Source organism: Triticum aestivum, chromosome 4A (genome assembly GCF_018294505.1).
Source record: "Triticum aestivum cultivar Chinese Spring chromosome 4A, IWGSC CS RefSeq v2.1, whole genome shotgun sequence".
Lineage (NCBI taxonomy): Eukaryota > Viridiplantae > Streptophyta > Magnoliopsida > Poales > Poaceae > Triticum > Triticum aestivum.
In genome coordinates, this window is record NC_057803.1 from 743,942,620 (window position 1) to 744,002,619 (window position 60,000).

At 44.6% G+C, this 60,000-nt stretch overlaps 1 protein-coding gene, 1 long non-coding RNA gene and 1 pseudogene across 3 annotated transcripts; all 3 read right to left on the minus strand.

Moving 5' to 3' along the window:
* Positions 1-17,701: 17,701 nt before the first annotated feature.
* Positions 17,702-19,460, minus strand: LOC123083562 (noroxomaritidine synthase 2-like). Of its 2 annotated transcripts, XM_044505579.1 has the most exons (2): positions 18,993-19,460; positions 17,702-18,929 (listed from the first exon to the last, which is right to left on the minus strand). In XM_044505579.1, exons 1-2 carry the CDS (start codon positions 19,452-19,454, stop codon positions 17,913-17,915), a joined length of 1,479 nt encoding a protein of 492 aa, XP_044361514.1. In that variant the 5' UTR covers positions 19,455-19,460; the 3' UTR covers positions 17,702-17,912. The 2 variants fall into 2 exon arrangements, with proteins under 2 accessions (XP_044361514.1, XP_044361513.1); XM_044505578.1 differs by having other exon boundaries at positions 17,702-19,460.
* A 6,281-nt stretch (positions 19,461-25,741) lies between these two features.
* LOC123084527 (very-long-chain 3-oxoacyl-CoA reductase 1-like) lies at positions 25,742-48,895 on the minus strand (annotated as a pseudogene).
* LOC123083563 (uncharacterized) lies at positions 40,509-42,367 on the minus strand. Its single transcript, XR_006439317.1, has 3 exons — positions 42,103-42,367; positions 40,702-41,967; positions 40,509-40,598 (listed from the first exon to the last, which is right to left on the minus strand). It is a non-coding gene; the product is annotated as an uncharacterized lncRNA (long non-coding RNA).
* Positions 48,896-60,000: the final 11,105 nt, after the last annotated feature.

Sequence of the window (60,000 nt, forward strand, 5' to 3'; positions counted from 1 at the left end):
TCAACTATATTTTTGTCTTTGATATTGCTTATTCAAAAATAACTGACAACTAATTTCTATTGACAGCTTATCTCCATTCAACCAAACATGTCCGGCGCTTGGTAGACAGGATCTACTACTGTCCCGGAGCCGAACTAAACTGCGAGGAGATAAGTCATTATGTTTCATGGCTTGAGGATCTTCATACTGTCAAGACAAATTTTCTTCCTGCACTTAGAAATGTTAGTACTCAAAACGTGCGACCAATAGTGATGATATTGAACGACGGTCACATCTATTTAGGAATGATGGTAAGATATTTACTATTTGTCCTTAGTGCATATTTTGCATACATAATTTTTTTGCTAAACTTTCATTGCTAAGTATATTAATTAAGTACTATACAATGTTCTTCAACAGGGACTCCCGATGACAGTTGTGTCTCAGGGGATCGAGACTAAAGGTCAGATGTCAATTGTTAGCTTACGGCCAAGATATCCTACATTGCACATGAATGCATTCAGGATTTCTAGAAGCGATGAATGCTTTATAGTGAAAGATTGGAGGAAAATTGTTAATGATCACAGAGAAGTACTAGGGGGCAGCAATGAGAAGCGCAGCCCACGATTAGGAGACAGGTTCATCGACATGCTCCAATATGATCAATCAGGAGAGCTATACATGTTCTATGCTATTTTAGCAGAGAGAGAGTAGCTAGCAGGAGTGATTTAGCTAGTTCTTCATGCTGCTCTTAATTAGTACTTGTCCTTTCATGTCCGTGTTCTTCGTTCTGAACTTAAGTGATTTGCTTTTATGGTGTTATATATGAACGCTTATAATATCATGACAATCATGTTAAACTCGATCGATAATATTTTTGCTTCTGGTACAAGTGAATGTTTCTTCTTTAAGCTAGTAGTGCTGGTGGTGATTAGATAGCTAGTTAAGTATTATATCATTTAATGAAAGAAACCGCAGATTAGTTTCAGCTGGATGAATCCTACCTAGCTAAGTGATCAAGTATATGCCATATCCGTATATATTATATAGTTGATCAAGTATAATATGGATATGGCATATACTCTAACTAGCTAGCTATATATAGACATATTCAATAATGCATCCAGTCGAAACTAATCCGTGGTACTTTCACCTAATGATTTAACAACTCATTATAATGTAAAACAATCACTAAATTAAATTGAAAACACAAAATTAAAGAAAAATTAAAAAAACCCAAACATTTAGTACCGGTTGGTGTTACCAACCGGTACTAATGCCCTCCACGCAAACGGGCCTGGCTCGTGCCACATGGTGGCACTTTAGCGCCGGTTCGTGACGAACCGGTACTAAAGGCCGGGGACCTTTAGTCCCCACTCTTTAGTGCCGGTTGGCGAACTGACACTAAAGCCCGTTACGAACCGGCACTAAAGGCCGGTTCTGCACTAGTGCTCCTGCCAAACAGGTCCACAGTATTCTAAATACTTCAAAAATACTTTGCTATGTCAAAACCGTGGTATTGGGTACGGACTATATTACTGTAGTTTTTCAATACTTTAGTTTTTACTAGCAAAAAGGTCCGTGCATTGCAACGCGAGAAAAAATACCATACGGTCTTAATTTACAAAAAATGTTCTATAATCTAAGAATTTGTAGCTATTTCTTAAATACATGAAGAGTTAAAAAGGTTGTTGAAAAGATACATGAATTTTTAATCATAAAAAGAGATTTTCTCTCTCTAGAAAAGAACAGTTTTATGGTCTCTTGTTGACGCACGTACTTGTGTCCCTATTTCATCATTATTTCTTGCCATACATGTCATAGTTATTGGTTCCTGTTTCATCATTATTTATTTCTTATCAAATTTGTCTTTTATTTTACTTTTTGTCATGCATGCCTCCTTTTTACTTTTTTCATGCATGTCCTCTCTTTTTTCTTCTTATATATAGGAAAATAGAGCAACTTTTCATCTTCATCGGATCTCCTCTACGCTGTCGCGACTGGGGTGCCTCGCGCGCCTAATATGGGCTCATGAGACTAGTGCCGGCAAAAGGAGAACCCGACTCCTACTTGACGCCTTAGAGCATCTCTAGCCATTCGGTGCCCCCAGGGATTGAAATAGCGCCTCCTGGGGGCTAGCCGGCGCTATTTTCACCGTGGGGGCACTCGGGTTCCCAACCGCCGCCCTAAGTTGGCCAAAAATGCAGTTTTAAAAATACAAATTTGGCTAAATTTTGAAGGAAAATGACACGAATTTGGACCAAATTCATGCATTTTTCATTCATATTTGTACAAATTTAAAGACATAATTAAAAACTTAAAAACTAAGCCGCCACCGCCTCCCAGAGCCTACTACATGCCGAGGAGTTTTGTAGAAGGCGGTGTAGTCGCCGCTGTCGCCGCCACCGTCATCGTCCTGCATGTTGCCATCTGTGCTACGGCCCTGTCCTGGGTCACCGTTGCGGACGGGGTTAGTCGGCGGGCCTCGTCGTCACTGTCGTTGAGGACGATGACGCGGACCTCATTGCGGCCGCGGAGCCGATCGGCGATTTCCTCCATGGCGCGGCGCTGGCACTCCATCTCCTCCTGCGCCCATTTCCGGCCGGTTTCGAGGTCGGCGGCAATGTCGACGTGCTCCTGCTTGACAACGACGGTGGCGTCACCTCCTTCTTCGGCCCGACCAGGCGAAGATTGCCGGGGACATGAGGGAAAGGTTGGCGGCGACCCTCATTTATGACGAGGCTGCCGCCACAGTTGCATTGGCGCTCCGGCGTCTCCCAGGGCTCGGCGTTGACGGCCGAGCGGTGTCATTGTGCCGAAGGATTGGGAGCCAGAGCAAGAGGAGGACGTCCCCACCATGTGCCTCGGCAGGCACGAGTGGTCGCTCGGGAGCGAGAAAGATGGCGCCGGGTACTCCAAAGGCGGCAAGTTGCCGCCCTCGATGTGCTTGAGGATGCATGGAGCGTGCGCCCGGGGATGCCCCACCATTGACGGCGGTCGTCGGAGTTGTGGTACCACCTTTGCGCCAGAGCACCGTTCGTGGACGTGAGCTGGTCAGCGTGGCGGCGCTGGAAGTATGTCGTCCACAAAGTGTGGTTGTTGGGGGTGGCGTACTTCGGCTGCTTTCGCGCTTCGTCTGGCAGCGCTGCCCGGATCTGCGCGATCTGGCTGCGGCATTCAGTGTCGGAGGGCGGCGAGGTCAAGGGGACGCCCCCGGCACCGAGCCTCCATGAGCCCAACACGCGCATGTCGGGCGTTGCCGGGTAGTTGGCCTCGTAGAAGGCGGCGGCTGAAGCCGTTGGCTGTCGCTCCGTCTCCGAGGAACCTCTCGGCCATCTGTGAAGTAGGAGAGAGTGCGAACAAGTGCATCGAGGGAAAGAAGGGGGTCGGGGGCAAGAGAGATGGTTGTGGAAGCGAGTGTGCGGCAAGCGGCGACGAAGGACGGTTTTTATAGCGGCAAGGGGGCAACATCATTGTGGACGTGTGGCGGGGAGGGGCGGGACGCGCGACAGCTTATCTTCGCTGCACCACCCGTGTTCAATGGAAGGCTGACCGACGGCAGGCTTGGCATTGATTCGTGTGGGAGCCGAGGCAATGAGATGAGGATGATGATGCAGTCGCTGACTCGGCGGACCCACGGGGTGGCAATCCGGCGCGGGAATTTTTGGCGTGCTCCCCCCTCCCCCCCCCCCCCGCCACCGGGCGGCCTCCAGCGCGCTGGGTTTGGTCTGGGTCCGCCGGCGCCAATTTAGGCTCTAACCGGCGAAATTTGGGCTCCTGGGACCCGACTGGACTGTCTTTTTTAGCCGGCGATAAAAAAGTGGCCGGGGAGGGGGGGGGGGGGTTAGATGCTCTTATGCGCACACCATTCTTTTCCTTTGAGCGGTATGCGCACACCATTCAATCAGGTTGGACCGGCCGATCAAATAGTTTTTGCTGGAACTTCTCCTGGGTTTGTGAAGTTCTAGAAGCTTATTAGGCCTTGTTTTTTTGACCTTTTCTGGACTGGTTGTTTTCGGTTTTATTTCAGTTTTTTCTTTTCTTTTCTTTTCTATATACTTTTTTATTTTTCATATATTTGTTCCTTTTTCGCTCCTTTTCTTTTCTTTTTCTTTTTTATGTGCGCGAGCTTTTTTGAAATTGAACCTTTCTTCAAATTTGTGAACCCTTTACAAATTCATTAACTTTTTTCAAATGCATGAATATATTTAAATTGTGAATTTCTTTATAAAATATTTTATTACAACCCATGTAATATTTTCAAATTAGTTTTTTAAAAAATTAATGAATTTTTTCAAATCCACGAAGTAAATCGATGAACTAGTTTCAAATCTGTGATTTTTTTCTAAATTTATTATTTTTTAAATAGATGATCTTCTTGAAAAAATAATATATTTTTAAACATTCCACAAAGTTGTTTTTTTTAATCCGTGATTATTTTTTAAGAATAATCAACTTTTTGCAAGTTCATGTTTTTTTGTATTTGCGTGAACAATTGCTTGAATGGCTGCTCGAAAATGACATAACTGCAAGGCAGCCGCATCAACAATTTCTTGCCCACATTTTACACAGGAAAAAAAATATGAGCAGCAACATATTAAAACCAAATGTTCAAAATGTCATAAGATTCACTAATTTATCATCTAGTTTATCGCTTATCAATGGGTGACCGCTAAGTTTATACCTTACCTTTTCTGTTTATCATTTGAGCCAATTTATCACTCCGACAAGCGATTAATCACGAATCTAGGGATTAATTGGGCTGGTCCCTTGTGTTTAGAAACCCAAAGAGGGTCTCCCCTTCAGTAGACTGTTGCACATTACACTTCATCCCCCATTCCATAGGCCATGCATTGCAGTGTTGTCCCATTTTCTTTGTCATTACTCATTGTTTGACATGTAATATGTAGTTATATATTGATATAGTGTTGTCATATTGAAATGCTTACAACACACTGATGGTTATTTCCAATTTTACCTTATTAGTGCTCGGAACCTAGGAATTACAAGCAAAACCGGACCGATTAATACACTAGTGCAGAACCGGGCAATAGCACCGGTTCGTAAGGCCCTTTAATGTCGGTTCCATAACCGGCACTAAAGTGTGGGCACTAAAGCCCCCCCCCCCTTTAGTACCGGTTCAGCACGAACCGGTGCTAAAGGGAAACCACGTGGCACGAGCCAGCTCCAGGGGCCTGGAGTCCTTTAGTACCGGTTGGTAAGACCAACCGGTACTATAAGGTTTGGGGGGTTTTAGTTTTATGATTTCTTTTTCATTTAATTTTGTGTTTCCATTTTAATTCTTTTTCGTTTGCTGGTATTTTACGATACTACACATTGTACACGTTATGCATATATATATATATATATATATATATATATAATTTCTAGTAGAACCAATCATGCATATATATATCATCAATGTCTCACAAACCATCATATTAATTAATTCACACATACACACATGTATAGCTATATACAATTTCTCCTACATATGCATGTTGCCTTCGGAGCCAGTGGCATTATAGCCTAATTGGTGCCTTCGGAGCACGATGACAATTGGAAGTGGTTTTCATTGGGGCGGTAGCGGGTAATAGTATTCTCCCTTCGGATTTATGACCTGGTCGAGCAAAAATCCCGCTATTTCCTCTTGAAGTGCTTCTACGCGCTCCGTTTCTAGGAGCTTCGCCCGCACCTCTCTGAACTGTTAAGAAGGAGATCAATATGCATGTGTATTAGTTGTGTGACTAGATATCGATAATGGTGTAAAAATTGTGAATAGTGTTTTGACAAGCGTACCCATTCCTGTCTTTGAGATCTGCTCCTTTCGGACGCCATCATGCGAATGTTCTCGCAAACGCAGAATGCACACAGATCAGTCCCCTGCGCCTGCTTCAGGGCCTTTACGAGAATGGAATTTGATCAGATAATAATTAATCAAGCATGATAATTAAAGAGATGGCAGCTAGCTAGCTAGCTAGTACTACTTAATTACTTACCTTGGGTCTTCCCCATTTAAGCTTTTCTTTCCATTCGCCGTCCGTGACCCTGATGAACCTTGCCCAAGCCCTGCCCGCCGAAAAAGAAAATGAATAAAGGGGTTATTAAATAGTTCATATCATGAAATGACGAACTAAATAGGCCGAGATATATAGTTAATAATGATTGAAATTACCTGTTGACTATCCCAAACAAGATGTTATAGTCAGTTTTTTCTTTGAGTAGTGAGTCCAGTATTTCAACTGTTCCGGCGTCAACTTTAATGATACACAAGACCCAGTGATATCTGCATGCACACACGTTTGCATGTCTTAATTAAGCGGGCATATGTAAGCAAAAACATGTAGCTAGCTAGTAGGCAAAAACAGAGAATTTGTAGTACAAGACAGTGTGACTCACTGGAAGTTGTAAGGAAGTAGTATATCTTCATTGTATTTGAGGCGCTTCAAGAACTCTAGCATGCTGTCCTCTACGGCCTTTTGATGACGTTCATCTATTTTTCATGTGTATTCATTAACGGTGTTTGGGTCAATGAACCCAATGCCATAGCGTCCACCTTTTCTCATTTCATACATCTTCATCCTGCATATAATACACAGAAAAGAATATAGTGAGGATAATTACAAGTAATGATAAGGATCACTACAGCTAGCTTGAGACTTAAATTACAGAAAGAAATCACTTACAGACAATAGCAACTGACGATAGATTTGTCGAGTGCGTCTTGATTGTATAACTGAAACAGTTCAGAATACTCAATGGACACAGCTTTCTCATGGTAGTAATGATCCTCCTTAACATTCACCATGAGGGACAATCGATCGGAAATCTTGGTAATGTTCATGTACCATTGATGCAATTCATACATTCTCGTTGGGAGGTTCTTGACCTTGTCTGGCTCGACCAAAGGTTGGCCCCGGACATATTTTCGTTTTATTTCATCCTCTAGGCACAAGCATGGGCTCGATCTCAAGGAGTTGTCCAACAGTGATTTTGAGAACTTCAGCCTGCATTATATGCTCCTCCGTTATTACCACATTGCCCACCTCAGGAACGTAAACTGTTTGCCCACAATAATATTGGGCGCGCGTACTGTCACGTGTTGTTGGCACAACAAGCGAGGGGATCGATTGCGCCGCCTGTTCTCCCAGCTGGGGAATGGTTTTCCCGCATTTTTTGACAGCTGCTTCTTGTTTGCTCGATCCCGAGCTCACCTCCTTACGTACACGTGCTCGATTTAACTTCCTGATGTGGCGCTCACAGTCTGTGTCAACAGGCTCGGGAGCTGGTGGTTGAGCCATACGAATGAAGTGGTCAATCGTTTCCTCAGGCACATTCTCCCTTGGCGGTGTTGGCGGTTTCGGTGCAAAATGGGCTTCCACCTCGGACTTGGATATGGCTGCGATTTCCTCCTCGGACCTGTCATAAGCCCTCTGCGGAAGAGGCGTGAGGCTTGGACCATATTTATATCGCTTGCCTCCGCCTGTACTTCCTGTACTACCTCGACTCGTACCGCTACGCACCATAGCTGCGGGGTGTCTCTTCTGTGATTGCTGAGGCGGCGGAGACGGCTGACGGGGCTGAGTTGGACGAGGAGGAGTGGCCGCCTGAAGCTGTGCCGGACTTGGAGGAGGAGTGGCCTGAGTTGTGCCGGACTTGGAGGAGGAGTGGATGTCTGACGCTGTGGCGGACTTGGAGGAGGAGGAGTGGCCTGACACTTTGCCGGACTTGGAGGAGGAGTGGCCTGACACTTTGCCGGACTTGGTGGACTTGCAGGAGCGGGAGACTGCTGACTCGGTGGCGGACTTCGACGAGGAGTCGGCTGACGCGGTGTCGGTGGCCTTCGAATGATGATGCAATCCTTTTTCCATAGGATGATACGATGTTTGGCGTCTCCGAGAAAGCGCTCGTCGTCACCTCCAGGATAGTCAAGCTCTAGCTCCGAATATGGGTCCACCACCTCATCAACCAAGACACGAGCATAGCCCGCTGGAATCGGGTTGCAATGGAAGGTTGCCTCGGGGGGATTTGTAAAAGCAACGGCGTCCGCCACCTTCATGGATATGTTCTTCATTTTGACGTGTAGCTCGCAGCTAGTGTTCTCCGTGATGTCATCCACGGGGTATCTACCCAGCATTGCGTCGTCCGGGGCGGAACCCACGCTGCTTCTCGGCATGGATGGGGCGGTGCTATCCAATGCTGGATCATTCGCTAGCTGCTGCAGCTGCTGAGACCCCCTTTGCTGGGTAAGTGAGTCGATCTGCTCCTGCTGCCGCTGGAATTTGACTACCAATTCCGCTTGACTTGCTTCTAGGCCTTGAAGGCGTTCATAGTCCCGCTTCCTCTGCTCCTCCTCCATCTTCCTCTTCTTCTCCTCCGCAATCTTCTTTCTCGCACGGGTTCTGTAGTCGGTGTTCCAGTCTGAGAACCCCTCATACCACGGAATAGCGCCCTTGCCTCGTGTTCTTCCCGGGTGTTCAGGATTTCCCAGGGCACGCGTAAGCTCGTCGTTCTCTCTGTTGGGCTGGAACACCCCCGATCGTGCCTCTTCTATTGCAACAAGTATCGCATCGTCGGCTCCCTTCAGACTTGCCCTCGTCGAAACATTGCCTGTCTTCGGGTCCAACTCCCCCCCATGCGCATAGAACCAAGTCCTGACCCTGGGGGGCCAGCTCTTAGTAACCGGAGTGGCACCTGCATCCTCCATCTCTTTCTCAGACTTATCCCACTTAGGCATTGCCACCGCATAGCCACCTGGCCCCAGCTTATGGAACTTATCCTTTTTTTCGGCATTCTTCTTGTTTATTCTCGACCGTTCCTTAGCTAATTCCGAATCCTTGAATTTCACGAAATCGTCCCAATGAGCACGTTGGTTCTCTAGTGTTCCCTCGAATACTGGAGTCTTCCTTCCTCCCTTGACGTACTTGTCCCATTCACGATTCTTGTGGTTCTTGAATGCAACCGCCATCTTCCTAAGAGCAGCGTCCTTGACTTTCTGCACATCTGCTTCTGTGAAATGATCTGGTAGGGTGAAATGTTCCATGAGAGTATCCCAAAGCAGATCTTTTTGATTCTTGTCGACAAAAGTAACATCTGAACGTGGAGCAGCGTCCTCTTTGCCTTTTTGTCTTTTGTCTTTTGCTGGCTCTCTCCATTCTTGAAGGGAGATCGGGAGTTGGTCCTTCACAAGAACTCCGCACTGACGAATGAACTTGTCCGCAATCTTCTTAGGCGCTAATGGTTCGCCATTAGGTCTGACTGCCTCGATATTGTACTTTACGCCCTCCTTCAACTTTTTGTTCGGGCCTCGTTTCGTCCTTTTGCCTGAAGATTTGCTCGATCCGGATGGCTGAAAGAACAAAGATCGATTCGTTAATATATCTTCAAGTCATTTAAAACATGTGATGATCACCAGATACCTGCTTATATAAATATATATACCTCGCCGGTCTTTGTTGTTTCAGGATCAACATGTTCTTCGTCATCGTCATAATCGTAGTTCATGACTTCATCAATTCGGTCGTCGCGATCGAATATCATATCACCCTCTCCGGTGTTGTTTAGAAATTCGGAGCCGTCATAATCTTCTTCATTCTGATCATCATTTGGCCCGCGTATCATATCGAACATGGTCTGTTCTCCCTCTCTGTCGGTATTGTCTGCCATAGCTTTTATTTAACTAATTCAAAAGAAATATAAAACAATTTAGTATTCAAATTACATCGTCTCGAATAATAGATATAATCTCGAATACTTCGTCTAGAATAATAGATATAATCTCGAATACATCGTCTCGAATAATATATAATATTGAATAGTACATCACTGGCTAGCTAATTAAAGATCGAATACTACAGAAGAATCTAGGACACTCGCGGTTCCTGCGGCGCGGGCGGTGGACACCCAAAGAGAAGGAACCCTCACAGGATCATAGCTGAAGTGAGATCCCCGAAGATACTGCCAGGTATTGGAGAACCTGCCGCCCTCTAACGCAACCATGTAGCGATGGACGTGCTCGTCCTCCTCCCTGACACGGCGACGTACCACCTCCGGCGGGGCCGGGTCCCTCCGCACCGAAACTGGCCCACGCGAACGCCACCAAACGAGATCAGGGTCGACGACGGGACCCGGGGCCGGGTTCCTCATCAAGCGGCGCGCCCCTCCAGGCAGCACCTCCCAGTGCCAGCCCGGCGGAGCCCAGTCCCGGACATGGGTCGGCTGGACGTCGTCGCGGACGGGTCGACGGCGAGGATGCGGGCCGGGCATCGTCGAGAACAAATACTAGCTATATGCCCGCAAAAAGTAACATTTTTTAATGATTGGATTTTGATAACTAAAATTTCTAACATTTCTATATAACACTAATTATGCTAATCTAAATAATCTAAATAACACTAAAATTTCTAACATTTCTAACATTTCTATATAACACTAATTTCTAACATTTCTATATAACACTAATTTCTAACTGATTAAACACTAATTATATCCATCTAACATGCATTCATACATATATAATAGTGAAAAAATAATAATCTAAATAATCTAAACTAATTAAACATACAAAATACGTGTGTGTGTACTAATTAAACACTAATTATCTAAACTAATTAAACATACAAAATAATAATCTAAATAATCTAAACTAGTTAAAGACTAATTATCTAAACTAATTAAACATGCTTGTGTGTGTGTGTACGGGCTCGGGGAGGGCTCACAGCGGGCGACGGCGACGGTGAGGCGACGGCGAGGCGAGGCGACGGCGAGGCGACGGGGACGGCGAGGCGACGGCGAGGCGACGGCGGGGACGGCGCGACGGGGACGGGGACGGCGCGACGGGGACGGGCCGGGGCGGCGACGGGGACGGGGGCGGCGACGGAGACGAGCGGCGACGGAGACGATCGAGGGCGGCGGCGACGGCGACGGAGACGGAAACAGAGGAACGAACAGAGAGGGAAACTGAAATTTTCGTAGCCGTTGTATATATAGAAGGCACCTTTAGTACCGGTTGGAACCACCAACCGGTACTAAAGGCCTGTTTTGGCCAGGCCAAGCGGCGGGAAGCGACCCCCTTTAGTACCGGGTGGTGGCACAAACCGGTACTAAAGGCCCCCCTTTAGTACCGGTTTGTGCCACGACCCGGTACTAAAGGGGGTGCGCTGGCGCAGGTGCGGTGCGGCAAGTTTAGTCCCACCTCGCTAGCCGAGGGGCGACCGCACTGGTTTATAAACCCCCGTGCGGTCGCTCTCTCGAGCTCCTCTCCAAAGCAGGCTTACTGGGCCTACGTGTTCTTTGCAGCCCTGTGGGCCCACTTGGCCTTTGCGGGCCTGCATCCTGGCCCAATGACAGGTTGGGTTTCTAGTCGTATGCAGGCCGCTCTGGCCTAGTAGGCGGGCTTTTTTTATTTTATTTTTTGCTTTATTTATTTTTGTGTTGTTTTTTTGTGTATTTAGAGTTTCTTTGTGAACATTTTTGTTTTAGGTACAAAAAATTAACAACTTTCTGTTAGGGTTTTTTTATTATTTTTTTGCTTTATTTAATTTTGTGTTGTTTTTTTGTGTATTTAGAGTTTCTTTGTGAACATTTTTGTTTTAGGTACAAAAAATTACAAACTTTCTGTTAGTGCCCGTAGTTTTCAAATTTGAATAGTTTAAATTTTGAATTATTTGAAATTAGTGTGAATCACTAGTTTGTGAATAACTTAACTTTAAAAATCTGTAAAGGCATGAAAGAATTTGTTTGCACATAAAATTTCTTCGCGTTTCAAATGCCAAAACACATAACTACCCTAACTATTACAGAGATTCCCCTCTCGGTGCGAAACACAGAAGAAAGTGATGATAGCTAGTGAAGCCGATCACATCCCAGATCTTTGGGTGTGAAACTTTTTCTTCGCGTGTGTCCCTTTGCGCCGTAACCATGGAAAATCTTCATCATTTAACGGGATGCTCGGGTCAATATTCACTGTGAATGGAGCAATTTCATCAAACTTTTCATAATCTTCTGACTTGTCTGTCTTGTCATCCACTCCCACGATGTTTCTCTTCCCAGAAAGAACTATGTGCCGCTTTGGCTCATCGTACGATGCATTCGCTTCCTTATCTTTTCTTTTTCTTGGCTTGGTAGACATGTCCTTCACATAGAAAACCTGTGCCACATCATTGGCTAGGACGAATGGTTCGTCTGCATACGCAAGATTGTTGAGATCCACTGTTGTCATTCCGTACTGCGGGTCTTCCGTTACCCCGCCTCGTGTCATATTGACCCATTTGCACCGAAACAAAGGGACCTTTAAACCACGTCGATAGTCAAGTTCCCATATGTCCTGTATATAACCATAATATGTTTCCTTTCCCGTCTTGGTTTCTGCATCAAAGCGGACACCACTGTTTTGGTTGGTGCTCTTCTTATCTTGGGCGATCGTGTAAAATGTATTACCATTTATCTCGTACCCTTTGAAAGTCATTATATTCGAAGATGGTAACTGGGACAGCAAGTACAGGTCATCTTCAATAGAGGTGTCATGCATGGTACGTGTCTGCAACCAGCTGGCGAAACTCCTGGTTTGTTCACGTGTAATCCAGTCATCAGACCGCTCCGAGTGTTTGGAGCGTAGCAAATTCTTGTGTTCATCCATATACGGAGCCACCAAGGCGGAATTCTGTAGAACTGTGTAGTGTGCTTCAGTGAGAGAATGTCCGTCCATACATATTATTTGTTCCCCTCCTAGCGTGCCTTTTCCATCCAGTCTGCCCTTATGCCGCGATTCAGGAACACCAATCGGCTTAAGGTCAGGAATAAAGTCAATACAAAACTCAATGACCTCCTCATTTTGATGGCCCTTGGAGATGCTTCCTTCTGGCCTAGCACGGTTATGAACATATTTCTTTAAGACTCCCATGAACCTCTCAAAGGGGAACATATTGTGTAGAAATACAGGACCCAAAACGTTAATCTCTTGGCACAGGTGAACTAGGACGTGTGTCATGATGTTGAAGAAGGATGGTGGGAACACCAACTCGAAACTGACAAGACATTGCACCAAATCATTCTGTAACCTTGGTATGATTTCTGGATCGATTACCTTCTGAGAGATTGCATTGAGAAATGCACATAGCTTCACAATGGCTAATCGAACGTTTTCCGGTAGAAGCCCCCTCAATGCAACCGGAAGCAGTTGCGTCATAATCACGTGGCAGTCATGAGACTTTAGGTTCTGGAACTTTTTCTCTGCCATGTTTATTATTCCCTTTATATTCGACGAGAAGCCAGACGGTACCTTAATACTGAGCAGGCATTCAAAGAAGATTTCCTTCTCTTCTTTGGTAAGAGCGTAGCTTGCATGACCCTGATGTATGCCGTCTTCTCCGTGCATACGTTGCTGGTCCTCCCGTGCCTCAGGTGTATCTTTTGTCTTCCCATACACGCCCAAGAAGCCAAGCAGGGTCACGCAAAGATTCTTCGTCACGTGCATCACGTCGATTGCGGAGCGGACCTCTAGGTCTTTCCAATATGGCAGGTCCCAAAATATAGATTTCTTCTTCCACATGGGTGCGCGTCCGTCAGCGTCCTTTGGAACAGATTGTCCGCCAGGACCCTTTCCAAATATCACCTTCAAATCCTTGACCATATCATGTACATCAGCACCAGTACGGTGGCGAGGCTTCGTCCGGTGATCCGCCTCACCTTTGAAATGCTTGCCTTTCTTTCTTACGGGATGCCTGCTCGGAAGAAATCGACGATGTCCCAGGTACACATTCTTCTTACAACTATTCAAATATATACTGTCGGTATCATCCAAACAGTGCGTGCATCCGTGGTATCCCTTGTTTGTCTGTCCTGAAAGGTTACTGAGAGCAGGCCAATCATTGATGGTCACGAACAGCAATGCCTTTAGGTCAAATTCTTCCTGTTTGTGCTCATCCCATGCACGTACACCTGTTCCATTCCACAGTTGTAAGAGTTCTTCAACTAATGGCCTTAGATACACATCAATGTCGTTGCCGGGTTGTTTAGGGCCTTGGATGAGCACTGGCATCATAATGAACTTCCGCTTCATGCACAACCAAGGAGGAAGGTTATACAAACATAGAGTCACAGGCCAGGTGCTATGGTTGCTGCTCTGCTCCCCAAAAGGATTAATGCCATCTGCGCTTAGACCAAACCATACGCTCCTTGCGTCATCTGCAAACTCCTTCCCGTACTTTCTTTCGATTTTTCTCCACTGCGACCCGTCAGCGGGTACTCTCAACTTTCCGTCTTTCTTACGGTCTTCTCTGTGCCATCGCATCGCCTTGGCATGCTCTTTGTTTTGGAACAAACGTTTCAACCGTGGTATTATAGGAGAATACCACATCACCTTGGCAGGAATCTTCTTCCTGGGGCGCTCGCCCTCGACATCACCATGCTCATCGCGGCTGATCTTATAGCGCAATGCACCACATACCGGGCAAGCGTTCAAATCCTCGTACTCACCGCGGTAGAGGATGCAATCATTAGGGCATGCATGTATCTTCTGCACCTCTAACCCTAGAGGGCAGACAGCCTTCTTTGCTTCGTACGTACTCTCGGGCAATTCGTTGTCCTTTGGAAGCATATCCTTTATCATTACCAACAACTTTCCAAATCCCTTGTCAGATACACCATTCTCTGCCTTCCATTGCAGCAATTCCAGTGTGGTGCCCAGCTTTTTCTTGTCACCTACGCAATTCGGGTACAACAATTTTTTGTGATCCTCTAACATGCGCTGCAACTTCTTCTTCTCCAAATCACTTGCGCAGTTTCTCTTTGCATCGGCAATGGCCCGACCTAGATCATCAACGGGCTCATCTGATGCCTCTTCTTCAGCTTCTTCCCGCATTGCCGGCTCAGCTTCTTCCCGCATTACCGGCTCAGCTTCTTCCCCCATTGTTGTATCATCGTATTCAGGGAACCCATGGCCAGGATAGCTGTCGTCGTCCTCTTCTTCTTCATTGTCTTCCATCATAACCCCTCTTTCTCCGTGCTTGGTCCAAACATTATAGTGGGGCATGAAACCGGACTCAAACAGGTGGACGTGAATGGTTCTTGACGTAGAGTAATTGCGACCATTCTTACAGCCAGCACATGGACAAGGCATAAAACCATCCGCCCGCTTGTTTGCCTCAGCCGCAAGCAGAAAAGTATGCACGCCCTCAACAAACTGGGGAGAGCATCGGTCATCGTACATTCATTGCCGGCTCATCTTCATTACACAACACCGAATAGACCAAATTAATACAAGTTCATACATAAAGTTCATACAACACTTAAATGCAACAAACAAATAACTCTCTAGCTAAAGCATTTAAATGCAACAACAAATGCGATCAAGATCGCAACTAAGGTAACAATTGATCTAACAGCATAATGATACCAAGCCTCACTATCGATGGCATATTTTCTAATCTTTCTAATCTTCAAGCGCATTTTCTCCTTCTTGATCTTGTGATCATCGACGACATCGGCAACATGCAACTCCAATTTCATCTTCTCCCCCTCAATTCTTTTCAATTTTTCTTTCAAGTACTCGTTTTCTCTTTCAACTAAATTTAACCTCTCGACAATAGGGTCGGTTGGAATTTCCGGTTCACATACCTCCTAGATAAAAATATCTATGTCAACTTGATGGGCATAATTTGTCATAAACACGAAATGCAACAAATAGTTTTAAAAGAGAATATACCACATCCAAATCATAACAAGGACGAGGGCCGACGGGGACGGATATCAAAACCATGGCACTATGTATAACAAACAACGTATGGGTAAGATAATTATTATACGAGTAACTATATATCCAAATCACACAAACATCAATTTTTTATATAAAATTTCATGAACTAGAGGCTCACCACAAGGTGGTGCCGGCGACGGGACGATGTGGGCGATCGACGGTGGTTACGACGGAGATTTAGAAGGCACTAAGTAAACCACACCTACATATGCAAACTAAGTGTTATTTTAACCTCAAATTGCATATAAATCAAATACTAGCACACATATATATATATATCCTCCCAAATTAATAAGTATATAAAGCATTGCAAGAGCTAATATAGCAATGAGAGATGAAAGGACAAAGTTGCTAACCTTTGTGATCATTTGAATGGATGGGGGCCTTCAAATCTTGACAAATTTTGGGCAAAATGTGTGATGAGCTCGAGAGGAAGAGGGGAAGAACAGAGAGGAGAGCGGAAAGGGGAAGAACAGAGCGAGCTCGGGTGGACGAAGGGTTTATGTAGGACGACCTTTAGTACCGGTTCGTGCCAAGAACCGGTACTAAAGGTGCTGGAGGGGGCTCAGACTGATAACATCCTGCCATCACTCTCATTAGTACCGGTTCGTGGCACGAACTGGTGCTAAAGGTTAGCCACGAACCGGTACTATTGAGAGCGGCCCGGCTAGCCGTTGGAACCGGCACTAATGTATACATTTGTGCCTGCTGAAATACAAACCGGCACTAATGTGCTTCATGTTTGACCCTTTTTTTACTAGTGATAGTCGACCAATAAAATTTATTATTAGTATTTTAAAAAGTAGATACGACGGAGACGTATCAGATATCCCCCGTGTGGCATGAGTCAGAAACCCTCTCGAGGGAACCGAATATCCGTCTGCGCAGACTTAGTTCCATAGAAAGGGTTCCAGAGGAGGCCCATGATCGAGCCCAGGTGCCTCAGACATGCACTCGGAATTCGATGATACGCCCACATTCGGGCTGCAAGATGACCTCTCCAGAAGAGATTGAAAAATGTGCATCACCGAATCTTCTTCCTAGCTACTCAATGTTTGTCCCCCCGCAGGCATGAACAAACTGAGTCCGCCGAGGTCTCTTACTCGAACCTCAGATCCCTTGATCAGTCGAACATCTTGCCGGAAGAAAGCACACAACAACACTCCAGCGAGACCTCGGCCGACTCGGGGGCTACTGTCAAGTTTATAAATACGGGGTAGGCCCAAGTATACGAATGGCCCATTGGAGGCCCATGATCGTATAATATATGGTCCAAAAGACAATGGGCAAAGGGGCTTCATTATCAGCCCATTGGAGACAAGGTGGCCCAAATACGTACTAAGCCCCAACAGTCGGACTGCGGCTCAGCCAACTATCGAGTACCAGCACTCAGACAAAGATGAAGGGAGCTATCGGCTAGACCATTAGTCAGCTGTCGGCTAGACCATCTCTTGGCCACGATGTCTTGATGACGGTCGTTACCCAACAGCAATTTAACCCAGTTAAATACGCTACCAGTAGTAAATGTCATGGAACAGTCGGACACACCCGAGGTCATGAATAGCATTAGTACCAGCCCTTTATGTACCCCTATCTGGCGCGCTCTATATAAGCTAGGAGGGAAGCCCCGGGCTAAAGGTTGAACTTCCACACTTTGTACCTTATGCTAAGAGCTAAGAGCACGACAGAGTAGGGTATTACCTCCACCGCAGAGGGCCCCAACCTCTATAAATCCTTGAGTGTACTCTCAACCGTGCCATTCACTAGATACCTTTGCCTCTACATTCCTACCCCCTAGTATTGTCAGAATTATATCCACGACAGACATAATAGCTTCTACAACAACCAACTTGATTTCATTAGATGCATCACAAAATATGTATTCATAATGTAACTTATTTGTCTTTCAAAAAAATTGTAACTTATTTGGTTTTATAGATGGTGAAGCACTTTTCTACAAACTTAATGTGGAATGAAGTGAAAAAATTGATATTTTTTAGTACGATGGATCCTTTTTAGTACAAGGAAATTACAACAAACGGGGGCCAGCCTATTGTACCTCTTACATTGTGGGGATATCCAGAAATACTCTAAAACTTTACATTACGTGCACCCATGCATCTGCAAGGAAGATCGCATATTTATAAATTACATGGTACTGATGGGTTGGTACTGTCATTCATTCGATCCACCGTTTGAGGACCTTGGCCCACAACCCATTCTTCATCTTGAGCACAACTGATGGCTTTGGCTCGACAGCGTACCCTCCCACCATCTCAAAATCGAAGTTCCACACCATGGCGGCAACGACACTCTTCATCTGCACTACCGAGATGTGCTTGCCCAAGCACGATCTCGGCCCGGCGTTGAATGCTAGGAACTTGTAGGACGGCACGTACAGAAGCTTGCCGTCCTCTTTGACCCACCTTTCTGGGCGGTACTCCCTGCAATCCTTGCCCCACACACCTTTCATCCTGCCCATTGAGTAGAGTGAAATCAGGATGGTTTCACCGCTTTGAACCTGGTGACCGCTCGGCAGTACGTCGTCGGTCATCACCTTCTTGCGTTCGATGGGGCCCGGTGGGTACAGCCTCATGGATTCGAACAATGCCGCGTGCAGATAGACGAGTGGTTCTGTCTCCTCTGGCTCAAAGGTTACCATGGTGGTGGAGTTGTTTGCTTTGTGCATGGCAATGGGAGCTAGTTCTCTTCTAATGCTCGACACGATGTGCGGGTGTTTGATGAGGTTGTAGAAGAGCCAGGTGAGGGTCGTGCCGACCGTGTCGCGCCCGGCAAACATGTAATTGATCAGGGTGGCGTACATGAAGCCATTAGGTTTTCCATGGTCGTCAATATACTCCGGGTCATGGATATAGGTCGAAACTATTTCTACATTACTGTTCTCTTGCTCTTCATCCATGTGGACCGATCCATCTCCCCTTTTCTCCATCATCTCCGTGACAAACCGGCGCAGCTCCAATTGCGCCGCGGCGAGCTTCCGCTCTGGGCCAATTTTTAGACGCTTCATCAACTTCCAGCAAGATAGTGGCACCATGTTCCGGAAGAAGCCTACATCCATGACAGCTTCCATGGCGTCTGGCACAATTACAGGTGGCATATCGGTGGTCAGAAGGCCAGGGTCGACCCCGAAGACCGACATGGCCGTCATGTCGAATGTGAACCTGGTAAACAGGTCCTGCATATCGAACGGGGTTAGGCTCTCCATGCGCACCAAGAAGGGGAGGAGGCCGTTCTCCACCTTATCACGGCAGCAGCGGGCCATGTAAGCCAACAGCTGTGGGCTCGACATGAGGTGCTGCACTCTGCCACGCTGGCGGCGCCATGACTCGCCGTCCGCGTTGAAGAAGCTGTTCCCCATGGCATCGAAGATGGCAGCGAACTCCTCGCCCTTGGGATAGTTGGTGAAGTTGGAGACGAAGATGTGGCGGACATTGGCCGGGTCGCAGGTGATGAAGAAGTGCATGGCAGGCCCACGAAACACGAAGCTACTGCCGGAAGCGGCGAGGAAGGCGGTGGTGTAGTCATGGAAGCGGTGGAGGTTGGCGACAACTGAAGGGAGCATGCCAACCAGGGGCCATTCCGTTGGAAGCGCAGTCTTTGAGCTCCTCAACTTGATGAAGCAGAAGAGCAAGGAGAGAAGCAAGACAAGAAAGGAGACGAGGAGGTGGTGTGGCTCGGGCGACGACCAGAAAGGTGCCATTGTTTTTCTTGCTACTCAATGATACATGCTCGAGAATTACGTACAATTTATAGATTCTTGACGTGCATCTCTACTGCATGTTTGTGCATGCAATATAATACTCCCTCCATCGATCAAAATGAACAAAAAATATATATATCTAGAATTAAAATACATCTAGATACATCTCTACTGCATGTTTGTGCATACAATATAGTACTTGCAGGAAGGCCTTATAGATTATTAATGCAGGTCGTCGAAAGAAACATGACGCTGAGAAGCTTCCGGCCGGGGGCCGGGATCACTAACTGCCGTCCTTTTCTACTAGCCTGATGTGTACGTGCTTCATGGGCGTGTACATCGACCATTCAGCCAACTCTCAACGCCCAGCTTCCTAACCGTACCGTGCCAACATTAACTTATGGACAGGCTGCTGCTACTTTACTCTTCTTCTCCAAATTACTGCTGCAGTGATGCCGACGATATGTAAACAAAATCTCACGGATATACATTGACATGTACGTGCAATCTACCTAGACTTATTTGTAAATGCCATTACATTTGGTCCACATTTTACTTTACAGTAATCAAATAATATTGTTCTCTTCTTCTTCTTCTTCTTCTCCAAATTACTGCTCCAGTGATGATGAGGAGAATGATGACAAGCATGTATACTTTTTTTTTGCGGGTGATGAAAAGCATCTATCCGTTACGGGCTAACCAGAAAAAAAAACTAGGCTACAAAACTTCACAATAATCAGAAACATCGGTCATTCGGTCCATCAGTTTAGTGGACCTTGGACCTTTATTAAACTTACTATTACATCAGTTAGATCTTCGTAATATATAGACCCACTTAATGTAATATGAAAACAAAATCTCAAGGTTATCCTTACTATTTTTTTTTGCAGGCGAAGGTTATTCTTACTATGTATGTGCAATCTACCTAGTCTTATTTGTAATTGTCATTACATTTGGTCCCTATTTTACTTTACAGTAATTAAACAATATGTTCATGTTATTATTTCTAAATTTCTGGTCCGCGCATCGAGCGGGGCACTTTGCTAGTTTCTACAAATGGGAGCATAACCATTGCCTCAAAGCATCCACTAGATAATTGTTGCATATAATGACCATTAACTGAACGTCATCGGACTCCATGATTGCCATGCTGGAGAGAGACAGAAATAAAGAGACAGAGACTGACTTGTAGGTTGATGCTCTTGGAAAATAGACAGCACGTGGACCCATGCACGATTGACCCGTTGGCACATGCATGCACAAAACCATGGCAGAAATACTCAGGCAATTAGCTGGTATATGGAGCTGTTTATATCGGTTTTCTTTCCAAACTATTTTTTCCTTTTGAAGGTGACTATGTTTAGTAAATCAGTAAACACATTCTATGTTATGGTTTCTTTCCCTATATATAAATAATATATGTCACCTCTGATAACAATGTCATTGCTATTTTATTCTTTTGGGAAGATAAACTATCAACATCAGTCCCCATAATCGAATTGATTACACATGTTAAGGAAAATCAAGCAAATGAGCATGTTCATTGATATCGACCAAGAGAGGGACTGCTGCATGTTTCATTTACTTATTTTCTACTAAAAAAATAAAAATAGAAATATAGTATGGTCTACCAATCGACTAGTTCTTTTTTTACCAAAATACATGCCTCTATGGCGCTCCACAAATCGACTGTGTTTGCCAAAACACAGGCAACTGTTTTGAAGTATGTATAAAAGATGACACAAGTGTGTACAAAAGAAGGTGTAGTTGCACAAAAAATAAGTTTTGTGAATAATAAACAAAAAAACTACATACACCAAAAATAGATAATCAAAAACCTTTTAAAAATATAAATACAAATCAAAAATATGCATATAGACAACAAACACAAATAATCAAAACTCTTACAAATAAAATAAGCAAAAAAATTTATATACCTACCCAAAACAAAGTCTAATGGCTGATAATAGTTTATCTTCCCGAAAGAGTAAAATAAAGATAATATTGTTATCACAGGTTCCATCAATTATTACAAAGAAAGCAACCATAAGATAGAATATGTTTGCAGATTTACTAAACATTGTCTCATACAGAAGGAAGAAAAATAGACGAGTATTTGTGCCATGGCTCTGCGCATGAATGCGCCGACACGTCATCATGCATGGGTTCATGTGCCATCTCTTTCAGGCCAGCCGTTCCAGGGTCATCTCCCCCTCTCTGTTTCCAAGAGCATTAACTAACCTACAATCCGTCGCGCAATCTCTCTCTCTCTCTCTCTCTAGCACGCACAATCATGGAGTGCCCATCCAAACCATGTGTTGCAGCCCATGATGTTCAGACTTGACTATTAATTACTTATGTGAGTGTTTCCGCAAAAAAAAAGACCTTATGTGAGTGCCTAGATTTTGATGATTTTGTTGATGCATTGATGCAATGCAACTTTGATGAGTGTGTAACTTACCTAGTTGCTCACATTTATAGAAATGCTTCCGGCACCATAGTACGGTGCCACGGATGCATGGTGGGGTTGTAGCATGTCCATAAATATTGGTACAGTTAGGGATTTGTCCGTTGTGAATTGATCGACGTCAAAGGTGTAATCAGTCTGATAACAACGTTGAACCTCAGATCGGATGAAGAGTAGTCAAAGGATCGGTAGCCGCGACTTCGAAGACTTACGGCATTTCTAACCGATCCCTTAAAAATTAAGTGAGTAAAAGGCTTAGTGGAGTATATATACTTCACTAAAATTTTGCCGGACGTAGCGGAAACCCTATATTTAACGGAGTAATTTTTTTCATTTGCTTTTCATTTTCGGCCACCGAAACACATTTCTTTACTTCTTTATTTCATTCAACGACAATGGAGTACATGATAATTTATCAATCCTTTTCTACAACAGCAAGAGGAAAAAAAAACTAAGAACCACAATTAGACATTTTAGAAGATATCCAACTTTCTCATATCTAGTCTCATCTCTAGCCTCAGTTTTAGCAACGAGTGCACGAACATCTATTGATTTTCATGCAATCAATAGATCGATATATTCTTCTTCCCAATACCAAAATTTGCATCCATCATCCTACAGACATAGATGAGCAAACAATGAGCTACTGTAATTGCGCCGAATCCGGTGGAGAACCGAATCAAAACAAGCACATACCCATCGTTTGTGCATTTGAAGAACACCCATCCGGGATATTGCAGCGTCGTTGAAACTCAGTGCACCACCTACCGCGTTCATTCATTGCACTACATGACCGGCAGCTGCGAGCCAGCAAGCCGCTGCGCCAACGCTGAGCCCGGGCGACGGCCAGGCGTGTATTTTCCGGCAAACCTCCGATGGGAGATATCTGAGTGGCTAGAGGAGGAGCTGTTACCTGCATGCGGCACGGATGCGTTCCCGGGGCTGTGCGGTCTGCTTCCCGGCCAATCCATCACAAGGTGCAGCCGGTGGAGGTAGGAAATGCCAAATTTGGCGGCTGCGGGAGCTTCCGCAGATCCACCACTTTTTCGCCGGTGATGGGACGAGGAGGCACAAATCAAAGTGGTAGAGAATAGAGGCGGAGCCTACGGAGCTTGCACTGCGGCGGGCGGGTGCTGACGGGGGGTGAGAGGGGCGACGCTGGCGCAGACGTGGCACGGGAAGGGAGGGGGAGGTGATGGAGGAGAGGAACGGCTTTTACTCTACCTTCGCGTGGTGCAGTAAATATAAGGAGAATTTTGAGGATGGAGTAAAAAAATTTACTCTCTCACGCAGATAAAGGGTCGGCTAGGTGCCGGTTAGAGAAGTAAGTCCGCTTTTCTACTCCTCTAACCGGTTATAAGGGACCGGTTAGAAATGCCCTTAGGGGGATACTGGCAATGTGATGCCCCCGAGGTATAGCTACGGGGTACATAAGAGGCCCAACCACCGTAGACTGGCCCTAGCCTGCTATTTGAAGTTCACCGGCAATAGCGAACCAACCTGTGGTTGGATGGTTAGAGGGACTGTGGTATCCCCAGCCCACCAGGGTTCAAATCCTGGTGCTCGCATTTATTCCTGAATTTATTTCAGGATTTCCAGCGGTGCACATTCAGTGGGAGGAGACGTTCCCGTCGACGATGAGGTGCCTACTATGACTTCGTAAATTTCAAGATGCTATGCCGGCTCAATCTTTCGTAGGTACTCATAAAGGTAGGGTGTGCGTGCGTGCGTTCATAGAGATGAGTATATGCGCGTGTATATGAACACGTGTGTCTGTACTGATGTTAAAAAAAGTTCACCGGCAATACATGGCACATCGCCCCTTGGGGGTACAAGACAAGCACTCTGTTACTTAAATATCTAGGTCTTCTTTATTTTACCGAAAAAGGTTTCCGCCCCGCTTTATAAATAAAGCAAAGATCCACATCAGCCGATACAAATGCACGCCACCACCACACACACACCCAAGGCAAGGAACAAAGGCGCTGAGCGCAGCAACACCACACCTAGCACTACTACCACGAAGAGATGAAGCTGCATACGACAAAAGTGAACTCCAAGGCGGCGCCTTCGGGAAGGAAACGGCACCGGAATGCCGCCACTGCCTGATCCAAGGATCAGAGTTTCCCGCGGAGCTGCACGACGGGCTGTGAGCGCCGCGACGACGCCTTCAAGAACGGAATGAGCTTCGCCGCCGCCGGTCCGTCCGAAGATAGAACAAGTTTTCACCCCGGCCAACACTCACCGCCACCGAACGCCACACCCCGGCTACCACGCCGCCCACGTGGCCATGGCCACATGGCATCACCAAAGCCACGGTCTCTGCCCAAGAGCACCACGCTACCGCCTTTAAGGCCGCCGCCCCGGTATCGAAGACCTTGACACCACCTCACTCGAGGACCGCCGCTACCCCGACCAGAGAGACGGGCGAAAAGGTCCCACCTTTCGCACCCCTGGGCGACCCCCAGCGTCGAGACCCAATAGGTCGGCCAGCACAGGCATCCATGGACCCGTCCTGCAATCCCGAGCGCGAGACGAGTTCGGTCCTGCAACACCGAGAGGGGGACGAGGTCAGTCCTGCTGCATCGTGCGCGAGACGAGCTCGGTCCTGCTGCACCGGGGGTGAGACGCGCGATGGACCGCAGCTGGGAGAGGGCCAGCCCTTCGATGGAAGAAGCGCCCGGGCGCCGAGGAGATGGGGTGAAGGCCGAGACAGACCGAATGCAGACGAGCCGACGCCGGAGAAGCCAGCCCGCCGCCGCAGGCAGATCCGCCGAGCCACCGGGAAGCCTCCACGACACCGTGAGGCCGCCATCATGCGCCGGGCCTCCCCACGCCGCCTCCCTCGGCCGGAGCAACGGCCACACCAGACCGCCGCCCAACCCGCGTCGCCCGGCGAGCTCCAAGCGTCGGAGCCGCTGGGCACGCACCACCGAAGCCAAGCGGCGCCGGCCGACCCCCACTGCCAGATCCGGCCGGATCTAGCAGGAGGCCGTCCGCGCGCCACCTCCCGAGAAGGGAGCGCCGCAGCCACCCGCCCCGCGCGGATCCAGGACGGCGGCGCGCCCCCAGCAGCCAGCCACCCCACCGCCCCGCAAGCCCGCCGCTGCACCCCGGGGCCGCCCAGCGCCACCGCTCGAAGACGCCGCCCGCGCCAGCGCACCACGAGCAGAGGGGGAGAAAGGCCCGGCCGCCGCCGCGCCCACCGGGCTTTGCCCGACCGAGCTCGCCGGCGGCGGCAGGGAGGAGGGGAGGGAAGAGGGGGCGGAGGGGAGGGGCGGCTAGGGTTTCCCGCCCGGCGCGCGCGGGCGCGTCACGGGAGGGAAGGGGAGGGGATCCCATTATTCAGTATTGAGGAACAGCTCTTTATTTTAGGCATCTACCAACCGACTCCGGACCTATAAACCTAGCCATAGTTAACATACTACACCGTAGATAAAACTATGCGAGGCAAACATCCCACCTAATCCGAGTGCTTGAACCTGGATAAATCATATTTTTATGCATGGGATAGATTAAGAATATAAAAATAGACCATTGCATCTATCTTGACTATTGTTTTAGATTCATGAAATATAATACATCATGTGTCCAAGTTCTTCCTCTGCCATATATGAAGTACTCCCTCCGTTTCTAAATATAAGTCTTTGTAGAGATTTCATTATGAATCACATACGAATGTATGTAGATGCATTTTAAAGAGTAGATTCACTGATTGTGCTCCGTATGTAGTCAGGAACGGATGTATGTACGAAATCTGTCTACAGACTTAGATTTAGGAACGGAGGAAGTATAATACATCAGGAACCACATCTATCATTCAGTCCCTCGTGGGCAATGACCTCACCCTCTGCAACTCCTTCCTCTGACATAGGTGATCATACTGGAGCATCTCGTCGAGCAAAAAGTCATGCGCAATGCCGGAAAAGAACCACATAATCCGGTGTCCCAACTTGGGCACACAGAGCGGACCATGGACGATCCACCGCACTGCCGTGCGCATAGGTTTCAGGCGTTGGAGTCAATGGCGCCAAGCACCTGGCCTCGCGAAGGCGGACGCCATCATGCCGGCCGCAAAGAACGGTGCCTAAAGATAAGATTAGATGTTAACATAGTGCTGGCTGCTCCATCGCTCGAAGTCTTGGGGAAGTTAATAAGGAGTAGATTATAGGCGATGAGTTTATTTTACCTGGCATTACACTTCGATCCCTTTTCTTCTATATTCGACGTGAAGACTCTTAGAGAACTAATCAACATAGCTGCATGGAAAGAATCAATGGAACATTATCTTGTCAATGTTATTACGAAAAAGGCTTTCGCCCCGCTGGACTGCTGGGACAAACAACACAAGCATGCCCAAAAAAAACAAAAGAGAAACAAGAGAGAAAATAATGTCCACAGCGTCGGATCGACGAAAACGATGATAACCCAAAACCGTTGCGCCCACCGGAGATGTACCACCTCGCTCCAGGCACCTCGAACCTCCACATACCAAGCAGCACCTTCAGGAAGGAACACGACGACGACGACGCTGCTGCCCGGACAGGTCCTAGGGTTTCCACCGGTACGCGGAGGGGCGTGGGGAAGGGAAAGACCCGACGCCCTTCAGCAAGGAACGATGGCGCCCACGGGCGTCACCGCGTCGGTGCCGGCAAGCCGGCCCGGATTTCTCCCATCCGCCAAACACCCACAACCCCGAACGGTCCAACGCGCACCACCAGACAACCCACCCACGAACTTGCGCCGCCACGGACTTGCCATCATCACCGCCGCCTCACCGTGGTCATCGAAGCGAGACCGACGAGGACGAGAGGGAGCAGCCGGGAACGAGGAACGGCAACGAGAGCAGCCACGCCGGAGGAGACAACCTCCACCGCCATCGGCGGTCACCGACCGGACGTGGCAAGGGGAGCGTACCAGGCCCTCGAGGCCCGGCCGAGCCCAAAAGGGGCTCGTGAAGAACCCGACGCCAAGCTACAGAAGACGTGCCGCCGTCTCCACCACCCCCCGCACGAGCTGCCCCACCACCGCCCCCGCCGGAGCCGTCGCAGGCGAGACCGAGTCAGGCCCGCCCAGACCCAGATGGGGCCCAAAAGGGCCCAGATCTGGGCCGGGAGGGTGCCGCCACCATCCACCACGCCAGCGCGCTGCCAAGGGGCTGTGCCGCCGCCTCTAGGCCACCCGGAGCTGCGCCGCCAGGAGCAGCCGCCGCTGCCGGAATCACCATTGACCGAGGAGCACCGTCGCGGGACGCCACCACCCGAGCCGTGGCACTGCGCGCGGGGAAGGGACGGCCGCCGCCGCCGCCAACACCACGCGGGCAGGGCCCGGTGGCGCAGGCCGGCGGCGGCGGGAGGAGGGGAACGGGAGGGGAGGCGCTGGAGGGCGGGGACATGGGCCCCCGGTCGCCTCGCTCGGGGAGGCGACGCGGGGGGCGGGCTGGGAGGGAGGAGGGAGGCGGGGTGCGGCGCGGCGCGCGCGGCCGGAGGCACGGGAGGGTGGGGGAGGGGACCCCTTGTCAAGGTTATTCATTGCTTCGAGATGTGCTTACTTTTTAGTGGCGGCGGACATGTGTTAGCTTTAATCTTGATATTTTGTATTTTCATGTTTATTTCAGTCTTGCATGTAGATTAGCTTAGGACTGTTCCGGCAAAGTCATGGCTGCAGCGAGATGCCATCCGACCGTGTGATGCGGTGCGGTAGTGCCATGTGACGCGGCAACGTCGTGTGAAGCGGCGAGCAGTGAGCAGGTGAAGCGTGACGAGCTGCATGGCCAAGTTGAGCCAGCTGATCTGGCTGAGTCATCATTAGTTTGTTAGCATGCATAAGTATTTAGTTGTATGGCCGAGTCGTGTGGCCGCTCGAGAGATTCCAGGAGTAAGATATTCATGGGTAGTGCGTTAGTGCATGCATGGGTTAGTGGGAGTTTGTTGCCGAGAGTACCGGCTGGTTAGTGCGTGCGTTTCTGTACTTAAACAGAGCACATTTGTTTAGCAGTCAAGAGAATAGAGACAAGAAAAGAGCTTGGCTGTGTGATACGGCAGCTCACCAAATATCGTCTTCTCCATTGTCTCGTGTGTGTAGGTTGTGTGAAACAGCCGTGAGAGAAGAAGGGAGTTGAGAGAGTCAGCTCCAACAACATGGTCTAGAGGGGTAAGGAGGGGATGGCCTCTCACGAAGCCAAGCCCAAGTTGACCACAGCTCCCCTCCCGCGCTCCACCATGCCAGGAATCACCGCGGTTGTTCCCTCTGTTTCTTTTTACTCTACATATTAAATTTGTTTGAATTCAAACTACTCCAAATTACTGCTCCACTTCTTCTCCAAATTACTGCTCCACTTCTTCTTCTTCAAATTACTGCTCCACTCATGCCGAGAAGAACGATGACAAGCATTTCTATAAATGGGAGCATAACATTGCCTCAAAGCATCAACTAAATCACTGTTGCATATAATGACCATTAACTGAACGTCATGGGACTCCATGATTGCCATGCTGGAGAGACAGACAAGAGAGAGAGAGAAATAAAGAGACAGCGACTGGCTTGTAGGTTGATACTCTTGGAAAATAGACAGCACGTGGATCCATGCACGATTGACGCGTTGGCACATGCAATGACACAACAATGGCAGAAATACTCAGGCAGTTAGGGCATCTACAACAGTTTGTATGTTAGCTTGTTGGTAAAATATGTCATGTCATCAACCAACACCTTAACATACAATAACTCCAATCGGTTTTATCTAGTTTGCCCAATAAGATGTGAGATAATAAATAAGGTGCTCTCTCATTTTACATTGGAGCTTGTGCAAGGGGTGTTGGTTCATGTACATATAACCTTCCTCTTTTCCCTCATTTATTGTATGACACATCATCAAAAATCCTATATGGCAAAGTCTACCAACAACTATCTTACAGCCATTGGAGATGCCCTTAGCTAGTATATGGAGCTGTTTATATCGGGATTTTTTTGACCTTTTTTTTTCCTTTTGAAGGTGACTATGTTTAGCAAATCTGTAAACATACTCTATGCTATGGTTGCTTTCCCTATAAATAATATATGTCACCTCCGATAACAATGTCATTGCTATTTTATTCTTTTGGGAAGATAAACTATCAACATCAGTGCCCATAATCGAATTGATTACACATGATATGCAAAATCAAGCAAATGAACATGTTCATTGATATCGACCAAAAGAGAGACTGCCGCATGTTTCATTTCCTTTGTTTCTAAAAACTGAAATATAGTGCGGTCCACAAATCGACAAGTTTTTTTTACATGCTCTATGGCGCTCCATAAATCGATTGTGTTTTGTCAAAACATAGGTGACTACTTTTTTTCCAAAACGCAGGCAATAGTTTTTTAGTACAAAAAGTGTAGTTGCCCAAAATGTTAAGTTTTATGCATAATAAAAAAAGTACATGTACCAAATTAGATAATCAAAACCCTTTTTAAAAATATAAATACAAAGCAAAAATAATACCAGCTAATACAAAGCAAAAATAATACAACAAAAACAAACAATCAAAACTCCTAGAAATACAACAAGCAAAGGTTTTATATGCCTACCTAAAACAAAGTCTAGTGGCTGATGATAGTTTATCATCCTTAAAGAATAAATAACGGTAATATTGTTACCAGAGGTGCCATCAACATTATTTAAATGGAAAGCAACCATAAGATAAAGTATGTTTGAGCGCCTTCGAAAGAAAAGAAAAAACATGCCCCCTCCGAAAAACAATACAAGAGTGTTTAGATCAAAGCTAAACGTCTCATATTAGTTTATACTGGGAGTACGACTATTTGTGCCATGGTTGTGTGCATGAATGCGCAGACGGTCAATCATGCATGGGTCCACGTGCTAAACACTTTTATATTAGTTTACACAGTGAGGCTGTGTGCATGAATGTGCCGACGGTCAATCATGCATGGGTCCACGTGCTAAACACTCTTATTTAGTTTACAGATGGAGTACGGGTATTTGTGACATGGTTGTCTGGATGAATGCACCAACGGTCAATCATTCATGGGTCCACGTGCCATCCTTTTCAGGCCAGCCGTTCCAGGGTCATCTCTCCCTCTATCTTTTCCGAGGCATTAATTGACCTACAATTGGAAATATATAGCACGCACAATCATGAAGTACTGATCCAAACCATGTGTGGCAGCCCATGATGTTCAGTCTTGAATATTACTAATTACTTATGTGAGTGCCTACATTTTGATGATTTTCTTGATGATGCAATGCAACTTTGATGATTGCTCATGGCCACTTCGGGGCACAAGACAATGACTCTGTTATGTACTCCCTCCTTTTCGATTTAAAGGACTCAAAATCTGATATCTTATCAACCAAGGTAGATGATAAGTGGATGACATGAGTTTTGTGGATACAAAATGTTCGGGAACGTAGTAATTTCAAAAAAATTCCTATGCACATGCAAGATCATGGTGATGCATAGCAACGAGCGGGGAGAGTGAGTCTACGTACCCTCGTAGACCGAAAGCGGAAGGGTTAGCACAACCCGGTTGATGTAGTCGTACGTCTTCACGATCCAACCGATCAAAGTACCGAACGTACGGCACCTCCGAGTCCAGCACACGTTCAGCTCGATGACGTCCTGCGAACTCCGATCCAGCAGAGCCTCACGGGAGAGTTCCGTCAGCACGACGGCGTGGTGATGGTGATGATGTTGCTACCGACGCAGAGCTTCGCCTAAGCACCGGTACGATATGACCGAGGTGGAATATGGTGGAGGGGGGCACTGCACACGGCTGGAATAGATCAACAGATCAACGTGTGTCTCCATGGTGTGCCCCCCCTCCTCGTATATAAAGGAGTAGAGGAGGGTGAGGGCCGACCCTCTCTTCGGCGCGCCGGGAGTAGGATTCCCCCCCTTCCAAGTTGGAGTAAGGAAAGAGGAGGGAGAGTAGAAGTAAAGGGGGGCCAGCCCCCTCAGCCAATTCGGATTGGGCCTGGGGGGGGGGGGTCCTAGGCTTCCTCGTCCTCTATTACACTAAGGCCCAATAACGCCCATACACTCCCCGGCGAATTCCCGTAACTCTGTGGTACTCCGATAAATACCCGAATCACTCGGAACCTTTCCGATGTTCGAATATAGTCGTCCAATATATCGATCTTTCCGTCTCGATCATTTCGAGACTCCTCGTCATGTCCCCGATCTCATCCGGGACCCCGAACTACCTTCGGTACATCAAAACACATAACTCATAATATAAATCGTCACCGAACTTTAAGCGTGCAGACCCTACGGGTTCGAGAACTATGTAGACATGACCGAGACACGTCTCCAGTCAATAACCAATAGCGGAACCTAGATGCTCATATTGGTTCCCACATATTCTACGAAGATCTTTATCGGTCAAACCGCATAACAACATACATTGTTCCCTTTGTCATCGGTATGTTAGTTGCCCGAGATTCGATCGTCGGTATCTCAATACCTAGTTCAATCTCGTTATCGGAAAGTCTCTTTACTTGTTATGTAATGCTTCATCCCGCAATTAACTCATTAGTCACATTGCTTGCAAGGCTTATAGTGATGTGCATTACCGAGAGGGCCCAGAGATACCTCTTCGACAATCGGAGTGACGAATCCTAATGTCGAAATACGCCAACTCAACAAGTACCTTCGGAGACACCTGTAGAGCACCTTTATAATCACCCAGTTACGTTGTGACGTTTGGTAGCACACAAAGTGTTCCTCCAGTAAACGGGAGTTGCATAATCTCATAGTCATAGGAACATGTATAAGTCATGAAGAAAGCAATGGCAACATACTAAATGATCAAGTGCTAAGCTAACGGAATGGGTCAAGTCAATCGTATCATTCTCCTAATGATGTGACCCCGTTAATCAAATGACAACTCATGTCTATGGTTAGGAAACTTTAACCATCTTTGATTTAACGAGCTAGTCAAGTAGAGGCATACTAGTGACACTACGTTTGTCTATGTATTCACACATGTACTAAGTTTCCGGTTAATAATACAATTCTAGCATGAATAATAAACATTCATCATGATATAGGGAAATAAATAATAACTTTATTATTGCCTCTAGGGCATATTTCCTTCAATCTCCCACTTGCACTAGAGTCAATAATCTAGTTCACATCACCATGTGATTTAACACCAATATCCACATCTGTATGTTCACTAGTAGAAAAAGGGTCAAATGTGAAGCACAATAGTGCCGGTTTGAATTTCAGCCGGCACTAATGTGTACATTAGTGCCGGTTCGTGGCGGCGATCAATAGCACATGAACCGGTACTAAAGAGGCTGTGTCAGCCTGCGGTCAGGCTATGGCCCCACCATCACCATTTAGTGCCGGTTCGTACCACGAACCGGTACTAATGAGGTTATGGCAAGCTGTTTTTAGTCCCACCTCGCTCCCCTAACAAGCCTTTTACCACCTTAAATATGTTATTTCTCAAACTATCACAAGCACTTGGTCTTCATTAAACTCTATGTGTAGAATTTGTGGCCGCAATATGAGTCTTCATCGGTTTATAAATCGTTGATGACTCATATTGACAATTCAGATTGTACACACAAAGATCATTGATGATCAAAGTATTTTTGATGTTATAAGATCATATTGACAATTTAGACTGTAAAGAAATATAAGATCATGATCTAAATGCTCTTATATTTTTTGCGTTCAGTATGCACCAACTGCTAGGCGGGAGGAGCTGTTTAGTACCGGTTCGTGGCGAACCTTTAGCACCGGTTCGTGCCACGAACTGGTACTAATGAGGTTGTGTCAGGTAAGGCTGGGGCCCCACGAGCACCTTTAGTACCGGTTCATGGATGAACCAGTACTACAGTTTCTTAGTAAGCTGTTTTTTAGTCCCACCTCGCGAAGAGAGAGGGACTAGGAGCGGTTTATAAGCCCTGAGTGCAGAGACGATGAAGAAGAGGCTCAATGCTCACGTTGCTTAGCTTCAAGCCTTCAGGAATATGGTAGACTGCACGGAGCTATGCGCAGTGCAGTTTACACTATTCCGAAAGGCTTGAAGCAAATTAACGAGCATTGCACCTCTTTTTTATTTTTAATAACTTATTACAACTCCGGACTTCTTCTGTTATGGCAAAAACTAATTGCACGTCGGCATTTCTTTTTTTTAAACTTTGGTTATAACTCCAGACTTTGACCATCAAGTTTTGCAGAAAAGAAAAAATAGCAGGAAAAAAAACTATAGCTGAAAAGAAAAAAACTATATAAAATGACCGTGAAATTGAAAATCACTACAAAATGAACTCTGAAAATGTTGAATTTTGGCAAACTAGATGAAAAACTACTCAGAAATAAATAGAAGAAAATAAATATAACAGAAAAGAAAAAACTATACAAAAAACTACGCAGAAATAAATAGAAGAAAATAAAGCAGAAAAGAAAAAAACTATAAAAAAATTGGGGCGCTGCCCTGTGGGCCTGCTAGGCCACGGGCGTGCAATTACAGGCCTTAAAGGCCCAGCAGACTCACAGGGCAGCGCGCAGAATTTAGGCCCACAAGCCTGCTATATAGAGGAGTTCAAAGAGGTAGCCGCGGCTGGGTTTATAAACCAGTGCGGCTGCCCTTCGCCCGGCGAGGTGGGACTAAACTTTGGGGTGGCAGCGCGAGGCCTTTAGTACCGGTTGGTGGCTACAACCGGTACTAAAGATCACCCTTTAGTACCGGTTGGATCCACCAACCGGTACTAAAGGCCTGCTCTTCCCGCCTCTTGGCCTGGCCAAAGTTGGCCTTTAGTACCGGTTGGTGGCTACAACCGGTACTAAAGGCCCATCCTATATATATAGCACTTACGAAAATTTCAGTTACATCTCCCCACTTTCGTCTCCAACCTCTCGACATCGCCGCGCGCCGCTCGATCCCGTCGTCGCCGCCCGTCGCCCGTCGTCCGTCGTCGTCGTCGCTGTCCCCGCCGCCGCCCGTCGTCGTCGTCGTCTCGCGCCGCCGCCCCGAACGCCGCCGCCGTCCGTCGTCGTCGCCGCGGTCCCGTACGTCTCTCGCACCCGCGCGCCGGCATCCCCGCCCCGTACGCCGCCGCCCTCGCCTCGTACGCCGGCTCCCCCGCTCGTACGTATGGGGCGGCGGCGTACGGGGTGGCGTACACACACATACACACATATACACACACATACACACACACACACACATTTTTTACTTATTTTCTTTTTTCTGTTTTTTAGAAAATTTAATTAGATATTAATTAGCTAGGTATGTGAGATCTGAACTAGTTGAATAATTAATATAACTAGTTTATTTTTAGTAAGAAAATTGTCGAACTAGTTTATTTAGGTATATGAGATTTGAACTAGTTGAATAATTAATATAACTAGTTTATTTTTAGTAAGAAAATTGTCGTATCTGAAATTTGATTATCTAATTAAAATATTATTTGTTAATGAGTTTTTCTGTTTATTTAATGTTTTTATATATTTTGAGTTTATATAAATGTTAGATTAATGTCAAATGTTAGATGAATTAGATAGAAAAGTTAATAGAACTAGTTTATTTTTAGTAAATGCTTAGTTGAACTAGTTGAATTAATATATAGAACTAGTTTATTTTTAGTAAATGCTTAGTTGAACTAATTGAATTAATATAACTAGTTTATTTTTAGTAAATGCTTAGTTGAACTAATTGAATTAATATAACTAGTTTATTTTTAGTAAATGCTTAGTTGAATTAATAGAAGTAGTTGAATTAATTGAATTAGTAAGTGTTTAATGTTTCGCCTAATATGAACATAGGAAATGTCGTCTGACGACGGAAAAAATTTCGGTATGTGCACATACTGTGAAGACGAGCGCGGCCAGTGCGACAGAAATTTCCTTGTTGATGGTAGGCGATTCAGCATCAAGCTGGATGAGACTTTCGAATTCGATACAGTAAGTCACAACGACAAGTCTGTTTTCGTAATTAAGCATGACTTATATATGCTTCATTTGCCTGACTTATAATTTTTAATTTTCACTATTCTACTAGCGCATCCCATGCCATGCAAGAATTTTTGTCTTGGATAAGATAGGTTTCAAAGATATGGAAACTATGGAGGTAAAGAGAGCTTACCTGAAAACTGAGCATGATGGTTATACTTTCAACGTCAAAGTATACAATGCACACACGTACACCTATTTTGAATGCAAAACTTGGCAAGCACTATGCAAGGCTTATGCATTTGAGCCTGGTATGGTTATCACCTTTGATATTCGTCCGGAAGATGATATTGAAGGTAATAGAGACATATGGGTCGATGTGCAGACGCCTCCAGTTCTACCATTATGTGAGTTCTTCTCAAATATATTTTTGTCTTTGATATTGCTTATTTCAAAAATAACTGACAACTAATTTCTATTGACAGCTTATCTCCATTCAACCAAACATGTCCGGCGCTTGGTAGACAGGACCTTCTACTGTCCCGGAGCTGAACTAAACTGCGAGGAGATAAGTCATTATGTTTCATGGCTTGAGGATCTTCATACTGTCAAGACAAATTTTTTCCTGCACTTGGAAATGTTAGTACTCAAAACGTGCGACCAATAGTGATGGTATTGAACTACGGTCACATCTATTTAGGAATGATGGTAAGATATTTACTATTTGTCCTCAGTGCATATTTTGCATACATATTTTTTTTAAACTTTCATTGCTGAGTATATTAATTAAGTACTATACGATGTTCTTCAACAGGGACTCCCGATGACAGTTGTGCCTCAGGGGATCGAGACTAAAGGTCAGATGTCAATTGTTAGCTTAAGGCCAAGATATCCTGCATTGCACATGAATGCATTCAGGATTTCTAGAAGCGATGAATGCTTAATAGTGAAAGATTGGAGGAAAATTGTTAATGATCGCAGAGAAGTACTAGGGGGCAGCAATGAGAAGCGCAGCCCACGATTAGGAGACAGGTTCATCGGCATGCTCCAGTATGATCAATCAGGAGAGCTATACATGTTCTATGCTATTTTACCAGAGAGAGAGTAGCTAGCAGGAGTGATTTAGCTAGTTCTTCATGCTGCTCTTAATTAGTACTTGGCCTTTCATGTCCGTGTTCTTCGTTCTGAACTTAAGTGATTTGCTTTTGTGGTGTTATATATGAACGCTTATAATATCATGACAATCATGTTGAACTCGATGATTGGTTCTACTAGAAATTCTATATATATATATATATATATATATATATATATGCATAACGTTTACAATGTGTAGTATCGTAAAATACCAGCAAACGAAAAAGAATTAAAATGGAAACACAAAATTAAATAAAAAAGAAATCATAAAACTAAAAACCCCCAAACCTTATAGTACCGGTTGGTGTTACCAACCGGTACTAAAGGGCTCCAGGCCCCCGGAGCTGGCTCGTGCCACGTGGTTTCCCTTTAGCACCGGTTCGTGCAGAACCGGTACTAAAGGGGGGGCTTTAGTGACCACACTTTAGTGCCGGTTATGGAACCGACACTAAAGGGCCTTACGAACCGGTGCTATTGTCCGGTTCTGCACTAGTGGTTGTTAATACCCATAGTTGACATCGTCATGTGACCAACACCCGAAGGGTTTACTAGAGTCAATAATCTAGTTCACATCGCTATGTGATTAACACTCAAAGAGTACTAAGGTATGATCATGTTTTGCTCGTTAGAGAAGTTTAGTCAACGGGTCTGTCACATACAGAGCCGTATGTATTTTGCAAATATTCTATGTCTTCAATGCTCTACACGGTGCTAATCTAGCTAATTCCTCCCACTTTCAATATGTATCCAGATTGAGACTTAGAGTAATCTGGATCAGTGTAAAAGCTTGCATCGACGTAACTCTTTACGATGAACTCTTTTATCACCCCCGTCACCGAGAAACATTTCTTTAGTCCTCACTAAGGATAATTTTGACCCCTGTCCATTGATCTACTCTTAGATCGCTATTGTATCCCCTTGCCAAGCTTATGGCAAGGTACACAATAGGATTGGTACACAACACATCATACTTTATAGAACCTATGATTGAGGCATAGGGAATGACTTTTCATTCTCTTTCTATTTTCTGCCATGGTCGGGTTTTGAGTCTTACTCAACTTCACACCTTTGCAACACACGCAAGAACTCTTTCTTTGACTGTTACATTTTGAACTACTTCAAAATCTTGTCAAGGTATGTACTCATTGAAAATCTTATCAAGCGTCTTGATCTATCTCAATAGATCTTGATGCTCAATATGTAAGTAGCTTTACTAAGGTCTTTCCTTGAAGAACTTCTTTCAAACACTCCTTTATGATTTCCAGAAAATTATACATCATTTCTGATCAACAATATGTCACTCACATATACTTATCAGAAAGGCTGTAGTGCTCCCACTCACTTTCTTGTAAATACAGGCTTTACCAAAAGTTTGTATAAAACCACATGCTTTGATCACACTATCAAAACGTTTATTCCAACTCCGAGATGCTTGCACCAGTCCATAGATGGATCATTGGAGCTTGCACACTTTGTTAGCATCCTTTGGATCGATAAAACCTTCATGTTGCATCATATACAACTCTTCTTCCAAAAATCCATTCAGGAATGCAGTCTTTACATCCATTTGCCAAATTTCATAATCATAAAATGCAGCAATTGGTAACACGATTCGGACGGACTTTAAGCATCGCTACGGGTGAGAAAGTCTCATCGTAGTCAACTCCTTAAACTTGTCGAAAGCCTTTCGCAACAAATTGAGTTTTGTAGACAGTAACATTACCGTCAGTGTCAGTCTTCTTCCTAAAGATCCATTTATTCTCGATGGCTTGCCGATCATCGGGCAAGTCAACCAAAGTCCATACTTTGTTCTCATACATGGATCCTATCTCAGATTTCATGGCCTCAAGCCATTTCGCAGAATTTGGGCTCATCATCGCTTCCTCGTAGTTCGTAGGTTCATCATGGTCAAGTAACATGATCTCTAGAATAGGATTACCGTACCACTCTAGTGTGGATCTTACTCTGGTTGACCTACGAGGTTCAGTAGTAACTTGATCTAAAGTTTCATGATCATCATCATTAACTTCCTCACTAATTGGTTTAGGAATCACTGGAACTGATTTCTGTGATGAACTACTTTCCAATTTGGGAGAAGGTATAATTACCTCATCAAGTTCTACTTTCCTCCCACTCATTTCTTTCGAGAGAAACTCCTTCTCTAGAAAGGATCCATTCTTAGCAACGAATATTTTGCCTTCGGATCTGTGATAGAAGGTGTACCCAACAGTTTCATTTTGGGTATCCTATGAAGACGCTCTTCTCCGATTTGGGTTCGAGCTTATCAGGTTGAAACTTTTTCACATAAGCATCGCAACCCCAAACTTTTAAAAAATGACAAATTTGGTTTCTTACCAAACCATTGTTCATAAGGCATCATCTTAACGGATTTTGATGGTGCCCTTTTAAAGTGAATGCAACTGTCTCTAATGCATAACCCCAAAACGATAGTGGTAAACCGATAAGGGACATCATAGATCGCACCATATCCAATAAAGTGCGGTTACGACATTCGGACACACCATAACGCTGTGGTGTTCCAGGTGGCGTGAGCTGTGAAACTATTCCACATTGTTTTATATGAAGGCCAAACTCGTAAATCAAATATTCTTCTCCACGATCTGATCGTAGAAAGTTTATTTTCTTGTTACGATGATTCTTCACTTCACTCTGAATTTCTTTGAATTTTTCAAATGTTTCAGACTTGTGTTTCATTAAGTAGATATACCCATATCTGCTCAAATCATATGTGAATGTCAGAAAATAACAATACTCGCCACGAGCATCAACACTCATTAGATCGCATACATCGGTATGTATTATTTCCAATAAGTCGGTAGCTCGTTCCATTGTTCCGGAGAATGGAGTTTTAGTCATCTTGCCCAAAAGGCACAGTTCACAAGCATCAAATGATTCATAACCAAGTGATTCCAAAAATCCATCTTTATGGAGTTTCTTCATGCGCTTTACACCGATATGACCCAAATGGCAGTGCCACAAATAAGTTGCACTATTATTATCAACTTTGCATCTTTTGACATCAACATTATGAATATGTGTATCACTACGATCGAGATCCAACAAACTATTTTCATTGGGTGTATGACCATCGAAGGTTTTATTCATGTAAACAGAACAAAAATTATTCTCTGACTTTAAATGAATAGTCGTATTGCAATAAACATGATCAAATCATATTCATGCTCAACGCAAACACCAAATAACATTTATTTAGGTTTAACACTAATCCCGAAAGTATAGGGAATGTGCGATGATGATCATATTAATCTTGGAACCACTTCCAACACACATCGTCACTTCACCCTCAACTAGTCTCTGTTTATTCTGTAACTTCTGTTTCGAGTTACTAATCTTAGCAACCGAACAAGTATCAAATACTCAGGGGCTACTATAAAGACTAGTAAGGTACACATCAATAACTACAAGAGATCAGGCCTACTATGACGAGCCAAATTATGTCATGCAATAGCCAAAAACGTCATAGAACACACCTTCTTGACGTTTTATGAGCGTCACGAGCATTGTCACAGAATCCCCGTCACAGATAACTCCTAGTGACGACGCGCACACTTAACGTCACTAAAAATGGGACCTTCGGTGACGTTTTGTACAACGTCATCCACTTTGTATTTCGGTGACGACTAATAAATGTCACAAGGTAGATGAAAATATGCATAGTCAACCATGTTTAGTGATGAAGCAACGTCACTGACTTGTTGCCATGTCATCATAGGACAATGATTAATACAACCTCATCTTGCCATATTTTATTCATTTCAATTTTAAATTACAATGAATTATCCAATCCAATGAAATCCAAATCCATACCACATCACATTATATAAATACGTTAAAGTCAAAATACATTAACCACAATTAATGTGAAAACATATTATAAATTCAGTCATCTTAGCCAAATCATCTTCTCAATAAAAGTGACAATAAAAACTAACACTGATTCACATGTTTGACACTCACAACAATAGACAAGTTGCAAACTAATATTTAGATGACTAAAGACCACAAAAGTGTTTTCATGATGGCGTTCATGCACCATGAGGTTGGGGCTGCTGAGTTGATTGAGCTCTTAAGAGAAAACAACCAGTTTATCCATTTCTCAGTGCTTCTTTTCTAGGCCTTAATTCTTGCCTTCCTAATGTCTTCCAGTTCTTCTTGATCCGATCCATCTCTTCAAGTGCTCCCTCTTATGCTTTAAGTCCCACGATTAACTCCTGGTGATGCCTATAAATTAATGAAACAAAGAAGCAAGGAATCTTTATTAGATGAAAACAAACAAGACAACAAGGTACAAGAGTCCCACTAAGAATCTTACAATCTATATCAAACTATAAATCTGAAATAGAGGAGTATTGTACATTATTAAGTATAAAGGCAATCATGAAGGTGGGCCAATGAAACAATAAACCCAAGAATAAGTTATAATGGTTAAATAGCACGCATAACAAAAGCTAGATTATATTTAAGAACATGCAATCCATGCATCTCTCAAAGTGGCACATGCCTGACTGCTGTGTTTATCTTCTGCATGAAATGCCCTCCTTTCCATCTCACTCACCGAAACTAGTGGCGTGGTTGTAGTACTTGAAGCTGCAAAAGATGACGAGAGTGCAATGAATTGCCAAACTACCTAACTGCCAATGGTATATACACTAACAAAATAAATTTCACTTAAACTTGTTTAGAATTGGACCTGAAAATATGTAGCCATTTTCCCTGTGCATGCGTACTTTCCTGAAACACAAATGAATATAGTAATGTAGATAGCTCAGAATGTAAATACATGATGCACTAATATTGTATATATAACTAATGCAAACATAGATTGGCTTTGCATTGGTATTCAAAAAATAAACAATATATATTGTGTAAAGCAGTGATGTAAACTCGAAATACTGTTAATAGGCAGTGCACGCAAGACAATATTAACAAAAATTGAAGATTTCAATGCATTGGGATCTAAAAAAGTGGTCCAAGCAGCATGCAGGATGCAGCTAGGGCACGGTCGGCGAGAAGCAATCAGCAAGCCTAAGAAAACAAGGCAAGAAACTTAATATTAGTATAGGCAATGGCATAGTTCAGAAAATCATAAAGTTTATTACACTAGTTGGCATAGTTTAGAAAACAAGAAAGAACCTCACAACCAGGTAAAACCTACAGCCAACATGCACTCAACGATGAAGTGCAACCCAAATAAGCAATACACGGGGGCCCTGTAGGCATGTACACGCAGATGGAACTATGGATTGCTACTAGAAAATAGATGCATGGTGATATGAACTGAGTAATTTCTGAAATTGCAAAAATGGAAAATACAGTGGATGTTTGCCTGAATTCTGGAACAGATCGAAATAAATAAATTACTTGGAAATCAAGCAAACATCCATCGGTGTATAGAGCATCTAGAATTTAATTAAATAAAAGATCATTGTACAGTGTGTGTGTTTGAATTAAGCACCATGTAGCCCTGCGAAAATAGTCATGACCAAATCAAGGACATGCATATTGGTAAGCTACGACTGTTTGGATTGTAGCCCAATAGTGAATGCCAAATTTTTGCAAAAACGTTGGCTTCTGTTTGATTTCAGGCCAAAATTACTTGTAAAATATACTTTCTTCTTCGACTTATTTTTGGTGGAAAGAAGAAAAAGAATCAGCTATATGGAATATTATACTTCAGATCTAGCAAATCACAATTGGTTTTGAAATAGAATAGTTCAGATCTAGCAAACAATACACAAGTGCAAGCACATCTCGTACTGACAGAGCAACGCGTGGGTAATTTGCAATTTGCCATAGAAAAGGGGTTGAAAGGTGGAGCAGGTACGATGGCCGCCGCCTGTTGGAGCAGTATCTGTACACGCCGGCACCCCGCAGCCCGCGGTAGCTGCATACATGTCAGCACCCCACGACCGGCGGGAATTGCAGGTCTGTGGTCTGTGCCCCCTTTGGTTTTCAGCTGTACAGATGAGAAGCGAAAATTACGTGCTGTGGCAAACTCAAATCTGTAGCACCTCGCCCATCGAACAGATTATTTAGCACGTGAATTCATCGAGTTAGAAAAATCTAATGCGTTGGGGAAGAAGGAACTAACCGGCGGGGAGAGCAACGACGACGGAACAGCGGGGAAGGGGGCTGACGGGATGAGGAGCGCGGATCCGTTTAAGAGGGACGAGGAGCACGGATCCGTTCAAGCGGGATGAGGCCGACGAGTTGTTGCTCGCGAGTTGATGCGGTGGATCCGATCTCGGCCGGTGATGTGGCCTCCAATCTCCGCCGCGTGTCGCTGCAATTGCGGGAGAAGAAGAACCGTACGAAGCAATGGGAGGTGGGCCGTCGGTCTTCGAGGGAGAAATGAAGGGAAGATAGCGTGCGAGGTGGGACGTGGGTGGTGGCTCAAAATCCCTGCGCCAAAAAATTTCTCGTTCACTCTCCTCCTTATTTCTATTTCTATACATTTTTTTCTCGTCCACTCTAAAAAAAGATTGCGAAGATTGCACTCTTATTTGAATTTTTATTTTTGTTATTCCCTGGATCAAAACAACATCACGGCCAATTCATTAGCTCACGACCACTGCCTATATTTTTTTGGATAGAACAAATCAACTGCAGTGACCTATGAGAAAAAGAACTAATCAAGACTAACCGTTGATGGATTATTTTTATAGAATAAATCACCTGAGCACAAATGGCAAGTCTAGCACTCAAACGTTGGTGGGCAGCGAGCACACCCCACGCTGCTAGCCACCGGAGTGACGCTCGCTTCTCAACAATGCCATATGAATAAGCTCAAGAACATTTGTAACAACCTTTTCCCCAACCAGTACATGTTTACATTAGATAGAACAAAATAATTGCATTGCTCAATAGCCTATGAATAAACATTGGTGGGTCCCACTGTCAACACTTATGCGTGGGTCCTGCTGCTCCATAAGCCATGAAGCACCTATGAAGGGTCTGACAGCTAGACGTTACATGACGGGAAAATGGGCATCACACCTTCACAATATTCGATGACTCTAGTAGGTTCGTCATGGAAGTCACCATATCGTCATAGAAATTGGTAGCTAGGTGGCACTCAACGGCCGAGGCAACTTGGTGACATTAATCGTCACCGATCTGCACCGATCGGTGATGCCACCTATAAAATGTCACACATTGGGTATTTCTGTGATGTCGTCACCCACCGTCACAAGGATTTTTGTCACAATATCTCATTTTTGTTGTATACCCTTTTTCATTTTGCCATTCTTCTTATCCACCAAATTTTCAGGGCATTTCCGCTTCCAATGACCGTTTCCTTTGAAGTAGAAGCACTCTGTTTTAGGCTTTGGTCCAGCTTTGGGCTTTTTCATGGGAGTGACAACTTGCTTGCCATTCTACTTGAAGTTCCCTTTCTTTTCCTTTGCCCTTTTCTTAAAACTAGTGGTCTTGTCAATCATCAACACTTGATGCTCTTTCTTGATTTCTACCTTCGTCGATTTCAGCACCACGAAGAGCTCGCGAATCGTTTTCGTCATTCCTAGCATACTATCGTTCATCACGAAGTTCCAGTAACTTTGGTGATGGTGACTAGAGAATTCTGTCAATCACTATCTTATCTGGAAGATTAGCTCCCACTTTATTCAAGCGATTGTAGTACACAGACAATCTGAGCACGTGCTCACTGCTTTAGCTATTCTCCTCCATCTTTTAGCTATAGAACTTGTTGGAGACTTAATATCTCTCAACTCGGGTATTTGCTTGAAATATTAACTTCAACTCCTGGAACATCTCATATGGTCCATGACGTTCAAAACGTCTTTGAAGTCCCGATTCTAAGCCGTTAAGCGTGGTGCACTGAACTATCAAGTAGTCATCATATTAAGCTAGCCAAACGTTCATAACGTATGTATCTGCTCCTGCAATAGATTTGTCACCTAGCGGTGCATCAAGGACATAATTCTTCTGTGCAGCAATGAGGATAAACCTCAGATCACGGACTCAGTCCGCATCATCGCTACTATCATCTTTCAACTTAGTTTTCTCTAGGAACATATAAAAACATAGGGAAGCAACAACGCGAGCTATTGATCTACAACATTATTTGCGAAATACTATCAGGACTAAGTTCATGATAAATTAAAGTTCAATTAATCATATTACTTAAGAACTCCCACTTAGATAGACATCCATCTAATCATCTAAGTGATCACGTGATCCAAATCAACTAAATCATGTCCGATCATCACGTGAGATGGAGTAGTTTTCAATGGTGAACATCACTATGTTGATCATATCTACTATATGATTCACGCTCGACCTTTCGGTCTCAGTGTTCCGAGGCCATATCTGCATATGCTAGGCTCGTCATGTTTAACCTGAGTATTCTGCGTGTGCAAAACTGGCTTGCACCCGTTGTAGATGAACGTTGAGCTTATCACACCCGATCATTACGTGGTGTCTCGGCAAGACAAACTTTGGCAATGGTGCATACTCAGGGAGAACACTTTTACCTTGAAATTTAGTGAGAGATCATATTATAATGCTACCGTCAATCAAAGCCAAATAAGATGCATAAAGGATAAACATCACATGCAATCAATATAAGTGATATGATATCGCCATCATCATCTTGTGCTTGTGATCTCCATCTCCGAAGCACCGTCATGATCACCATCGTCAACGGCACGACACCTTGATCTCCATCGTAGCATCATTGTCGTCTCGCCAACTATTGCTTCTACGACTATCGCTGCCGCTTAGTGATAAAGTAAAGCAATTACAGGGCAATTGCATTGCATACAATAAAACGACAACCATATGGCTCCTGCTAGTTGCTGATAACTCGGTTACAAAATATGATCATCTCATATAATAAAATATCGCATCATGTCTTGACCATATCACATCACAGCATGCCCTGCAAAAACAAGTTAGACGTCCTCTACCATGTTGTTGCAAGTTTTACGTGGCTGTTACGGGCTGAGCAAGAACCGTTCTTACCTACGCATCAAAACCACAATGATATTTCGTCAAGTTAGTGATGTTTTAACCTTCACAAGGACTGGGCGTAGCCATACTCGGTTCAACCAAAGTTGGAGAAACAGACACTCGCCAGCCACCTGTGTGCAAAGCACGTCGGTAGAACCAGTCTAGCGTAGGCGTACGCGTAATCTCGGTCCGGGCCGCTTCATCCAACAATACCGCCGAACCAAAGTATGACATGCTGGTAAGCATTATGACTTGTATCGCCCACAACTCACATGTGTTCTACTCATGCATATAACATCTACGCATAAACTTGGCTCTGATGCCACTGTTGGGGAGCATAGTAATTTTAAAAAATTTGCTACGCACACGCAAGATCATGGTGATGCATAGCAATGAGCGGAGAGAGTGAGTCTACGTACCCTCGTAGACCGAAAGCGGAAGCGTTAGCACAACGCGGTTGATGTAGTCGTATGTCTTCACGATCCAACCAATCGAAGTACCGAACGTATGGCACCTCCGAGTTCAGCACACGTTCAGCTCGATGACGTTCCGCGAACACCGATCCAACAGAGCTTCACGGGAGAGTTTCGTCAGCACAACGGCGTGGTGACGGTGATGTTGTTGCTACCGACGCAGGGCTTCACCTAAGCACCGCTACGATATGATCGAGGTGGAATATGGTGGAGGGGGGCACTGCACACGGCTGGAATAGATCAACAGATTAACTTGTGTCTCCATGGGGTGCCCCCCTCCCCCGTATATAAAGGAGTAGAGGGGGGGAGGGCCGGCCCTCTCTTGGCGCGCCATAAGTGAGTCCTACTCCCACCGAGAGTAGGACCCCCCCTTCCAAGTTGTGGTAGGAGAGGTAGGAAAGAGGAGGGAGAGAAGAAGGAAAGGGGGGCCAGCCCCCTCACCCAATTCGGATTGGGCTTGGGGGGGGGGGGTCCTAGGCTTCCTCCTCCTGTATTCCACTAAGGCCCAATAAGGCCCATACACTCCCCGCCGAATTCCCGTGACTCTCCGGTACTCCGATAATTACCCGAATCACTCGGAACCTTTCGGATGTCCGAATATAGTCGTCCAATATATCGATCTTTACGTCTCGACCATTTCGAGACTCCTCGTCATGTCCCCGAACTCATCCGGGACTCCGAACTACCTTCAGTACATCAAAACACATAACTCATAATATAAATCGTCACCGAACTTTAAGCGTGCGGACCCTACGGGTTCGAGAACTATGTAGACATGACCGAGACACGTCTCCAGTCAATAACCAGTAGCGGAACCTGGATGCTCATATTGGTTCCCACATATTCCGAAGATCTTTATCGGTCAAACCGCATAACAACATACGTTGTTCTTTTTGTCATCGGTATGTTACTTGCCCAAGATTCGCGTCGGTATCTCAATACCTAGTTCAATCTCGTTACCGGCAAGTCTCTTTACTCGTTATGTAATGCATCAGCCTGCAACTAACTCATTAGTCACATTGCTTGCAAGTCTTATAGTGATGTGCATTACCGAGAGAGCCCAGAGATACCTCTTCGATAATCGGAGTGACAAATCCTAATCTCGAAATACGCCAACTCAACAAGTACCTTCGGAGACACCTGTGTTCCTCCGGTAAACGGGAGTTGCATAATCTCATAGTCAAAGGAACATGTATAAGTCATGAAGAAAGCAATAGCAACATACTAAACGAAAGTGCTAGGCTAACGGAATGGGTCAAGTCAATCATATCATTCTCCTAATGATGTGATCCCGTTAATCAAATGACAACTCATGTCTATGGTTAGGAAACTTTAACCATCTTTGATTTAACGAGCTAGTCAAGTAGAGGCATACTAGTGACACTATGTTTGTCTATGTATTCACACATGTACTAAATTTCCGATTAATAAAATTCTAGCATGAGTAATAAACATTCATCATGATATAAGGAAATAAATAAACACTTTATTATTGCCTCTAGGGTATATTTCCTTCACAAAAAACTACACAATGAAATATTTCTCACATGTTCGACTCTCAAAGCAATAAGTGCAGCATTCTCTCTCTAATTGGACTTGCATGGTGCATATAGAATAAGATGCATGCATGACCACTAATCCCCCCCCCCCCCCCCCCCTCTCATCTCTATGAATTAAATTTGACGTGAGACTCAAAGCAATTTCACTTAATTCAACTCAACGCGAGCCTAATATAATGGATATCTGAAATTTTTAAATGAGCCCTTTAAACCGGAAGTGCGGGAGTATCTAGCTACTAGCTTGGTCTTCTATATTTTAGTCGTCTACCAACGGAATCCGGACTTGTAAACCTAGCCATAGTCGACATACTACACTGTAGATAGAATCATCCGAGGCAAACACCTCACGTGATCTTTTGATCAAACCCTTTATACAAAAACACTAGTTTTCATACAATGCTGGATTATCAAAAAACAGACAACCAGGTAGTAATGCATTACCTCGATCCGAGGGCTTGAACGTGGATACGTCTTTATTTGTACGGATGGATATAGCAGCTTAAGAGTGTAAAAAATTGGACCATTGCCATCTATCTTAACTATTGTTTTAGATTCATGAAATGTAATACATTAGATGACCAAGTTCTTCCTCTGCCATAGATAATACATAAGGAAACCACATCTAGCATTCAGTTCCTTGTGGGCAATAACCTCATCCTCTGTATCTCCTTCCTCTGCCATAGGTGATCATGCAGGAGCATCTCATCGAGCAAAAAGTCGGGCGCAATGCCGGAAAAGAACCACATGATCCGGTGTCCCAAGTTGGGCACACAGAGTGGGGCATGGCCGATCCACTGCACTGCCGTGCGCACATAGGTTTCGGGCGTTGGAGTATATGGCGCGAAGCGCCTGTGCCTAAAGATAGGATTAGACGTTAATATAGTGTTGGCTGCTCGATCGCTCAACTTCTTGGGGAAGTTACTAAGGAGTAGATTATGGGCGATGAATTTATTCTACGTGAAGACTCCTAGAGAACTGAGCAACATAGCTGCATGGAAAGAATCAATGGAACATGACCTTGTGAACGTTATTCATTGCTTTGAAATGTGCTAACCGTTTAGTAGCGGCGTACATGGTGTAGAGGGGTAAGGAGGGGATGGCCTCTGACGAAGCTGAGCCCATGTTGACCACAGCTCCCCTCCGGTGCTCCACCATGCCCGGAATCACCGCCGCTGTCACCTCTGTCAGCCCCAACAGGTTCACCCGTATCATATCCACCAACTCCTCGATGCCGGCCTCGTGCAGGAAGACCGCACCGGGCTCCAACACGCCGACGTCCAGCGCCTCCACGGTCTGCCGCAGCCGTCACATCACCTCGTCGCCTGCCAAATGAGCTCGCAATTAGCTTCCTTAAAATGCATGGAATAATGTAAGCACTCCCTCCGTTTCTTTTTACTCCACATATAAAAATTCACGATGCATTTGATAATCTTGATTTCATATTGCGAATGTTGATAAATTTTAATATAAAGTTAGTCAATTTTACAAATTTTGACTTTGACCTAATTTTATACTAAAATGAAACGGAGGGAATATGCAGTTTGCTTGGAGTTTCACCATGGGCGGTGGCGAGGAGCGACAAGTCCAAGACTAGAGTCTTGGTCTTCACGGTGGGAGCGGCCCTGCATATCGTCTGGGAGATGTCCTGGAGCTTGGCCGGGTCTCGGCCGATGAGGACAAGGTTCAGCCCACTGCGCGCGAGCTCCACGGCCAGGGACCAGCCAATGCCGGATGTTGGCCCCGTGGTGACGGCCCACGTGCCGTAGCTGCGCCGGAGGTCCTTGGGACGCCGGAGGCACACAGCCAAGTGAGGAACGAGGCGGAACGCCAATGCAGCTACATAGACGGCGCCAAGAACGACCGGTGATGCGAACCATGCCATCATGTTCATCTCCTTGTGTTGTGGATTAGTTAGCGGCTACTGGTCGGGGAAGAAGCTGCGGGTCTCTCTAGCAAATTCTGCATAGCAAACCATGAAATGTGCATGCATGTATCGGTCGACATGGATGTGAAGCAAGACATAGCCGGGCAAATCACTCTAGCAAATGCATGGCACAAAAATGAAACTCACATGAGGTGGGGGAGATGCAATGGTTGCTCCGCTGGCTCTCTGAGATCCCGCAGCTCCCCTTCCGCCTCGGCTCAGGCGGGAGGGAAGGAGACGAGCAAGGATAATCGAGGGTTGGATATCCTTAAATCCTTTCTAGATCAGCAACTACATAGGCTTGAACTGGTGGGCTTGTTGTCGGACCCAAAGGCATATGCGCGCATGGTGCTCCATCTCCGAAGTGATTGTTAGGTTAATCCAAACAAGTTTAAAGTTTAGTTTGCAAAGGGTCATGTTAAGCAAAGAGTCCGGCTAGCAGTAGTAACTAGCCGTGTATCCAAGTAGAAGTACTAGATATTTTACGTATAGAAGTTGGAGTTGGAGTGATGTTAGGCTTGTGATCAAGCTTGCCGGTGATTAGATTAGGAGAGTCCGGTTTAGGACTTGATCGTCAATGTCCCTGTGATGTTAGGAGTTGATGTACGAGTAGGTATAGGATGTTTGGGTTGGCCGCCGGGATATATAAGTAGAGGCAGGTGCGTGAGTTTTGTAAGACGGTGAGAAAGGAGAAAAATAAATAAAGAGGAATTTAGAGGGTACGAGACGTACCCTTGGCTATCAATTTTGTGTGCGCGTGTGTTCGCGTTGTTATTATGTGATCAATCTTGTGGCAAATTTCCAACAGTGATCAATGCTATACGGCTAGGTAGTTAAGCCATCCTTGGTCCTCCCCCCATTCCATGATACAGATATTAGAATTTTTTTAAATTTTTTGATAAAATTCACAGAAAATATTATCAAAAACTAAAATACCAAATCAACGTCCCGACACGGCGGCAAGTGTGGCTTCTTCAACACTGGCATCAGCCGCTGATACATCCCATGGTCTACAACCGCTGCCTGGCCCTCGAGTGTGCAGTGCCGCCGAGATGCTCTACCATGAGCGAAAAGAGCTATAAGAAAATAGGTTTGAGGATTAGAGAACAACATAGGCGTTCGACAAAAAAAAGTATAGGCTAGTAATGTCATTATTCTTTATGGCAATGGTGGATAATCTATTTATATTACTAAAACAAGGGAAATATTATCTCGCGATAGGTTTGAGGATTAGAGAACAACATAGGCGTTCGATAAAAAAAAAGTATAGGCTAGAAATGTCATTATTCTTTATGGCAATGGTGGATAATCTATTTATATTATTAAAACAAGGGAAATAGTATCTCGCGAACGTCAGATTTTCTGGCACTCTCAGCAAACGCTTTGATGGTTGTCGGATTAAGCGCAGAAACCCTGAAGCGGTGGATATATATCCATGTCAGCCACAGACACCTGGTCTTTTGGGATGACTCCCAATCTTAATCTGGCTTGAAGATATACACCACCAGCAGCAGGTCCATCTCTTCCTTCAAATGGGTTGAAAATTGTACTAATCCAACGTAGATAATGGTATATGCGCACACGAGGCTGATTTTAGTTCAGTTTTACGAAGCATATGATTTGGGTTCAGTTTTTAGTGCATACAGGCTGCTTTTCTGTTCAGTGAAATGTGAATCAATCTTCTCGAGAAGAAATGAAGAAAGCGGAGATGAAAGACCTCTGGCCTAGCGGCTGCGTGTTTGACGGCGAAGAGTCCCCTGATGGTGGCACTAACGGCCTAGGCCAGGCGGCATCTCCCTAACGGCCCGACGGAGAGGGACTGGTAGGCGGTCCAGGCAGTGTCCTTGATGGTCTGACGGCCCGACACCAACGGATAGCCAGGCGGCGTCCCTGACAATCCGACGATGAAGTGACGGCCAGGCGGTCCAGGTGGCGCCTCCGACGCGCCCCCTGCCCGTCGGCCAGGCGGTCTAGGCGGCTTTCCCGACAGCCGGTGTTCTTGAAGTTGCGGCGGCGTTGCTACGGCCGAGGCCACACCAAGGCGATGGGTAGGGGCGGCACGGAGATGTGATGGGCGGCGTCCTTGAAGCTGCTGCAGGTCGAGGCGATTGGGGTGGCGTGCGCTGCTGAAGCGGGGTGATGGGGCGGCGTCGTGGGGCGGTTTGCTATGGCAGTTTCCTTTCGTGTGAAAGGGTACGTAAGGAAGGGGATCGGGGAGAGAAAGGATTGATTAGCAGTAAACGCGTTTAGCACTGAACGTGTTTAGTTGCTCACCATTAGGCCAATAAAGACTGTCAGATTAACGCTAATGGATGGTCGAGATCTATTGGATCTGCCTCACTGTGTCTTTTTATATTGGTATATAGATTTTGTATCATAGAAATTTTTTGTTGCATCTAACAAAAATGTAGATATATATGTCTTTCCAAGACAGAAATGTTTTAAGTCAACCTACATGGCGTTTTTTGGAGAATTATTTACCATTCCATTAGTACAAATTCCCTCATGCGTGCTTGTGTTTTCCCATGTATCATGACAAATTCTGTTTTCAAATTGGACCTGTAAAAAATTATTTTTACTATGGCATTTTATTTTAGATACCATGACAACTATTGCGAACTTATAATATATTAATCATGATGGCAAATATAGTGGACTTAACATGACAAATTTATCTTAAGTAGATTGGCAAATCCCTAATTTTGACATACAATATACTCGCCATGAGTTTGTATATGCTTTTATATAGTTTTTGCCATAGGTCATGGTAATTTTTTCTATTAGTTTTGCTTTACGTTTTTTAAAATCACGGCAATTTCTCTATGTTATTTGTGTTCAATTTTTTATGTAGCTTTTTTTGGCCATGGATAATGACAATTTTGGTCATACATACCATTTTGTACCATAGTATTTTTTTTTGTTGCATCAAAGAAAATGTAGGTAAATATGTGTTTGCACCATGGCAAATTTTAAGGAAATTTGATCCACTTACATGGCATTTTTCAGATTTGTTTTGGCCATTCCACTAGTACAAATTATGTCATGTGACTTCCCAGATAAATACATAGTTTCTTTTTTCCAATGGAACTGCGTCAATAGGCGAATCTTCATGAACTCGACACGGTATTCGAATTCATCCTGGAACCGAGTCAATCAGGCAAATCTTTGTGAAGTCGGCCAGACTGTGTTAGTAATCATGGCCGAATTGTCTTTAATTTTCTCCTTTATCAGGAGATGGGCCAACTAAGTGGTAACTATAAACACCTCGAGATGCAAGACATCACCCTTACGAAAGCGAGATGAGTAAATAAAAAACCCGGAGCCGCTGACCGGAGAAAAAGCTCGTCACTCCACATGAAAGACTTTCCATTCGTACTTCCATCGTTGACCTGAAAGTGTTTGTGAAAGATATACAAGCAGAGGAGAAGTGGAAACACTATAATACCATCCTCGGAATATTAAGTGTAAATGCATATAAAATACTTAAGCTCTTTTGGTTGTAGATAACATTATTGTTGTTTTTGAAGCAATTTTCTTTGATCATTGTGATTCACCCTTTTATTAGTCGACGGACCATTTGCATTTGCTCTTGCAAACTAGACAGTCCGCTTGCAACCGGGTTGGATACGAAGAGTGGACATTAGATACCGAGCACATTTAGTTAGACGTCTAGAAAAAATAAAGAAAAACGAGTTAGGAACATGTCGACTGAGCAATGCACCCAATGGGTGGAACTTATGATAGGTACAAGCACTAGTAATTGTTGTCGGTTGGGGTGAGGTACCGCGTCGGTTGGGGTGGCTAGGCGATCTGTCGGGGAGGGTAGGGCGCGGGGATAAGGTGTTGGTGATGAACAATCTCCGCAGGGCTTCGCCTAAGCACTATGGAAACTATGACGGAGGATAAACTAGAGGGGACGGGGTTGCCGGCACACGGCTTGTTGTTTCTTGATGTGTCTTTAGTGCTAGCCCTGTCCCTCTATTTATATGTTGAGCCTTGGGGTTGAAACTTGGAGTAAAAGCCTTCACAAAGTCGGTTTCACCCAAAAGGCAAGAGTCCTTCTCGGACTCCAGGGCCAGACGCCAGGGTTCCCGGCGTCTGGACCCAGATGCCAGGGACCCTGGCGTCTGGCCCCTGGACTCCGCAAAACATCCTTTTGCGCTTTTCAAAAATCTTGTGGGCTTTCCCCTTTGGCCCAAATAACGTGTTCTCGTACCCAAACATTTCGGGAAACATCCGGACCCCTTACGGTGAATTCTGAAACCCTTCAGGAGACCAAAAAACATTATCCCATATATTGAACTTCATCTCTGGACCATTCCAGAGTTCCTCGTCATGTTCGTGGTCTCATTCGGGACTCCGAACAACATTCGGTTACCAACATACATAACTCATATAATACTATATCGTCAACGAACATTAAGCGTGCGGACCCTATGGGTTCGATAACTATGTAGACATGACCGAGACATCTCTCTGGTCAATAACCAATAGCGGAACCTGGATGCCCATGTTGCCTCCTACATATTCTACGAAGATCTTTATCAGTCAAACCGCATAACAACATACGTTGTTCCCTTTGTCATCGGTATGTTACTTGCCCGAGATTCGATCGTTGGTATCTCAATACCTAGTTCAATCTCGTTACCGGCAAGTCTCTTTACTCGTTACGTAATGCATCATTCCGTAACTAACTCATTAGCTACATTGCTTGCAAGGCTTATAGTGATGTGCATTACCAAGAGGGCCCAGCGATACCTCTCCGACAATCGGAGTGACAAATTCTAATCTCGAAATATGCCAACTTAACATGTACCTCCGGAGACACCTGTGGACCTCCTTTATAATCACCCAGTTACGTTGTGACGTTTGGTAGCACACAAAGTGTTCCTCCGGTAAAAGGGAGTTGCATAATCTCATAGTCACAGGAACATGTATAAGTCATGAAGAAAGCAATAGCAACATACTAAATGATCAAGTGCTAAGCTAACGGAATGGGTCAAGTCAATCACATCATTCTCCTAATGATGTGATCCCGTTAATCAAATAACAACTCATGTCTATGGTTAGGAAACTTAACCATCTTTGATTAACGAGCTAGTCAAGTAGAGGCATACTAGTGACATATGTTTGTCTATGTATTCACACATGTAGTATGTTTCCGGATAATACAATTCTAGCATGAATAATAAGCATTTATCATGAAATAAGGAAATAAATAATATCTTTATTATTGCCTCTAGGGCATATTTCCATCAGTCTCCCACTTGCACTAGAGTCAATAATCTAGTTCACATCACCATGTGATTTAACACTAATATTCACATCTGCATGTGATTAACACCCATAGTTCACATCGTCATGTGATCAACACCCAAAGGGTTTTACTAGAGTCAATAATCTAGTTCACATCGATATGTGATTAACACCCAAAGAGTACTAATGTGTGATCATGTTTTGCTCGTGAGAGAAGTTTAGTCAACGGGTCTGTCACATATAGAGCCGTATGTATTTTGAAAATATTCTATGTCTTCAACGCTCTGCACGGAGCTACTCTAGCTAATTGCTCCCACTTCCAATATGTATCCAGATTGAGACTTAGAGTCATCTGGATCAGTGTAAAAGTTTGCACCGATGTAACTTTTACGACGAATCTTTTATCACCTCCATATTCGAGAAACATCCTCTTAGTCCTCACTAAGGATATTCTTGACCGTTGTCCAGTGATCTACTATTAGATCAAAATTGTATTCCTTTGCCAAACTCGGAGCAAGGTATACAATAGGTCTGGTACACAGCATAGCATACTTTATAGAACCTATGACTGAGGCATAGGGAATGACTTTTCATTCTTTTCTATTTTCTGCCATGGCCGGGTTTTGAGTCTTACTCAACTTCACACCTTGCAACACAGGCAAGAAATCCTTCTTTGACTGTTCCATTTTGAACTACTTCAAAATCTTATCAAGGTATGTACTCATTGAAATATCTTATCAAGCGTCTTGATCTATCTATATAGATCTTGATGCTCAATGTGTAAGCAGCTTCACCGAGGTCTTTCTTTGAAAAACTCTTTTTCAAATATCCTTTTATGCTATCCAGAATTTCTATATCATTTCCAATCAACAATATGTCATCTACATATAGTATTTAGAAATGCTACAGAGCTCCCACTCACTTTCTTGTAAATACAGGCTTCTCCAAAAGTCTGTATAAAACCATATGCTTTTATCATACTATCAAAACATTTATTCCAACTCCGAGAGGCTTGCACCAGTCCATAGATGGATCACTAGAGCTTGCACACTTTGTTAGAACCTTTGGGATTGACAAAACCTTCTGGTTGCATCATATACAACTCTTCTTTAATAAATCCATTAAGGAATCCAGTTTTGTCATCCATTTGTGAGATTTCATAAAATGTGGCAATTGCTAACATGATTCGGACAGACTTAAGCATCAATATGGGTGATAAAATCTCATTGTATTCAACACCTTGAACTTGTCGAAAAATTTTGTGTGACAAGTCGAGCTTTGTAGATAGTAACACTACTATCAGTGCCTGTCTTCCTCTTGGAGATTCATTTATACAATATGGCTTGCCGATCATCGGACAACTCCACCAAAGTCCACACTTTGTTCTCATACATGGATCCCATCTCAGATTTCATGGCCTCAAGCCATTTTGCGAAATCTGGGCTCATCATCGCTTCCTCATAGTTCGTAGGTTCATCATGGTCTAGTAACATGACTTCCAGAACAGGATTACTGTACCACTCTGGTGCGGACTGTACTTTGGAAGACCTACGAGGTTTTGTAGTAACTTAATCTGAAGTTTCATGATCATCATCATTAGCTTCCTCACTAATTGGTGTAGGAATCATTGGAACTGATTTCTGTGATGAACTACTTTCCAACTCGGGAGAAGGTACAAATTACCTTATCAAGCTCTACTTTCCTCCCACTCACTTCTTTCGAGGGAAACTCCTTCTCTAGAAAGGATCCATTCTTAGCAACGAATATCTTGCCTTCGGATCTGTGATAGAAGGTGTACCCAATAGTTTCCTTTGGGTATTCTATGAAGACACACTTCTCCGATTAGGGTTTGAGCTTATCAGGATGAAACTTTTTCACATAAGCATCGCAACCCCAAACTTTAAGAAACGACAACTTGGGTTTGTTGCCAAACCACAGTTCATAAGGTGTCATCTCAACAGGTTTAGACGGTGCCCTATTTAACGTGAATGCAGCTGTCTCTAATGCATAACCCCAAAACGAAATTGGTAAATCGGTAAGAGACATCATTGATCGCACCATATGAAATAAAGTGCGGTTATGATGTTCGGACACACCGTTACACTGTGGTGTTCCAGGTGGCATGAGTTTGTGAAACTATTCCACATTGTTTTAACTGAAGGCCAAACTCGTAACTCAAATATTCATCTCCACGATCAGATCACAGAAACTATATTTTCTTGTTACGATGATTTTACATTTCACTCTGAAATTCTTTGAACCTTTCAACTATTTCAGACTTATGTTTCATCAAATAGATATACCCATATCTGCTCAAATCATCTGTGAAGGTCAGAAAATAACGATACCTGCCACGAACCTTAATACTCATTGGTCTGCATACATCAGTATGTATTATTTCTGAAAAGTTTGTTGCTCGTTCCATTGTTCCGAAGAACGGAGTTTTAGTCATCTCGCCCAAAAGACACGATTCGCAAGCACCAAATGATTCATAATCAAGTGATTCCAAAAACCCATCAACATGGAGTTTCTTCATGCACTTTACACCGATATGACCCAAACGGCACTGCCACAAATAAGTTGCACTATCATTATCAACTTTGCATCTTTTGGCATCAATATTCATGATTATGTGTATCACTACGATCGAGATCCAATGAACTATTTTCATTGGGTGTATGACCATCAAAGGCTTTATTCATGTAAACAGAATAACAATTATTCTTTGACTTTAAATGAATAACCGTATTGCAATAAACATGATCAAATCATATTCATGGTCAACATAAACGCCAAATAACATTTATTTAGGTTTAACACTAATCCCGAAAGTATAGGGAGTGTGCGATGATGATCATATCAATCTTGGAACCACTTCCAACATACATCATCACTTCACCCTTAACTAGACTCTCTTTATTCTGTAACTCCTGTTTCGATTTACTAATGTTAGCAACCGAACAAGTATCAAATACTCAGGGGTTACTATAAACACTAGTAAGGTACACATCAATAACATGTATATGAAATATACCCTAGTTCACTTTGCCATCCTTCTTATCCACCAAATATTCAGGGCATTTCTGCTTCCAGTGACCATTTCCTTTGCAATAGAAGCACTTAGTTTCAGGCTTTGGTCCAGCTTTGGGCTTATTCACGGGAGTGACAACTTGCTTGCCATTCTACTTGAAGTTCCCTTTCTTTTCCTTTGCCCTTTTCTTGAAACTAGTGATCTTGTTTAATCATCAACACTTCATGCTTTTTCTTGATTTCTACCTTCGTTGATTCCAGCATCACGAAGAGCTCGGGAATCATTTTCGTCATCCCTTGCATACTATAGTTCATCACGAAGTTCTAGTAACTTAGTGATGGTGACTAGAGAACTCTGTCAATCACTATCTTATCTGGAAGATTAACTCTCACTTGATTCAAGTGATTGTAGTACTCAGACAATCTAAGCACTTGCTCACTAGTTGAGCGATTCTCCTCCATCTTTTAGCTATAGAACTTGTTGGAGAGTTCATATCTCTCAACTCGGGTATTTGCTTGAAATATTAACTTCAACTCCTGGAACATCTCATATGGTCCATGATGTTCAAAACGTCTTTGAAGTCCCGATTCTAAGTTGTTAAGCATGGTGCACTAAACTATCAAGTAGTCATCACATTGAGCTAGCCAAACGTTCATAACAGCTGCATCTGCTCCTGCAATAGGTTTGTCACCTAGCTGTGCATCAAGGACATAATTTTTCTGTGCAGCAACGAGGATAATCCTCAGATCACGGATCGAATCCACATCATTGCTACTAACATCTTTCAACATAGTTTTTCTCTAGGAACATATCAAAATAAACATATGAAAGCAACAACGCGAGCTATTGATCTACAACATAATTTGCAAAATACTACCATGACTAAGTTCATGATAAATTAAAGTTCAATTAATCATATTACTTAAGAACTCCCACTTAGATAGACATCCCTCTAATCATCTAAGTGATCACGTGATCCAAATCAACTAAATCATCACGTGAGATGGAGTAGTTTTCAATGGTGAACATCACTATGTTGATCATATCTACTATATGATTCACGCTCGACCTTTCGGTCTCAGTGTTCCGAGACCATATCTGTTTATGCTAGGCTCGTAAAGTTTAACCTGAGTATTCCGCATGTGCAACTATTTTGCACCCGTTGTATTTGAACGTAGAGCCTATCACACCCGATCATCACGTGGTTTCTCAGCACGAATAACTTTCGCAACGGTGCATACTTAGGGAGAACACTTATACCTTGAAATTTAGTGAGAGATCTTCTTATAATGCTACCGTCAATCAAAGAAAATTAAGATGCATAAAGGATAAACATCACATGCAATCAATACAAGTGATACGACATGGCAATCATCATCTTGTGCTTGTGATCACCATCTCCGAAGCACCGTCATGATCACCATTGTCATCGGCGCGACACCTTGATCTCCATCGTAGCATCGTTGTCGTTTCGCCACCTATTTCTTCTACGACTATCACCACCGCTTAGTGATAAAGTAAAGCAATTATAGGGCGATTGCACTGCATACAATAAAGCGACAACCATATGGCTCCTGCCAGTTGCCGATAACTTTGTTACAAAACATGATCATCTCATACAATAAAATTTAGCATCACGTCTTGACCATATCACATCACAACATGCCCTACAAAAACAAGTTAGACATCCTCTACTTTGTTGTTGCAAATTTTACGTGGCTGCTACGGGCTGAGCAAGAACCGTTCTTACCTACGCATCAAAACCACAATGATAGTTCGTCAAGTTAGTGTTGTTTTAACCTTCTCAAGGACCGGGCGTAGCCACACTCGGTTCAACTAAAGTTGGAGAAACTGACACCCGCCAGCCACCTATGTGCAAAGCACGTCGGTAGAACCAGTCTCGCGTAATCATACGCGTAATGTCGGCCCGGGCCGCTTCATCCAACAATACCACCGAACCAAAGTATGACATGCTGGTAAGGAGTATGACTTGTATCGCCCACAACTCACTTATGTTCTACTCGTGCATATAACATCTACGCATAAAACCTGGCTCTGATACCACTGTTGGGGAACGTAGTAATTTCAAAAAAATTCCTACGCACATGCAGGATCATGGTGATGCATAGCAACGAGAGGGGGAGTGTATCTTCATACCCTTGAAGATTGCTAAGCGGAAGCGTTAATCAACGCGGTTGATGTAGTCGTACGTCTTCACGATCCGACCGATCCAAATACCAAACGCACGGCACCTCCGAGTTCTGCACACGTTCAACTCGATGACGTCCTCGCCTTCTCGGTCCAGGAAGACGGGCGAAGTAGTAGATGAGTTCCGACAACACGACAGCATGGTGACGGTGTTGGTGAAGAACAATCTCCGCAGGGCTTCGCCTAAGCACTACGAAAACTATGACGAGGGATAAACTAGAGGGGACGGGGTTGCCGGCACACGGCTTGGTGTTTCTTGATGTGTCTTTAATACTAGCCCTGTCCCTCTATTATTATGTTGAGCCTTGGGGTCGAAACTTGGAGTAAAAGCCTCCACAAAGTCGGTTTCACCCGAAAGGCAAGAGTCCTTCTCAGACTCCAGGGCCAGACGCCAGGGTTCCCGGTGTCTGGACCCAGATGCCAGGGACCCTGGTGTCTGGCCCCTGGACTCCGCAAAACATCCTTTTGCGCTTTCCAAAAACCTTGTGGGCTTTCCACTTTGGCCCAAATAACGTGTTCTCGTACCCAAACATTTCGGGAAACATCCGGACCCCTTCCGGTGAATTCT

What these genes read in the sequence shown, in the direction of transcription:
- LOC123083562 (XM_044505578.1), bottom strand. Translation starts at nt 19,454, where the DNA reads ATGGCACCTTTCTGGTCGTCGCCCGAGCCACACCACCTCCTCGTCTCC.